The sequence below is a fragment of the Pyxicephalus adspersus genome, chromosome 3 (genome assembly GCF_032062135.1).
Source record: "Pyxicephalus adspersus chromosome 3, UCB_Pads_2.0, whole genome shotgun sequence".
Taxonomy (NCBI): Eukaryota; Metazoa; Chordata; class Amphibia; order Anura; family Pyxicephalidae; genus Pyxicephalus; species Pyxicephalus adspersus.
The window spans coordinates 48,340,070-48,401,017 of NC_092860.1; the positions used below are offsets into that span (position 1 = coordinate 48,340,070).

The 60,948-nt window shown below is 36.3% G+C and overlaps 3 protein-coding genes across 9 annotated transcripts; 1 reads left to right on the forward strand and 2 right to left on the reverse strand.

Moving 5' to 3' along the window:
* Positions 1 to 8,586: 8,586 nt before the first annotated feature.
* On the forward strand, positions 8,587 to 9,732 carry FOXE1 (forkhead box E1). The gene has a single exon (XM_072407067.1). The coding sequence runs from the start codon at positions 8,587 to 8,589 to the stop codon at positions 9,730 to 9,732; it is 1,146 nt and encodes a 381-aa protein (XP_072263168.1).
* Positions 9,733 to 22,648: 12,916 nt separating this feature from the next.
* Positions 22,649 to 32,337, reverse strand: TRMO (tRNA methyltransferase O). 2 transcript variants are annotated; one of them, XM_072404463.1, is made up of 5 exons: positions 32,043 to 32,337; positions 28,231 to 28,405; positions 27,086 to 27,243; positions 24,858 to 25,424; positions 22,649 to 24,176 (listed from the first exon to the last, which is right to left on the reverse strand). In XM_072404463.1, exons 1-5 carry the CDS (start codon positions 32,113 to 32,115, stop codon positions 23,968 to 23,970), a joined length of 1,182 nt encoding a protein of 393 aa, XP_072260564.1. In that variant the 5' UTR covers positions 32,116 to 32,337; the 3' UTR covers positions 22,649 to 23,967. The 2 variants fall into 2 exon arrangements, with proteins under 2 accessions (XP_072260564.1, XP_072260565.1); XM_072404464.1 differs by lacking the exon at positions 32,043 to 32,337 and adding an exon at positions 27,964 to 28,087 and having other exon boundaries at positions 28,231 to 28,342.
* A 4,062-nt stretch (positions 32,338 to 36,399) lies between these two features.
* Positions 36,400 to 51,603, reverse strand: HEMGN (hemogen). Of its 6 annotated transcripts, none has more exons than XM_072404479.1 (4): positions 51,385 to 51,603; positions 44,915 to 45,005; positions 43,588 to 43,799; positions 40,483 to 40,878 (listed from the first exon to the last, which is right to left on the reverse strand). In XM_072404479.1, the coding sequence occupies exons 1-4, from the start codon at positions 51,407 to 51,409 to the stop codon at positions 40,757 to 40,759; spliced, it is 450 nt and encodes a 149-aa protein (XP_072260580.1). In that variant the 5' UTR covers positions 51,410 to 51,603; the 3' UTR covers positions 40,483 to 40,756. The 6 variants fall into 6 exon arrangements, with proteins under 6 accessions (XP_072260575.1, XP_072260576.1, XP_072260580.1 ...); XM_072404477.1 differs by having other exon boundaries at positions 40,483 to 40,875; positions 43,300 to 43,799; positions 51,385 to 51,551; XM_072404476.1 differs by having other exon boundaries at positions 43,300 to 43,799; positions 51,385 to 51,544.
* Between the last annotated feature and the right edge of the window lie 9,345 nt (positions 51,604 to 60,948).

The window sequence follows — 60,948 nt, forward strand, 5'->3', positions numbered from 1 at the left end:
TGCTATATGTGCAAAAAAATAGCATACATTCAGATATTTATCAGTGGGACATCCATTCGAAGCTGCATTATTTCTGTACTGGGCACAGTCATAGTAGGCATCTGTTCATGCATACACTGATCCCCCAGCACAACATACACTGTGAGTATAAGAATGTCAAATCAACAGTGGTAAGATATACCCGAATACAAAGAAAATCATATATTTATTTTCAGTTTGCCAGTGCTCAGCTGGCATACATTGGGATGTCGGTGTATATATTCTATAGCACAACACTCTTGGTAAATTAACTCTATGTATGCTGTGTTTTGTGCACATACTTGTGTGCATTGTGGATGCATAATAAATACTGTGTGTATCCACACGTGATCAATAAGTTGGTATACACCCATAAAATAAAGTAAATCTGGTCAATGAATTCTTTATTTGTAAATCCACCACATTTTCCTCCAATGACCAGGCCCATTTTAATAAATTTAGGTAAATGCATCTTAAAGCTAACTTTTAACTGCAGGGGAAAAGCAATTTCATTGTAAAACAGGAAACAGGAGTGGGAGAAATAATTGAATATATTTCTTATAGACCCACACTGGCTTTATGGTTGCAAAGCTCTGTGTTATAAACTCCTAGAACAATATGGACTGTTCATTGCACGATTGCTGCAGGCCACACAGACTGGCCACACGAATTGGAGTTGTCATTCACACTCAGCACTATACTTCATGCTGGTATATTTTGTAACATCATTGAAAACCCCTAGACCAATACCACATTGTACAACAGTCCAAAATATGGAAGTGGCACTTCATCATCAGCCTTCAACATGTATAAAACACACTAGAAGGATACTGCTAAGGAATGTGACAGTGATATATGAGCTCATTTGTGTGGAGCTATTAAGTAGCAGTTCTCCATGCAGTAGGCCATGTTATAGTTAGTGAAGTTGGATTATTTACTGAAATATGACTGGAGTAGCACGTGGATGGGTAACTCTTCAGTATTTACACTCTAATATATGGAAATGTTATTACAATGTACAATTCTGCTGCTCAGCAAACAGACAGCTTCATTTACACAACAGCTCTGTGGGTACACATGCAAAATAAACTCCAAGAGTGTCTGTGACCTCACGTCAAAAGTAAGAGGATGCCTGGTTTGTTATTAAACAATGTTTGCTAACTCTACTTTCGTAGCTTCAAGATCTTGTGGTCACTATGTCATTGTAGCCAAGTATTTATGCTAATACTTGTTTGTTTTATTTTTTTGTTTGTATTGTAGGTTTGTTTAAGACCAAATGTGAATATGTAACAAAAAATAACAGCCTGGAGAGATTCAATTATGTGGATTTTCAGCCGACCTCTTTTATAATGCTGTATGAAGCTATACACCTTAATGGAATAGGATGACTCATCCTTGTCGTGTATTATCTTTTTGAGTAACGATTTGGACTAACGGTCATTTTTGTGTAACAAATTGAAACAATAAAAAAATTTAAGAAAGTGTTAAAACACAGTATCACTCATTTGTGTTTTCCTGTTGTTTTTTAGAAAACAAATTAGAATAGAATTGTGCTGCTATTAGCTTGGTCAGTAATCCTAGCGTGAAATTTTAGCTTTAAGTGGAGATTGATGGGCTTTGTAGACCCTGACCACTCGTATACTTTGGCCATTCAACAGTACTATAATTCCCAACCCTGTTGCTGTCCACTTGAGAATTTAGAATACTCATGCACACCCCCTTTTGCATGCTCAGCCTAATAAAATAAAATAAAAAAATAAAAAAAAACAAGAGGTGTGGAATTCATTTATATTGGTGGAATTATTATTACAGTGTAATACAATAATTCACAGTACTTATAATAGTTGCAGTAATTCCTAAGTGCAATAAACCATTCTAAGCCAATCAGAATTATTTCTGCTAATAGCATAACAGTACAAAAGGAGTTTAACTTGGCTGATATGGGTTACTTTACTTATTAAATACCAAAAGTAGAATTAAGCTCTACAAGGTAGGTTTTTATATCTGTTATTCACACTTTTTGTCTGCCTGATAGAAGCTTTTTATCCGATGGTACACATCCACAGCTTCAGGTACAATGTAATAAAAAAATGTTGGTTTGCATATCATTGGAATAAGTAAAGATTCACCTGATTCTTTAGTTAAGTGAATATACACTAGCTATTCCTTCGGGATTGAAGAGAATGAAGTAATTTGCTCAAAGTTTCAAATTGTTAATTGAAGTCCAGGATTTATTTCAGGACTCTCTTTCCATACCTACATATCTTAAGTAATACCATTAAAATTCTAAGCAATTAGTAAGCAGGTATATTTTACTAAAGATGTAACTAAACAATTGCAAAGTATATAAAAGGAAATAATTATTAGGCACATGATTTGATCGTTGAAAAAAACACCTGTTTAGCATACCCAGAGTGAAAATGACATTTGTGTAAATGGCCCATGTATGTGTCCTAAAGACTATTGATTGCATACTGCTAAGGGTCACAGAGATGTTACTGAGAAACTTTTGTGATTTAAGTGTGAGAAAAGGAGAGTGCTTCCTTCTTTCCAGAAGCCATTAAGGTAAACATATGTGGCAGTAAACCTGCATTATTAGGAACTGGTAAGAATGGGGCTATTACTTGACTGATAGCTTTAATGTGAGAGTGAATGGATGTAGGTATTTATGAAACATTGTAACAACAAGCAAAATATAGTCAGGGAAATTGACATCAGCCAGCATGCAGAGCAGTTAGCAATAAATGAGTGACATTTAGTATGTCTTTTAGCAGCTTAGACAGCCAGGACTAATGTCTGCCATTATAGTTTACTTTTGTCTAGAAAAGGTTTTGTTATTGAAATGGAAATTAAATTGGATAATTTATGTCTTGTCCAGTTTAAAAAGTTTTCAGATAAAAAACTAATATCAAACTTCAACAGATGTATTGTATGTGTAAAAAATGTAGGTAAAATTGCAAAGTGTATAACTACAATAGTGAAAAATTAAAATTTTTGGCACATTTTATTTTAAAAGGTCTATGGGTAAATGTTTGCACCTAGAGAGAACATTTAAAATGGGGTTCAAGTGCATATTGGATTATAACGCAGTGGGTGTCTATGATGGCTGTAAGCTTTTCAGTCATTACATGTTAAAGTCACATAAAGACATATGTTATGTTATATAGGTTAGCATGTTTTTGATGCACTAAAACTTAGGACCTTGGTTAAAAAGATGCACATACTTGATATCATACATCTAAACATTTGCATCCTTATTCAAGAAAGATATCTTATTTGTTATTCTTCAAGCCATTCAGAATTGTTTTTACCAATGACAAAACAGTATAAAATAGAAAAAAGTAAAAAAAAAGTTACTTCCATAAAATAATACTAGCAGGTAGGTTTTTATATTAGAAGGGATGATGTATGTATATTCTGTTATTTAAGCTTTTTCATTATCTAAGCATTTCTTCCAGTATACATATGTTTAATGATTTTCAAGAAGTAGTAGACTATGAATTGTGTAGAGGGATGTGATTATGTGCTGTGTGTGTCTGAAATAACTTGTTAAATTATGATATAAATATTATTATTATTATTATTATTATTATTAATAAACAGTATTAATATAGCGCCAACATATTATGCAGCACTGTACATTCAATAGGGATAATGCAATACAAGATGTAATATGTAGAGATCAACACATAGCAGTAAATAATATGCTTTAAAAAGTATAATGATAAGTATAATGATGATGTGCCCTAATGCAAAAGTAATACTTTTTTGTACTACCTTGTTTTTTGTGGTATAGATATTTTTATGATTTTTTATTAATAAAGATTGTCATGCTTTAATACATGTTGAGCTGAATATTATATTATTTCCATGTATCAAGCACTTTCTCTACCTGATAGCACTTTTCAAACAGATGGTACACAACATGCACAGCTTAGGGTACAGAGCTCAGGGGTCCAAATCTGTTTTGCTCTACTTTAAATGTAAACATTTATTATTAAATCAGATCATTAAAGTTCCACAAGAGCAGCATGGAAACCAAAATAAACATAATAAAATTGCCTTTGTATTTGCCTTTTTTGTACTAATATTAGGCAAACATAAATGAAAGCTCAGTCGTCTTGAAACATTTTATGTATATTTCCATTATTTCCAATATAATAGGTGAATGCAGATAAGCTCCCTGTGCCTGGTCATAATTTAAATGTAAAGTGTTCATATTAAAATTAGTTTTACTAATTATTTTTAAAAATATAGCAAACAATCTAAAAATTATATACAGTGGATAATATAAATATAACACATCACAGGTCACTTACCTGAGTGAAGTATCAAATATTAAGGAAGATTCACTCTACCAACCATCAAACATTAGTGTGGATGCACTTTACCATTGTAAACTATGTTTTACTTGTAGACATTGATCAAGAGCAAGAGAATGACCAAAAAGCATTCAAGTTCTTTGAACACTAACCACAATACACCAGATCTCTATTACCTGGGATTGATGTACATATCAGACATTTATGTGGGTGAATAGTGGTGACCTCTCTAGTTTTTCTGTACTCACACCTATATGACTAAAGTTGACAGACTACATGTCTGCAGATTCCATGCAGCTTTAACAAACTCTTGGCTGAGCAACTTTGGTGGAAAAGTCAGCCAGCTGGCCCTGATTCATGCATCTGATTGTCAAAGACACTGATTCACTAAGGAATTAAAATCCTCACCAAAAAAAAAATATTTTCAAAAATCCAATCACATGAAAAGCAAAATCTATTTGCACAATTGGGGTTTTAAAGTGAACACAGCTAGGAGATTTGCAACTCTTTTAGTAAATAAATCCCAATAACTATGTGGTGTGTCTGCACAGTGCACAAACATGTATGCTATGCTGGTATTAGCATGCATCTGTATGTACTGAGCACTGTTCACATTTATTTAGTCTCAGTTTATTTTCTGCAGCAATGTTTTTAAAACAAGTGGGATGTAAACTGTAACAGTTTATGATATTTGTTTGTTTTATGTTTAACTGATTTTGCATATTTCATGTTTTCGATTTAGAAAAAAGAGCACATCAAAAGCTAAAACTCCAACCAGTCTAATCTGAACAAGACATATGCATTATTAACTTGTTAAAAAAAAAAAAAATATATATATATATATATATATATATATGTAGTAGTAACTTGTATTGCTTAATTAATTTACGAAAGGAATGAATGTTTACCTAGCAAAGCAAATATTCACTCAGCTTAGAAAAAAAGTGAAGCTGCAAATCAGCTTCTACCAAAAAGCCTGTTTTTTTATTTTGTTTTTTTTTCAGATGTTAGATACATATACTCACACAGAGGCACATATTTACTAACATCAATAATGCTGTTGCTTTAGCAAATCAGCCATACTCCAACACTGTACCCAGTACTGTATACCACAATGTGAATGTTTTTAAGTCATTGCAATGTGTGAATTACCTGTGACTTTAGCAGCTAGCATTTTTAATTATTATGATAAGTGATAGAGATAACACTCTAATCACAATTAAAGGGAGCTAATAGTTTCCAAAATGTGCAGAAGTTACAAAGCTGTGTATAAGAAGAAATGATGACAGCAGTATATCACTATACAATAATCACAGGCAGATCAATTAACACTACCTGAAATAAAATTCACCTAAAATGATTATGAGATTTTATATAACTTCCCCTTGCAACCAGTATATGTAGAACTAAATGTAACATTCTCCATGTCATAAAAATATACAATTCAGTAACATCCCGGTAAATACTTATCACTCCATTTCTTCACTTTCTCCCCATATCTTTTTATTATTTTATTTTATTTTTCTTAAACACAAATGATTTCTAAGCTTCTTATGTAAAAACAATTCAGGTAATAGTTATTACATTTATTCGCATTTGTGCTGTCGCATTAACTTTTTCAAACAACTTCATTCAGAATAAAAAATACTGTTACTAATGCAAAAGGTTTTATTGTTAGCATATCAATTGTTATCATGAAATACGATTTTACACCAGTGTTGTCATGTTAATTAATAAGATTTTGTACAAGGACTATCTTATAATTTAATATGATATGTCAAGTGTCATCATATAGCTATACAAGATTTTACAAAATTGTTATTATATAATAAAACAAGATTTCAGTGTTCTCATATAATTTAATAGGATCATGCACATCATATAATATAATATGTTTTTACAGAAATGGTATCATATAATCTAATACGATCTTTTTACAAGTTATTGTAATGATTTTACACTAGTGATAACATCTCATTTATTCGGATTGAACACAAGTGTTATTATATGATTTAATATATTTTATACAAGTGTTAGCATATTAGTGAATTGACGTATAGCTATAAGACAGGTCCTGAAAATATTAAACTAAATTGACTGCATTATCTGACATAAAAGTAATAACAATTATACCTCTGATCTGTAATGTTTACTATGTTTTATGACAGTGTACATCGTGTAGTGAGTGAAGCTAAAAGCTGTATTTGTATGTCTACATTAACCCCTTAGACATTTAGTGGGATCACCCCTTTGTTTGAACTGGTCTGTATAATTTAGCCAAATATTGACATAAGAAATGCCTTCATCTTGTAGACCCAATACACAATGTGTACCTGCAATTATTGTGCAGTATTGTGTTACTGTTTTCTTAGAGGAGCCAAAATACACTATGTAAATTATCTTATTTTCAAATAATCATTTGCCTTGTTCTGTTTAGTGGAGAGCAATGCTTTGCTGCTGCAGGTTCAATGGCAAGGGAATCAAGGGAATATAACACAAGGCTAAAATAAGTGATAGCTTTGAATCAATATATATATATATATATATATATATATATATATATATATTCATTCAAAGCTATCATTATATATATATATATATATATATATATATATAAAATNCATTCAAAGCTATCATTATATATATATATATATATATATATATATATATATAAAATCTTGTAAAACATTTGATCTTAAAAAGTGATGATGAAGAACAACATTAAATAAATATCCTACAGATATAAATACATGCTATACTAACTATACTACAAATGACTATACAATCCACGTAATGCTGATCCTAATATTAATATTTTGTTATATTATACTTGTTAAGCATTTATTAGTATTTTAATCGTTGCCCAATTATTTATCTTATTTTAGAATCAAGAAGAAGCTTTCCTCTATTGAAGTTTCCCTATATGCTCACCTATATGTACAGAGCCCTGGGAAAGCATACGATGTGCATGCTTTAATATTAGTAGCAATTAATATTAAAGATACAGAATAAGTTGATAAAGAAGTAGGTTGTAATTCATTAATGTTCTGTTAAGAAAACCTGGAATCATTGGTGTTACTGTTAGTAAGTTACTGATTTATGATATAAAATAATACATACTATGTCCTCTTACCATTGTGATACAGAAACAAGGTGGGTGGCACTCTCTGGAGCCTGAAAGCTTTTATTTTGTGATCTCAGGAGGCTGGGAATCCCCGTGTGTATATGGGACTCTTATTGTGACAGTAAAGGTGTACAGGTAGGAGTTGCTCTATATAAGGCTTTGTACCTGGGGACAGGAGTAGATCCAGTCTAGTCTTCAGTGTGCACACACTGCACCCCTCACCTGTCTGCAAGGTAAGGAAACATACATTACATGGAACGCTTTACTTTCACTATATTTATCATTTAATAACAGTTACATTTTACTTTAATTACTAATATAATACAATGTTATTTGTAAAAAGCATTTAAAAGACAGAAGCCGGGTTTCTAATCAGAGTTCTGCAATAACTACTTTCAGTATTCTATACTATAATACTCTAAATGAAACATCTGTTACTAATAAGGGTTATTGTTTGTACTTTGATTATCACAAGTTATGTTCTTATATGTTTACTGATCTAAAAATATTTTATAAAGTCTCATTTTATAACAAGAATATGGGACATAGGAATATAGAATTAGTGTTTAGTTATCGGGACTGTTTAAGCGAAACAAACTTTTTTTTATAAAACTGGAGGGGGTACAAAATATTTTACTAATATTGCTAAAATAAACTTGTTTATGTGAAATGTGGTATCTACTCATTACCCTCATTTAATCTAAACTCTGCTATATATATATATATATATATATATATATATATATATATATATATATATAACTACTAACTTCTCTAGTAGTTAAAGTGTTGTACTAATGTTTTGCACTTGGTGTTCACTTTGCAGGTTTCTGGCTGTCACAAGGAATATTATTATAATTGTCCCCGGTTGTATCTGGCAGACAACAAGTATAGAAGAAGTTTTATCCCTGCACTCATCTGATTGCCCCTTACAAGTGTACTCCAGACTTGTAGGTAAGGTCCAGGCTTGGTATAAGGACAGTGCCTTGCTTGGTGGTCTTTTACTCGCTGGATTCGTGGGATTATACAACAATACACCATTAGAAATTCGAGAAGTTCCCAACTGCTGCTGATTTGTTTGGAGAGGAAAGGTGATTTTAAACAGGAAAATCAAGTATAAGGATGACGGCAGAGAGCCACCAGTCCCCTACCAGAGCCACTGGGGCTAGTACCAACCTACAACAAGCTGGTAATTTCACACTACCAGTGGTGAAGGTGGAGAAAGAGCCAGCTCCTGAGTCAAGTGTGACCACTGGACAGACTGAAGCAGAGGATACACCAAAAGGAAGGAGAAGGAAAAGACCCCTCCAGAGAGGCAAGCCACCCTATAGCTATATCGCCCTAATAGCCATGGCTATTGCCCATTCTTCTGAGAGAAAGCTCACCCTTGGAGGTATATACAAATTTATCACTGAGAGGTTCCCTTTTTACAGAGATAATTCCAAAAAGTGGCAGAACTCCATCAGACACAACCTTACACTGAATGACTGCTTCATAAAAATCCCTAGGGAGCCAGGGAGACCTGGCAAAGGCAACTATTGGGCTCTGGACCCCAATGCTGAAGATATGTTTGACAGTGGAAGCTTCCTGAGAAGAAGGAAGAGATTTAAAAGGACTGATCTAACCACTTATCCAGCCTACATACATGACACCAGTATGTTCCCATCTCTCCAAGTCTCCAGACCATCTTACCACCCCAACTCAATGTATTCCAACATGACCATGAGCCCCACCTATACCCAACAGATAACCCCCCATTCTTCTGTTTATTATCCCTCTTCTTCACCTGCCTTTAGCTCTGGGCAGTCTAGGGTGTTCAGCATCAATACTCTAATAGGCCACTCCAGTGGCTCTGAGCATACCCAGCAGACCAGCAGGTCAATGAGCCCAGAAGCCAACTCCACCACATCCAGCTCCTGCACTTATGCTAGCACAGGGTACAACAGTCAGGCAGGTGGGAGCTCCATGCTTCAGAGGTCTACCAACCCAATGCCATACTCATACCCAGTGCCTAATAGCCATCTGCCAATGAACCAGAGTTCATACACACATAGCAACACCCAGTTATTTGGAACATCTAGCAGAATACCTATGAACACCTCCCCAGTGATGAATACTGATAGTATGGACTTCTATGGAAGGATGTCTCCAGGGCAGTACACCTCCTTGTCTGCCTACAATAGTAATGGGCAGCTGCCAGGTACAAATGCTTATTTAAGGCATGCCACCTACTCAGGAAACATGGACCGATTTGTACCTGCAGTGTAATGCTGTGTGGACTATATGTGTAACCTTATTAGCACATTTCCCCGCATTGTGCTGATAATAAAAGTCTTCTTTACTATGTAATGAACTCAGAGAGACCAATTCATTGATAAAGACTTTTATTCAGATGTCTGCCCTGAAGCTCTTACAACTAAAAGATGGACTAAAAGCTGCAATATTTGACAAGCGATTTATTTCTCATCCTTATTAATTTTCCCTATGGGATGAAAAAGGAAATTTATATTTTGTAACGACTATTTGTTATTATGTTACAATTTTTTTTAGCTAACATGTCTTTCATGTGATTTATTGTTACTTTCTTTAGGAGGATTTGCTACACACTAAGCCTAGCAAGTAGTAACTACATTCTTTTATAACATTAGTTAATTAGATAATTAACTGATAGTGGCAAAGTCCTCAAGACTGCACTTATTTTTATGGGATGTGGGAAAGTGTTTTCTTAAAGGCTCTTTATACTAATTATAATAATGGCAATAAAATATATATTGATGGATGAAATATAACTCAGGCTTATTTTATTCTTAGATCGCTGTGGTTTGTAAATTAATATACATAATATATATACCACTACACTGCAAACAGAGATCTAACAGGGAATAATATATCTAATAAATAATGTGTTGTATATAACATAAACTTAGCAAATGTCTTAACATACTTGCTATAGATAATATATTAAATAAAACTTTTTACCTTTTGCTGTAATTAAATATTCATGTGTGCAGTGCAAAGAGGTTCGGTACACAACATTGATGCTACTCTAACATCAACAAAAATGACAATTCTTTATTTTATTCCATACCTATTAGTAGTACCCAATCCAAAAGAACATTTTATTTATGATTATTATTGATTGTATTTAAGCTAATTTTACACAACACACAAAAGTATAGAGGTTAAAAACAGTTTCATTATTATACCTATTGCAAATATATTATATTGGCTTGTATACTGACATGATGCAAAGTTGTGTTGTCTTAGAATCTAGGGCAACCAATCAGAATTGACCTTTATTGGCTTCTTGAAGCCAGACTAATTAAAATTAATTCTCATTGTCAGGGGTTACTGCATACTACCGTTCAAATAAATAAACTTCTTACCATATCCTGCAAAAGCTAACAGATTTTCACTAAATTTTGCTTCGATAAAGGAGACACCACTGGACTTCAAATAACCAATACACAACAAAAACATTTTACAATAAAAATTCAATAACCCACAGCAACCAATAAATCTTTTTACATTTTATTATATTTTAATTAAATTACATATGACATAAAAGGTTGCATTATTCTCTTATCAGCCACCCAGAAGTATAATACTGCAGTGAAATTTCATACAAATTAATCACACACCTTTATATCTTTGTGCTGCAGTACATTATAGAAAGCAACACATTTACACAATGTTTGTTAACATTGTATAGAGTAAACAACTTTTCATCTGTGTGTTTTATATTTTTGTATACACCACAGGAAAAAATCCCATAAAGTTTCAAACTTTTATTAGGAAATTAAAGTAAAAGTTACTTTGAAAAGTGAAATGCAATGATACAGTAAAGGCAAAATCATTTGCAGAATTGGAGATCACCTGTACTTTAAGAAATATATAGGCTTCCATTGCTGACTACCCTCTTAAAAAATGCTAGCCCTGTGGCTTGTTCTGCCTTTAGAATGTTATGGGTTTTAAGGACCTGGGGCAAATATTCAGCAGGTAGTAAGTCAGAAACTTTTTAAAATGTTTTTTGAAAATGACAGGATACATACCTGTTGCATGTACTTTCAGTATTTATAATGGCAGTTGTATTTGGGATCAGAGCCAGATCATCAAAGGAGGCAATCTAGACAGGAGCATAGGGGACAGTTTATTATCTTGGGGTCCAAATGATCCTGCACCTAATATGAAATTGTAGGAAACCAGAGGGATAGCACAATTGACTAGCACTTGCACATACTTTCAAAATGAGGATGTATTTGTAAGCATTCAGTGTCTGATGGGATCATGTTAATATATACATTGCAAAATGGGAGAATTTATTTGCAATCTTTATCAATGTCACATATTGAGATTGGGGGACTAAAGCTGGGATCTCCCTAGGACCCTCGTTTTTCAAACATACTTTTATGAGTTTTACATACAGTACTCACCTAAGCTGCAAGTTACCTTTCCAATAGTCTCACACCAGCTCCAGGAGTTTTTGGTCTCCAGAGGAAAGTAAGACACACTTGCTTCAGGTCAGTGTTTATGACCTGCTTTTGACCTACAGGTTGTTGTTATTTATGCACATGAAAATACATACGTTGTCGATGTGAATTTATTAAGAACGACACCCAATTCACAAATATAGTAACAAGCAATGTCATGCATTCAGGTTAATTTAAAAAAAAGTGTTATGTATGTTTTTGGGCTGGTAGCATGCATTGGCTGTTGGTAAAGTGAGAGTTTACTTAGCTAAGTAAATGAAGTAATGCTGTGCTGACTCCATCATTTACTCATGGGTGAGCAAAAATCCTGTTTTTTTTTCTTGCATATGTTTGGGTATTCTCTGCAAGGGACAATTCAGTTTGCAAGGTGATCATGTCCTATTCCTATATAAATGAATTCCCATTATTTAGTATTTTGCAGATTGAGTTTAAAGTGACCCTGTCAGTGGTAAACAAAGTTACAACAACACAAGCCTAATAAGACAGCTTTAAATATACCCATTCATCAGCCTGTTTTTCTCCCTAAAATGATTTAATTTTAACTCTTTGAGCTGGTCAGATCCTTGGTAACTGCAGGACACAAATGTCTTTTTTGAACCTCACTAACCCCCACTCACCTGGAAGTATGGAGCAGACTTTATTGAGGGGCATTGCTACAGTGTATGCTTTTAGCAAATGGGCCACTAGACAGGTAATTATAATGGAAGGAAGGAAGTCATTATTAGGCCCTTGGAGGAGTGAAGAGAGCGGCTAGGGGAGTATTTTTCTACCAGGTCAGATAGGCAGGTTGGATAGGAGCTGTGGAGGGATTTGAAGGCAAAGCACAGGAGCTTGAATTTGATTCTCGAATGAAATGGAAGACAAGTGAGAGAACTACAAAGAGATGCAACGGAAGAGGAACGGAGGGAAGGATGGATGAGTCTGGCAGGAGCATTCATGATAAATTGTAGAGGGGAGAGTCGGATTAGTGGAATACCAGCGAGAAGGATGTTACAGTAGTCCAGACAAGAGATGATAAGAGCATGTACAAGGAGTTTGGTGGTCTCAGGGGACAGGTAGGGGCCGATTTTGGAGATGTTGCGTAGGTGAAAGTGACAGGACCTGGAAATGTTCTGAATATGGGGGCTAAATGAGAGGGCCGAGTCAAAGGTGATACCAAGACAACGTGCCTGAGGGGAGGGCCGAATAACAGTGTTGTTAACAGTTAGATATATGTCAGGGGGAAATTTGGAATTTGAGGGGGGGATGATGATGAGTTCTGTTTTATCCAGGTTGAGTTTCAGGAATCGGTCAGACATCCATGATGAGATGGCTAACAGGCAGCATGAGACCTTATCCAGGACTGAGGGAGACAGGTCAGGGGTGGACAGATAAATTTGGGTGTCATCATCATACAGATGGTACTGTAAGCCAAAGGAGGATATGAGACTACCGAGAGAGGAGGTGTACAGAGAAAAGAGGACCGGTCCAAGGACTGACCCTGGCGAGGAGGAGTTACCATTGATAGAAACTTGAAGGAAGCGGTCAGACAGACAGGAAGCAAACCAAGAGGGAGCAGTGTCACAGATACCAATGGAGTGCATGATTTGTATTAGAAGGGGATGAGAAGTGTCAAACCTAGAGGAAAGATCAAGGAGAAGGAGGAGTAAAAAATTGCCTTGAGCTCTGATGGGGTCATTGGCCACTTTAGAAAAGGCTGTTTCGGTGGAATGGGCAGCTCGGAAGCCATATTGGAGAGGGTCAAGGAGAGAGTTGGTGCTCAGGTAATCGGTGAGTTATTTGAAAACAAGAAGATTGGAAACATATGGGAGAAGGGAGATGGAATGGGGTAGCTAGAAGGTAGGGAGGGGTCTAGTAAGAGTTTCTTCAGGATAAGAATTTTGGCATGTTTAAAAGCAGAGGGGTAGATACCAGTAGAAACAGCAAACAATGTAACAATGAGAATGTGCCATTACCCTGTATATATAACCATCCTAAATTTTTATGTAAAATAATTTCTGGGGACACTTTTTCTAGTGTGAATAAAGCAACTTTGCCACAAAATAAGGGACAGTAACTTAGCACTTGGTAACTTATATAACTTGTAACATATAATGATATATAAAATACTGCATCACGGTCTTAATACAAAAGAGAAAATTTTAAAATAACAGTTTTGATCATAGAAGCACCATCTTTTACTTTGGAAAGTAAACTGCAAGGTCATCCTGACAACCATAACTCATTGCCAGTTGTGTCAGCAATCCAGCTCTTAACAGCATTCCCATTTAACCAACTAATAGCAATAAAGGATTTTTAGTTCTTTAGGTCCTCAAAAATGTAAATCCCAACATAGTATTCAACCAAACATCATTCCAATACCATTTTACCAGAATTTAGGATTCCCAGCATGTACAAATTCCTGAAAGAAGTCAAGCATTGGTTTCATGCTGGAAAATTCAAACTGCTGGTTGTTAATTCTTCAGGAATCTTACATCATGGTAACTATAAAGTGTTTCTTGATATGCTACTGACTTAAGAAACACATATTAGTAATAACACCCTTAGTACATACGTTATCAAATATCATCTAAAGGAAAAAAAAGTTAAAAAGCTGTTGAAATCTCTCCATCCAGACACCACAGATTGCCTTTCTTCTAGTGTCTTATCCAGATGAAAAGTGATCTAACAAGACAAACAGCGACTAGTTTGGCCAGATAATAGCTGGCAGACTATAGATTCCCCATGAAACCTGATCATTTTCAGTTTCTCAGATTAGACATGTAGTTAACTTGTTAATGGCTAGTGAAACCTATTAGGCTGCTGATTGATTGCTCCTTAAACAGCTAAAATGCACAACATCCTCAGCTCTCACTATTGTCCTCATACATCTTATTGCAGCTTGACATTGCTGTTCACAGGCTAAGCAGAGCAGAATGATGAATGCTCAGTGTGCTGTCAGCCCCACATTCTTTTAGCAGGTGGTGTGGGGGTGGCAGTCCAGAACCCTTCCTGTTTCACAGGTACACAAGCATCACTTGCACCTGCAGTAGTTATGCCTCAAGTTTTATGATTTATAGTAGTAACCAAAGACCTTAACAGACATACATATTGTTGTGGATGATGTGGGCAGGAGGAAATGGTAACATTAGAACCCAGTTATCATCTAAAAAAAACAAAAACTTGTTTTGTTTTGGATAAGATGGGTTAACTCTTCTGTCAGATTTAATTGGTGTTTCCTAAATTGGGAGATTTTTCTTTATTTCCTGTCCATGTGATGGGAGTCACACAAAGCAGGAAATAAGGGAAAGCCTGCCCACTTTCTGTCTATTTGATGAGTGGAATGCCGCATGCAAGTGATACTGGATAGTTGATGCTTTCCATGTTATATCGGCTGGTCTCACCTCATTCAATTTATTGCCATTTCCTTTGGCAAGTGGTGGAAAGTAATGAGTGTGCTTCCCTTCTGCCACATAAAATGTAATTTTCTGCTGCCGCAAAAGTGCCTTTTTATTATGCCAAATTACCATTTACATTTTTAGTTTCTATCGGCTTCTTTAGCCGATTGAGTACAGTGAATCTGTCATTTAGCAACTGGTCTGTGACAGTTTAACATCAATGGGCATCATTGAGGATGGATTTTACATCACTGGACAATGTGATTGAAGCTGATCCACTGTCAGGGACATTATTTTTAACATAGATGTATGTTTGTGCTTCTGTTTTTATTTCAATAAAGGACTTTTATATTGTGCATTTCATAAAGTGTGGCTATTTGCATCTAACTTCTTGAAATAATGGGTAGAGGGTACTTTTGTTAAATCAGGAAGGGGGAAGGGGGGTTGTCAGAGAGAAATCCTGATATTTTGTCCTATATATAGTAGTATGTAGGTGGCTATTAACAGGTGGGTCTTTTGCTTACAGAAGGTTGGATTTTGCTTTGCTTTAGAGCAGCTCATTCATTTACATGGGCTGCTCATCACACCACAACTGACCAAAAATTGTACCAGTAGCACTTTTGTAAGTGCAGCACACCATAATATATGTTGCATTGCACTCCAATGCAAGTACACAATGGCATGCACAGCCCCTAAAGTAAAAGTTGTTTTTCAAAAACCAAAATCATGTATGAAACACACAACCTTCGGATCTTTGTGATCTGTAGAAGTGTGTTACGTGACTATCAACACACCTCATACAATAGACATGACCTTTCCTTGTAATGCACAGCATCTGTATTGTGGTGCACTGTAGTGTGGGTGTAATGCCTACTACTGTAATTCTGTGTTGTGGTGTCATTTGGTAATGTGAAGGTAAATATGCATTACAGCAACACATAGGTCTGCTGGGGGCAAGTACACAAGGATAAAATTAACTTATTTTCTGTAATGGAGCAGAAACTGTTAATGCATGCTGATATAGACACATATGTATTTGTTTCCCATGAATACAGTGCGGAAGTTTCTGAGCAGTGTTTTTACATTATAAAAAGATGTTTCACGCTACAGATTTGACACAGCCTAATCAGATAAATGTCTGTCAAACCTGTATGAGCTCTTGGGCAAGGACAGCATACCGTTCCGGTAAATAGCATGCATGCATGTCTTTATGAAGGTGCTGTTTTTTTTGACCAACTAAATTACTTCCCTAACTAGTCTCATGGTATAGTTTAATTTATCACTAAGATAAGGCTATTCCTTTACAGTTCCAAAATTAAATCTGGAGTCTAGGAGGATATAATACACAAATTCATGCAACTGTTTATCAATGAAAGGTATGTTTAACTTAATGCGTTTATTCTCTCCACCTTCCCCTGTTTTAACCTAACCCACCATTCTTTTTCCCCAATGGACGCCTACACACCAGATCCAAAGGCCTGCGCTCTATTGGATCTATTAAGTTGTACTGCACAGGTACAACTACCTTGTGGTAGCAGATAGAAAGCAAAGAGAATGACCGCAGTCCTTCAGATCCAGTTAGTAGGGGAGGTAGCGTTAGGTTAGAACAGGGGGGATAAGTACAATAGGCTGTAAACTAAAGCCACTTTATTAAATGTATTTTTTAATTGCAAACACTTAGTACCTAAATGTCACTTGTAAAGCGCATTTAGTAAGAGGAAGAGAGAATCAGGACATGGAGCCAGTCAGGTTCTTCAGATAAAAGAGAAACTGAAACAACAGGAGACCAGAGTAACAAAAATGAACTGTTCTGCTTCTCATTCCCCTGTCCAGTCACAGGGTGGAATGGGGACAGTTGTTATTAATAGATTGTGTTGTTCTGACAAGAATGCTACATTATGCTCTAACTTCTCAAAATAAATGTGATTTCTGTCTTGTTGCCTTGTGTGCTACAATAAAATTGCATTATGTGACAGATTTACTTAACATTTAAAAACATCTAAAGTCAAATCTTGTTTAACTTTTCCCTACCAAGTTTATTTCTCCTGTTTGTGGTCTGATATATGCAACTGCAACAAAAATTACTTGTGAGAAAAAGACAAAAATAAATAAATGGTGATGATCCACATACACTACACACTATCAGCAAATACTGAAATCTTTTCAGCGTTAATCAAATCTAGCTCTGACAGTAACTACATATTGAGCACCCAGGCTCAGACGTGTACAAAGCACTCAGAAATCCCAATGGTTCACTTGGATTGTAAATCTAATACTATATCCATTGAAAGTCCAGGTAAGCAACTATGTCCCTCTGAAAAAACTATTTATTCAACATTTATACTAGAAAAACAAGTAACTATATAACAACACTATATAATATAATTTGACATTGTGCAGAGTGATTCTCTTGGTGCACTTGTGCCATCCACAAACTGCCACCCAGGTGTACCCAGTCTGTTAAATTGATATCTACTTATTCACCAATCCATAGTCTGTTTGCATGTATTGTTCCCCTGCTGAAAAGCTTGTGTTTGCAAAAATAAAATATTATGGCCAGAGAATATTAAATCTCCTTATCACAAGTAACAACATTGTAACTTTGTAAATTGAAAAATACCAAGGTGAATTATTAAAATCTAGAGTAAGAAAATGTAGAACAGGAAGGGCAGTCTATGCCCAATATACTTGGAACTAATTAAATGGATAGAATTTGAAAGATAATATGGTATTTAAAGACTTCACAGGCCATTACTTCATATATTTATTGCTTTTCACATACAACAGTAGCCCAGTATGTTTATACAAACAGCACCTAAGTTTGTTTAGGATTAGACATTCCTATCCCATGCATTATGAATGTATTTACACGTAAATGTATTACAAATAAATCAGAGATCAAAAAATAAATCATTAATATACCCATCTTCCCCACTGTCAAGTAAAGCACTGGAGTACATGGGTATGAGGATCTTCAGGTGCCTTCCATTAGATGGGGCTTCTGGTGTGTAATTTAAGGATCATTTAAAGCATGCTTTCCCTCTTTTTATTCTTTAATTAGTCTGTATGTGCTGGCTAGTTGGATTGACCTCTGGGAAAACTATGGGAATAAATACACTGCCTTTATGGGGGTCTTCTTCAAACCCCTAAGGTCAGTATCAGTAGACAAATCTACTTCTTATGACCCAAATAGATTTTCTTATATTGCCATCTAGTGGATATGCTTTAATAACAATAGTGTAGGTTCATTTGAAAAAGCTGTGTTATTAAATAGATAATATTGTGTTATTAAAATCAGACAGAAATATGTTGGAAGACAATGGAAAAGTTGCCTGGCTGTTTCTTGCTTTATTACTTATAAATTGTAGATCCAAAATGTTTGCGGCACACAGAGGAGTTGATTTAGTAAAGGAATATAGGCTGTTCACATAGTAAAATGGAGGAAGAGTACGGGGTGGGAAATGGATATAGGAAAGGGGAGGTAAGGGGAAAGAAGAAGGAAAATGAAGGAGTGAGAAATGGGAAGGGAAAGAAAGGGAACAGTAGCAGAAATCTAAAAAGAAAAGAGAAGGAAAAGGCAGTAGAAGGGAATGAAAAGACAGAAGGGACGTGGGGGGGATAGCTTTCGAACATTTTTGATTTAAAAGATTAGGGTTTTTTTCTTATGGCCAGCCGATGGACTTGGACTTGCCAGGCCTATTATCAGAGACCTTCATAACATGGGTATCTTGGGATTTTTGGCTTAGTTTTTATAGGTATAGATCAGAATAATTTTCTATGCACGATCTACTACATTAAAGTAAGTAAAACTTTGAGAGAAATTAATGTATACAAACAACAATTTCTGTGAGCATGAAAGTTGACAACTAGTTTGATAAAAAGAGTGGAAATCATGATACACTTTATGTATTACCTACCATACTGTAAAAATATTATCTGGGTTTCACTCCTGGAAACCAAACAGAATATGTTTGATAAAATGGCCAATCTGCACAACATAATGAAACGAGAACTTGGTTGCAAAGGGTCAAAAAAACTTCAATACCAGAAAACAACAACAAATACAAAAGAACAATATATTCTTTTGGTTTACGGCTGGCGCCATGGTCAGATTTATCATACACACTAGACACGTGTCTGTAGTTGCGCTTGCTAAAGAGGTTTCTGATCTGGGAACATTTAGGTTTCCAAATAAAGGAAGGCACAAGCACACAGACCTTATATTGACTTAAAAACAAACACTCCAAAGGTGTAAAAATAAAGTCACTTGCTCTTTGTAGAGGGGTGATGGATATATTAGATACCATTGAGCCATTACCTCCCTAGCAGTCTGAATATATCAGTATTTTTACATTTCAAAGCAGTATATTTGACATTTAAAAATGCTTATTTTAAATTTCTTGCCAGGTCCAACTGCACACTCAACCGTCCCCTGGCTTCACGTCCCCGACATTCACACGCCGGGGATGTAGATGCCGGGCGGGCATCACCAGGGGAGGCAGATGCCGGGCAGGCATCACCGGAGGGTGCCACAGGCTTGTGGAGATCAGGTATGCTTTACAAATCCCTTTACAATTCCACCCCGAGTGTGGCTCAGGGTTACTGCTTTTGGTTATGAAAATTAACCCCAAGCCACACTCGGGATTGCCGCCAGGGAGGTTAATATTTTATCATCTGGCTTTCAAATCAATGTTTCTTAGCTTTAAATCTAGCCCTGCCTAGAGCATTTATTTAACTTTTTTTGGAATATTCATCTATTTATCAGTATTAAAATACAAATAGCTTCAGAAGTCAAAAAGCTAATTTTTACAGTTCCACTGTATAGTAAGTATTTTGCAGAGAGTTTTACTTATTATTCTTGTCCAGTTTGTTCCACCAGTTGAAGGATTTCCATTTTACAGCTACAGTAATACTACGACACCAGGAATTCTCCTCGATTTATGCAGGAGGGTAGTGACCTGTTTATGACATGGGTTAGAACAACATGACGCTGGGACAGAGTAAGACAGAGTCAGTCCTCCTATCAGGTTGGGCCAGAGTGAAATCCATAGAGTGTAGAATGGCAGATGTTTTTTGTAACTGGAGTGTGTTTGGTAAGGAGTCTTCCAGTATCTCTACAGGACTTTATCGCCATGAGGCCATGCAGGGCCTAATATGGTGGGCTTCTCGATAATGGCCAATATAGATCTATTTCCTTATTGGACCGATGTGGGTTTAATCCTGTCATCGCCCATCAAGACAGTTGTGCTTGCTCAGGGCTTTCAACCTAGTTGACTCTTTCCTGTGCTATGTAAGAGTAGGGTACAAGTGATTCTCTAAAAATCTAATCTGAAAAGTAATTTACCTGTGCAGTATGTGAGATGGGTACACAAACAAGATGTTTATGGCCTTGAATGGTTCACAGATCATCAGGTGCTTGATTTACACAGTAATCCAAGTAAGCTCCAGATAAAATATCACTCAAGGTTGGCACCCACCTGCACACAGGGCTCCTTGGCACAGTAAAATGAATTGTTTGGCCCCCTAACCAATATGGTACTGAACCAGAAAGGGGGACCCCTGACCATTGCATTAGACCATTGAATACACTTACTGGTCACCCCCCACCCTTCAATATGGTCAGGTCAAATTCGGATATCCTAGCTGATTTTAGAAAAAGGGCAACACACACGATACAACCAAGTTTCTCAAATAGGATTCCTCCAGAGATTGCTAGGGGTTCCTTGAGCAATGAGCAGTTTGTGACTCTCAGGTCAGTTTAACCTAATCTTTATTCCTCCCCTTCTTTTCTCCTTCTCTCTTTTTTACAATTAATACAATGTGTGCAGAAAAGAAAAAGAAAACATTCCAAAAGCATTACTCTTTTGGATAGTATGAGAAAGCTGCAGTCTGTACTGGTCAAGTGCTCCATTAATGTTTCCAATGTCACTAAAGCTTATGTGTATTGAACTGATGGGTATATATTGAGAATATAGCACATTCTTTTGCTCCTCTGGAATATTTCTCTTTATCTGCTGTATGGAGTGATGCATTATGGGTTTTTGGATAAGTGTGTCTCACAGTACACTGGGTTGTTGTGAGGCCTGGTAAGAGCCAAGGGATACCTGAAAAATGTCCCGCAGTCCGGTGTAGTAGCAGCTGGGGGCCCCTGGTGGTAAACAGATGAATCTCAAAGTTAGTAAATGAATGGTACTTTCATGGACCTTAACAAAACCTGCAGAATTGTTTTGTATAATGTTGGTGGAGAATGTTTTTGCTGACTGGTTTTTGTTGTTCATATTATTTGGTAATGTTAATAAAAGGCTGCTATGCCAGTTTAACCCAAGAAAACATGGTGTCAAGAGTGTTTATTAAGAAGGTTTAAAGGTTACAAAGAAAGGTTGTGGACGATGAGCTGGTAGCAGAGGGTAATGCCTTCATCTTCTCTACCCCAGTCATGTTTTTCTCTACTGAATGTATGTATCAGAAATTTGTTGTCAATGTATTCCCTTTCTTTAAATAAAGTTAAGACAAAATTTGACCCCAGTGTTTTTCAGAAGTAAGAATGTGCTGTGGCACATAAAACTGGGAAAAGCCCAACAAGTCTCATAACGTTTTTTAAATGTGATTGCCATTTGCTCTTACATCTAGATGTTTTTTTTTACTATACACTTGAATTACTGTATTTAGCATATGCATACCCAGTGCGCTAAGGTAATTGTTTTCAGCCATGTTATACCACATGTGTGCACTCACCATAACAGCCAAAAAAAGATGAGGATGGAAGACTGCACTAGTATTCAAAACGATGGCAAAGAAGAGAGAAAATGTTGTCCGAGAGGATGCTTGATATGCAATCAGATTTCTGCTAAAATCTGATCAGTGTTGTATAGTGATAATCCAGGGAAACAATGGATATCACAAGGATAATATTTTACATGATCATGCACATATCTAGTAGTGTACGATCAGTTTAAATCATGCTTTCATAAAATCAGTAAAATAAACAAATGGGTCCATACAAGTTATTTCACTTCAGCCTACTATTTTCTTTCTGTTACCACAGCAACAAAAGACTAAACAGTACAGCCAACATGTAAACATTTTTATACACTGTGCTAGTCAAAGTGTAGTAATGTTTACTAATAGCACACCCTGCATGGACACTTTGCATTTTTATTAGACTGTTAGTTAATGCAATGCACGATACATTCTTTAATGCTCCAGTTAATATATAACTCTTTGATAAAGCAGATATAGTAATGGTAGTTTGTCAAAAAAGACCATGCATCTGCTATAGTAGAATGGATAAACAAATCACCATCACAATTCATAATAAATAGATAAAAGCAAACATATATTTATACAAAGTACATAAATAATTATGGTCAGCATTCCAAGCCTATAACTGGATACATTTATTCAAGAAGTATTGATATAAAAAAAATCCAAAATTCAAAAAAAAAAAACTGTATTCCTTCTTTGAAGATCTCGATTTTTACCAGTAGGTGGTGCTGCACCCTACATATAGAATTGCAATTTTCATTAAAGCCTTTTGGCTTTGGAGTCACAACCAGATGGTGGTTCAATTTAGAGCAGACATTGTAATATTAATAAAAGCCTTTAAAAAAGAAAAAAAAATCTGTAAAATATTGTGTTACTTTAAAATGCTTTCCAACTGTCTTTATGACAGTTTCTCTTAAAATCTATTATTTATATACTGTCTTTGATAATCAGTATTTACATTTTAGGAAAGGACTACTGTCTGCTAACACTAATTGAACAATAGCAGTGCCATTTTATGGAGTAAGGGCACATTCATTCCGATACATGGGTCATGCTATTGTTGTTAACACTTGCTAAGGCAAGCAAAACATGTACTTGACTCCAAGATCCCCCTTACCCCAACTGAGTATGTGATTGCAAAAGCACGATTACACTGACAAGACAGCACTAGGTGCCTACAGCAGCTGTCCTAGGTGCTAGAATAATGCTACTACTACTAATGCATGATTTAATAAAATGACAGTTTTCGATGGGGAAATGATCCTTTCTTATTTTTAGAAAATGATGTACAATGTATATGTAACACATATGCATTGAACAAGTAGCTCAGCTTGGCACTACAATGCTTTTGTGTGATTGTATCATGTTGCAATAAAATTAGATTTCCTACATAAATTAAGGTATGTTAGTGACATGTCTTTGCAACCCAACATGCACCAATAGTGTGAAGCCATCCTAAAACATTAACACCCATAAAATTCATTCTTTCTTGTATTAGGTACAACTGCACCTTTGCCAAGCCCCTGCTCCAGCCCTATCACTGGTCCATAATCCAACTAGATAACAGGCCTTGTCAGAATGTGCAAATCTGCTTGCTAAAATCTTCCCCTTGGTAAAATTTTCCCCATCAGGTCTGTGCATATACGCTGCACTCTCTTTAAATCTTTTACAGAGCTCTAGACTGACATGACAATACAGCAGGTTGGAGTAACAATCTAACTTCACTAAATGTTCACTTAGAAACACAGAAAAAGAAAGATTTTTCAGACCTGTTAAACCCCTTTTTAAAAGTGGTATATTTACCTGTGAGCTATTTTAACTGTTTCCAAATAAAAAGTGAGTTTAAATCTAGAACCTAAAAACTACAGGTATCAAGTCTGTGAGACTGGCTGTATTCTAACTACTTCTACAAAGTCATCACCAAACCAGCATGTCATGTGCATGGTATCAAGGCTGAAATAAAACAATCGATCTAGGCAACGATTTCTCCTGTAAACTGAACGAGGGTCTGCTGATAACACTGTGCTGATCGCACACTTGGCTTCTTCAAATGACTGTAAGTAGCGAAAAGATGGTCCCCCTGTAAAAATAAAAACAAGCAGATGATGGCTATTTATTTTAAACATTACGCTGACCATGTTTCCTAATTGCATTACATTGCACTAAAATATGGTAAATGTAACATGGTAACATGGAGCAAAAATGGTAAATTGTTACTGAATGGCTAACATTTCAGTATGTTTAACTTTCTGAAGTGTCACACAATGATGTGTATGTGTATCGGGTCTCATATGAATCACTATATTGTACTACTATGTTGTAGTAGATTGTTGTTGGTTTAATGATTTCATTTCTTTTAATAAGCTGCAATAAAAGTTGTTGATTTTATTTTGGTTTCTTTAAAAGCCTTAAAAATCCCACTACTTTGAACCATTTGGTTTGCATACCTTTCTTGCATATATCTAGGGATAGGGATAAGCATATCTAGGTGGCATGTGTTTTCTGTTAAAGTTTACCTTTGGGACCTTCTATCCTAAAAGAGATCTTTTCTACAGCATATAAGACATTTAGGAAACCATTGATTGACTATTGGCCATTAAGCTAATTTAAATCTAATATATCAGTAAACTGACCTTTTAAGAAGTGTTAATAATCTATGTTAAAGTTCTCCTGCTATGCAATTTATCAGAAAACCAAAATATATCACAATTACAATAAAGTCTACACTTATTATGATGCAGCATGCAGGACATTTTCTCACCCGAGTCACATGCTGCTTTAAATTGCTTTAATTCCATTTCTGCATGTGGTGTAAATCTGACTTTCAACTTGGGAACAGGTGATTTTGTCACCCAGGTTGGGACAAAACTGTCACAAGTGCTGGCACTGTCTTCACCGTCCTTTAAACTTGTGGACACTTGATATGTAAGCTCTGTCCTTTGGTCCTGTATATTTAATTTTTTTGCGAGTTGGCCAGAAGAAGATTCCTGCAGTGAACATGAATCTTCAATAGAAAGAGATGATTCATCCAAAGCCACATTGTCTTTACCTTCACCTAATATTTCACTGTGACTGCTAGATATCTCAGATTTAGTTTCCAATTTATATTCTTCACTATAGCAGCACATTTTATCAATTTGTTTGTAAGATGTCTTGTGATGGTTTTCTGATGTAATATTACAGCCTTCTAGTTGTTTGTTTTCTTCTCTTGGCTCCCCTACAAATGAGTGAGTTGGCCGTGGTGAATCATACTCTGAAATATATGGTTTAATGTCAATAACTGGAGTTCCATGTATCATGTCAATTCCAGACAGATACAGTGTTCCACCTGTAATGAAAAAAATATATACATTAAACTAATTGCCTATGCTGTGCAGTCTTTCTACAGGAACAGGTCTCATTTAAAATGTATATAAGAAAAAAAATGTGTATATATATATATATTGTGTTTCATGCACACATGTAAAGATAGTGATAGGTTTATTTTAACCAATAGGATTCAATAAGAAACCACTGTTGCCTTATGATACTAAATAGTGCCTCAATATGATTGACTGTGCTCCAATTCATATTAATAGAGAAAGCTCTGTGATTCATAATAATAAAGAAAGATAACTGAATTATTATGAAGCCTTACATATCAGTCATCTTGATCAAATGAAAAACCTTTTTTTATAAAAACAGGCTGTAATCAATCTAAAGGGCTTAAAAATAAATCAATGATTCTGCAATATATGTAATTTATAGATCTTTTTGCTGTAAAAGTAGATTAAAAAATCAAAGAAAAGATGATATATGCAGCTTTATAATTAGCAGCTCAATACCAAATTGTGCCTCTTACTGATGTTCTAATCATTGATAATATAAAAGCATATATATGTATATGCCAGTAAATTAATTCTGAGCTAGCAGAACATGTATCTGCTCAAAAATAGTCTAGGTGTCCTCCACAGAGAATATTTTGCATTCTATTTAAAATGAATTAAATACAAAAAGCTGAATACACAAATGTGTACCACCTTTTAGGTCAATGTATTAGTAATTCTGTTTAGCCACTTTTTATAAAACCCAGTTAGATACACATACCCTTTTTAGACAGCACAGACAGAAGGGTTGCATAACTTTCTCTTTTAGGGCCCATTCACACTTAAATGTTGCTCCATGTGCAGTGCACTACATTGCCATTTATTTTTAAATTATACCTCAATGCGTTGTACAGTAGAGCATCTCTTTCCAGAACATCTCTGTCATTCAAATTATTTTAATCATGGAACCTTAGAATCAAACGTGGGTGTTACTACAAATATTTTCAGGAAGTTGTGTACAACCCCCTGCTGGTCTCTACCACAAAACATAATCAGGCTTCATTGCAAAGAAAAGAACAAAGACTTGGTAGTGATGATCAATGTATCTAAAGGTATGTAATGAAAGCTGAAAGGTTAAACTGAATAATTTTAATAGCAAATTAGCTAAAGGCACAGATTTTTTCCACACGGATTGTGTCTCAGCCTACCAATGAAAACTTTAAACTGTAAGTTAAATAATAAATCTTTTCCTTTCTGCAAAGGCAGAAATATTAAAGTGTATGGAAATATCAGCCATGATATTCTCATATTTGCTACTTTTTGGTCTAATAAACATACTGGTGCAAGTTCTTTCACATTAGAAGTCTAATGTGATCACATTAAACTCCAAGAAAGCATATAAAGGAACTCAACTATAAGGGTCAAAAAAGTACTAGAAACCCAGATGTGGTACTGGAGCGGTAGGTTTGGTATGACAGCATTATGCTGCTACCAGTACATCTCCTTTTATGTTATTTAAGGTCCCCTCAAATGTATTTATGTAAGAGAGGTAATATGGGGCTTACAATGTTTCAATAAACCCTATATATTGCAGCTTGGCCCCAACCAAGGCTGGAGATCTGTAATCTACATTTTAAAAGATTTTTTCAGAAAATGATTACCTATTTAACTACATTTACATTACCTTCTACTTTATCTAGTTTGGCAAGAGTCAGTCCAATTGCATTGGGTCTATGAGGACTTCTGGTGGAGAACACCCCAGTTTTTGCTCCATTTAGTCTTGGTGGTTGAACCTTTGCTTTGCAACTTAAACGTCCATTTTTGTGGAAAATAAACAGAATCCTGCAAATAAAATGATAATATAAAACATGAACAAAGAACAACATATACAAAATCATAAATATGTCAGAAATAATTTGTTGTATTTTATCCATTTCCGTCCCCACCGGAGGATTTTCCCTTATTTTCTGTTATGGATTGTATCCCAGTGACTTTACAGCTTTACAGCAAAATGCCGTATCTGGGGCAAACAATAGGAAACAAAAAAAAACTCTTTACTTGGAGGTATTTGCCATCACATATAAATGTTATCTTTGCTATGACTTCATTTATTCTTCAATTGTTGTACTCTCCCACATGATGCATATGAAAAACTCTCTGTTCACCAGATCTGACACATATAGTACAGAGTACATATGGTACAGAGGTACAAGCAGAGTACTATAAAGTTCTGGCATAACAAAGTGCTTTTCAGTTCTAAGTAAAAAGCAGTTGTTAATTGTACCTCTTGTACCTATTTATTTTTTTCTTACGGATGGGCCTCCAGCACAAGAAAATGCTTGTTAAAGCAGACCAACCACTGTGAGATTATATACACTGTCATTGTTGAACTGATCCTAAAGAATGCTGATTGTCTGGATGTAAAGCTGATATTTTGGTGTCAGTGGTCTCACACCTGAAACAAGCAAACTGAAAACTGACAATTATCTGAACCCCTGAGCTGTATTCTCATTCTAAGTCCGTGATCACAAGGAATTATAGACTGAGGACTAGAATACTAACCAGGCAAGTTGGATATTAAAGAACCAGGTCACAAATGTCATATTACATAATCTCAGTCAGTGAAGGTCCACTTTAAGCCTTGTTGGTGACACTTTAAGCCTTGTATTTTGTTTCTGGAACTTTCCTGGATAATGGAAGTAAATATTGTGTGTTTATATAAATAGAAAAAAGCTTTAAAGGGATATTTATTGCCTTTTTAAATATACAACACAGATACTACATTAAACTATGTTCATTCTAGACAAGATTCCAATTATAAAAACTCACCACACATGAGAGTATTGCTGTAGATCCATCACAGAATGCTCGGGATTATTGAAAATACTCTTGCTTATCCTTAAGCGTCCACGAGACAAACTACAAACAGATGGTTGCCTGGGTGTTCCATTTTTTTCTGTGAAGCAAGATTCAATGTACCCAATTGGTTTGGTCAGCAGACAACCTGTTAAAATGTTTTTAGAAAAGGTAATAAACAGGAATAAACTATTTTTTTCTATGGGGTCAGTAAATCATAACATACAATTACATCAGTAATCTCTTTAACCCTCAAATTCAAGTTAATTGTTCATAACCCAGCTGATGTCTTATACATTATTATACCTTTTTAAAGTCCTGGACCCTCAAATGTTAGGATTCATAACTGTTTTTTTACTAACGACTTACCTTTTCACCTCTTGCCCTCACATTGAAGTGCTCAGTCATAACATAGCTGAGTAACAGTAACAGTTTTTACACAGTATCCCTACACAAACGTGTTTAGAGAGGGGAACGTATGACCAGATCTGTTACTGAGTGCCAATTATGACATCAAATTCTGGTGCCTGTTGGACTGAACAGTCATATTTAGGCATCCTGTACAACTATTGTTACAGGATATTTCAAATGTAATACAATTTCATTCTGGCACATTGTGACTTTCATTTGGCTTTGAATAAGCTTAAACACCACATAAAATATATTTCTCCATGAATTGCACTATAAAATCCAGCCAATGTTCAAACAAATAAGGGCATTACATCTCTGACCATAGACCATACCATTCTGACCTTCTCAGTGCAAAATTACCCATGAGTCAAAATGCAAACTTTTACTAGCCATAACTGTAAAAATGTGAGAAATAAGACACCTAGCCCTTGCATAATACCAAAACAGAAAACAAGGGGCTGATCTTTTTTTTTAGGTGAATCATTACACAAGAGGGGAGTCACAAAAACAATTGCATAGACTATAATTTACTTTCCCTGCTGTCATTTGCAATTAGACGTTTACCTTATTTGTGAAAACTGCAAGTTACTTTTTGTAAGTTATTTTAGGCAATGCTTTATGCTTGGGGGATTTACAATTAAATTTGCACATTTAAACAAAAAAAAATAACTAGACCAAAACTAGTGACATTTTCTCATTGTGTAGATTCTGCTTCTTAGCTGGGCTACAGTAAATGTACTTTACTGTTTTGCTAACTGTAAATTTAGCGATCTGGCCAGACTGAACCAACAGTACACTGTGTAACCTATTCTCAGAAAAAAAAATAAGGCAAGGCTGATTTTTTTGGTTTAAATTTAAGTATCCAAAAAATCTGTGTAAGCATTTGAAATGCAAAAACAGCTGCCAGTGGCTTCATGACATTTCATTTAAGGTAAGTCTTCTTTACTAATATCTACATTCAGTTTCAAGCAGTGACAAAGGGAAAATACTGCACACACCATTGCAATGGCATTATCTCCAAGCTGATTATAAACAGTACTACTATAGTACAGTGGTCGTCAACCTTTTGGATGTCACGCATGGCGCGCAAGCGTGGGGGGTCGTGTGTCACTCAAGGGGATAAACTTCCCCCAGAGAGATGTTGCCAGAACCCCCCACTCTCCCATCGCAGGTCTGAGCCTGTGTACAGAGACCCGGGGGGTCCTTTACCTGGCCCCATTGGGGGTGCACCAGCTAGAGCCACGGACCACCAAAATTTTCTCGCTGACCACCACTGGTTGGCAACCGCTGCTTTAGTATGCCACCAGATCAGCAGTTCATTACCTTGCCAAGGCAAATGGGGTCAAGGGCACCACACTGTCTCCATTCTGTCTCACAGGGTCTAGCGGCCTCACAGCTAAAATATGTTTGTCTTTTATAAGTCCACAAGGCTAGTGAATACATAAAGCCATATGATCAAAGCTCTAACCCAGCTGTCACTGATAGCATACATTGCCAGCTGCAATAGAATAAGGCAAACTAGGATCCTAGGCAAGGCACTTTCATTCAGCTACCCCATTTCTTCAATTACCATGAATGAGGGCAAGTTCAGACCTACCTTTAAATCTTATGATCCCAAGTGGCTCCCCTGCAGCTGGCACATTGCCAGCTGATCTAACACTAGCACTGCACATTTGAAAGTGGGTGGCAGTAAGTGGTACCAGTACCAGTCACTACTGCCCCTATTCGTTCCTTATAGAATGAAGCGTCTCCTGAGCAGTGGTTTCTGGCGTGAGGAAGTGGTAAACACACTGCAACCTCACTGAAAGTGTGAACCTAAGTATTGCAATAAACATAGAACAAACCTCCCTATTTATATTTTACACTGCTATAATCCTATAAAATACCCGTTGCAGCCTTTCTTGTGCAGTGACAAGCACATACTCAGCTTTAACCTATTACGATATTTCTTTGTTTACTACAGGAATGTGAATGTTTTAGCTGGATCCATCATCCATGGATCCCATGTTCCTGCCTATGGTTGCTTTGTGGATGATTATAATTATTATTATTATATTATTATTAATAAACAGGATTTATATAGCGCCAACATATTACGCAGCGCTGTACATTAAATAGGGATTGCAAATGACAGACTAATACAGACAGTGATACAGGAGGAGAGAACCCTGCCCCAAAGAGCTTACAATCTAGTAGGTGGGGGAATTTCACACACAATAGGATGGGAGATATGTAGTGGTGGGAAGTAGTGACGGTTTCAAAAACAGAAGAAGATGGGTAGGGAAGTTTGAAAAAATGGGTTTTGAGCGCTCTTTTAAATGAGCAGAAAGTAGGAGCAAGCCGAATAGGACGAGGAAGACCATTCCAGGAAAGTCGGGGCAGCTCCAGAAAAGTCTTGGGGCCGTGCGTGTGATGAGGTTATGAGTGAGGAAGTCATTAGTAGGTCATTTGAGGAACGGAGAGAGCGGCAGGGGAAGTATTTTTTTACCAAGTCAAAAATGTAAGTGGGACAATAACTCTGTAGGGATTTGAAGGCAAAGCAGGAATATTGGGGTTAAGTGAGAGGGCAGAGTCAAAGGTGACACCAGTACAACATGCCTGAGGGGAGGGCCGAATAACAGTGTTGTTAACAGTTAGATATATGTCAGGGGGAGATGCGGAATTAGAGGGGTGATGATGATGAGTTCTGTTTTATCCAGGTTGAGTTTCAGGAATAGGTCAGACATCCATGATGGGATGGACCTTATCCAGGACTGAGGGGGACAGGTCAGGGGTGGACAGATAGATTTGAGTGTCATCAGCATACAGATGGTACTATAAGCCAAAGGAAGATATGAGACTACCGAGAGAGGAGGTGTACAGAGAAAAGAGGACCGATCCAAGGACTGACCCTTGGGGAACACCAACAGGGAGGAGAGTGGGGATGAGGAGTTACCATTGAAAGAAACTTGAAAGGAGCGGTCAGACAGATAGGAAGCAAACCAAGAGAGAGCAGTGTCACAGATACCAATGATGCATCTTTGAGTTATAGATGTTCAAGAAAGCCATTTGTCATTGGCTTTTGCAGAGAAACCCAACTACAGTGCTATTTTAAAGGAAATAATAATATATATATAATATAAAAAAAAGTATTTTTCTGAATTGCACAGATGTGACTATTGTAAACTGCAGACTCTTTAACATGCAAGTAAATCAGCGGTGTTGTGGAGTTTATTAAAAATTAATGGGATTGCAGCACACCAATGCATGTAAAACACATAACCACAACACATTCACACTGCACTGCAACACGTGTGTTTCCTTCCTGCATCAACCAGCCTATTGACAATGAATGAACTGTAAATCATCTCATTTCACATTCTCTGCATGCCTACCTGTCTCCAGTGAAGACATTGCTGGCTCTGTATCCCCCTTCTCTTGGCTTTTTTCACAACTTTTGTTGTCCATTTATGTCACCACTCACAAGCATGAAGTTGCACTGGCTGCTGTTCACTATTCTGCAATACACTCTATCATGTGCCCTACTTCATAACATTCAGTCTCGATACACAGCACAGTTTATTGCCTCCTCTCTCAGTGCTCCTTGTAGCACACAGCACAGTCTATGTCTCTGTACACACGTCCCTGCTATGGCTGAGCTGCCATGTGTTGCCCTTCCCTTTGCCCACAGTCTGCTCACACTTCCGGGTTGGGATGCGATAATCATGTGACACAGTTTGCTCCAATGAGCTTTCTCGCTTTGTTCTGTTTGTTCCATGCTTCCCTCATCTTGTTGCTCAGTGTTTGTGTGTTGTAATGTGAAATAAAATATTTCCTCTCATGTTGCAATTTATATAAGTACATACAAAACAAAGACAAGTCGGCTTACATTATTACAATTATACAGCACATGCATCACTCATCAGTGCCCTGTAAATGCCAGCTATCACTCAGCCATATGGGATATCCAAGTCATAATAATAAATATAAAATACCTAATAAAAATACTTATCCCTATTGCTACTTATGCCATTGAACAGCTCTCAATGAAAATAAATAGTCCACTAGAATCTCTAGGAACTGATTGTCATTTTGGAGAATCCTTTGCTACTCTCCTCCTGTCATCCTGGCGAATCCTGCACCACTATAGGACACTGTGCAGTGGGCACATAGGATTTATTACGGGCATACCGGGAGCATCAGCTTCTGCAGAGACTTTGGGGAACAATATGTCTCCGCCAGGCTTCAGGAATGCAGAAAGGCCAAGAATTTCCAGCCAGGTACTGGACAATAAAAAGAGAAGCAGCACAGTGATCAGCTCATCCCTTTATCACCCTACACTCTCCTCCTATCAGCATGCTTCTTATCAGCACATAAACTGATTGGCTCCTTTTTCTTAATCTTCAGTTATTCTGTATGAAGTTTGCAAGAGACCTAAACCAAGTCAAATGTATGTATGTGTATAAATGTAATTCTGTATTAATGGTTACAGGGTCGCACTAATTTTTTAGTTAATAGTATTTAATTTTTTGAGAGAAGCCTGTGCAAGTGTGGGAGCTCAGCTTTAAAAAAAGGAAAGAGAATATAGAAGAAAAAACTCCAGATCTAAAACTTGTTAGGAATTTGGGAAGCTACACTTTTGGTTAGCATTGGTGTTTGAGTTTGGACCAACTATAAAATCTGCCCAAACATTGCACATTCAGTTCAATTTCTGCTAAACCCAAACATTAGCACTGTTCAATTTTTGCATATATATATTTTTGGTATAAATAGGTAATGTTTGGACAGATTTCATGGTTCGCTCAAAAACATTATGATGTTAGCCTGGGATATCCTGGGATAATACATATCCCAGGAAGTTTTGTGCTACTCATTTTGCACATAACCAAGATCACGCATGCGTTATAAGGGCTTTCCCCTTATAAGAAAGCAAAGGTTGGACCAAGTCGTCACCCTTCAAGTCCAAGTCGAGTCCCAAGTCATTGACACTAAGTCCCAAGTGAAGTCTCAAGTCACCAAGAATTCTTCCTAGTCGAGTCCCAAGTCAAGTCACTTAATTTATCCCCATATAGAAACATAGCTCTGATCCTGTTCTTGAGCACAAGATCACATTCTAAGTCCATGGCTTTCTCTGCTGACAACTGGAGGGGGAAGGCAGTAAGGCTTTTGTAACACAGCCTTCCCCCCACCCCCCCTTCAGCTGTCAGAAGAGAAAAATTAGAATGCTAGAATGACAGCTGAAAGGGGGGTGGGGGGCTCTGTTACATCTTCCTCTTTTCCCCCTTCAGCTGTCAGCAAAGAAAGAAAGTCGCTAGTCGAGTTGCAAATCACTGGGGAAAACCCTGAGTTTTGTTGCAAGTCATTCATTAGGCGACCTAAGTTGGACTTTAGTCCAAGTCCCACAAGAGTTCCAACCTCTGTAAGATGGGCACTTTTTTTAAAATTTTCAGCAAGACACGTTACCCGATCTCACACCTGCGCAGTACTGTACTGTTCACTGTCACACCTATTTATTCTCTATGGGGCTGCTGTCTTCCCTAAGGCATAAGTAAGTAGAAACCACACCACAATCTTGTAGTTAGTCTGAACATAGCCTAAATCGAGATTCTGGGTGTCACACCTACCTCCTTCTCACTAAAGCACAGGCATCCCTCTCCTGGGCATGCTTGCAGTTCTGAAGCTGGGCATGCCTGTTTCCAAGCTTTATCAATTCCGTCCAATCAAAATACCCTCTAAATAGCCAGGGCCTCTTGATCAGCCCTGGGTATATAGCTGGCTCACAGACTGCACTTTGTGTTCGTGCAACAAGTCTTATTAGTGCCAATCTTTCTAGTTCTGTGAACTAGTTCCTGTATACCTGCTGCTTAATCCAGTGTTTCCTGTGTCCAGCTTCTGTGTTAAGCCTTCGTTGTCCAGTTTGTTGGTTCCCAGCCAACTTCCCTGTGCTGTGCCAGTGTTCCTGTCTGCCTGTGGATATCCCAGCATCACCTGTGCCTCCTGCTGTTTCCAGTGTCTCCTGTGTTCCCTGTGCCCGCAGTGGCCTTTGCGTCATTGCTGTCTGTCTCCTGGATCCCTGGCTATTGTCCCCTGGCGTGACCTGACCTCTCTTGCTTGCTGCCTGTCCCAACCCCGGCTTTCCTTGACTATCCTTCTGCTTAGTGATTTTGTACCGTGCTTTGCCCACCTTGGTGTGCTCAAGGACCACAACCTGGCCGTAACCAGCAGCGCAACCTCCTCACCATCCGAGGCTCTGGAGAAAACCTGGTTACTGCTTAGACACTGCTCCTTGGCCCTTCCCAGGGCTCACACCACCTCCAGATACCCCTATAGTGGTCCTCTCTCTCCGTGCATGAGACTGGGACCATAGCGATTAAGTGTTTTTAAGATAAAAATAAACAAGTAGAAATTTGATAAAGAAAAAAAATTCCTATATATTTTCTAACCATTATATTGCAATATTAGCTGCTCTTTTACTCTGTTGAGGTTCTAGATATTATAGAGGTTCCCTTGCCAGACTAAACTGTACTAAAAATGTTATGAGAATAAATAGTTGCTCTCTGGGTCCTTGGAAAGTCCTGTTGTTGAAAATGAGCATAGTCTAGTCTTCTTGTTGTGCGGAACAAGACTGATCGAGTCAAACTAAGTCTTATTGGGCCTAGCTTTATGCATAGGGATACAGTCATTGGGGTAATTTCCCAAACTGCTGCCACAAGGTTGGAAGAGCACTGTTGCTAAAATGTGTTTGTATGCTGCCAGATTTCAGCGGGCTCCCTGGGAAAAACTTGGGTAAGTTAAATTGTGGGATTGGCAGAAAGAGGTTTGGATAAATGAATTCTAAGCATACTGATTTGGTTCAGGAGTGCATACCATACGATGACAGGCATCACAAACATGTGATAAACATAGCACAGGGGCCAGATGTATGTCATGTTCTGAGTTTAGGGGTCAGATGTATGTAATATACTGAGTGCATACCGAGGTTATTACTCTATAAACTTCCTACATGTATAAAGTTTTACATATATTATTTATCTATCATATATCATTTAAAATGATGTTCACATACTTCTGGCTACATAGTATATTTTAAAATGCCCTAATTGATAGGTATTGCTGTACTAAGTGGTAGTGTGAGTACAAAGAGGATAGATTTGGATGTGCAGGTGTAAAGAAATATATGGAAAGCAGACATTAATTTGTAGAAAATGGAGATATGCTTCCTGATCATAACAAATGGCTTAGGCAGACAGGATGTTAGGAATGTATAGAATTTTTTTCAACCGGTATCCTCCATTATGTCATTTGAAGTTAGAATCATTCTATTAATAAATTGGAGAATAAGTTACGCATCTCGTGACATTTTTTTTACAATACATTATCTTTTATATGTTTATTAAACTTTACAAATGTTCTCCCATATCTTGAATAAAATTCATAAATTAGTTATTACTGTTCCTGCAGTTGTTATTTGGAAGATGATCACTAGATCATTTTCTAATCATTGCCGATGATGGTTTTTACTTTTGCCCTTTACTATAATTGGATCACTAATTTCAGAAACAATTTTAAACACTTCTTAAGTATTGTTGTATGTAGATGGTATTCTATTTATTACACTTAATAAACAATCCATAAATGAAAGGATGATATATTGGTACATGTAAGAACAAGTTCTAATCAAACAATATTTGTGTAATCAAACAAAAGGCAGGTACTTTACTTGCCAGCAGATGAATTACAATAACCACGGAGCTCTTGGATCTTTTTATTGAGTTAATAAGTGTACTTTACTTGTTTATTCTATGTAAGAGAAATAACAATGGTCAGTTCTTCTTGTAAGAGTAAATATGACAAAATCTACAAACATAAAAGCCAAAATCTATTTATCTGTTTATAGATAGATAGATAGATAGACAGACAGGTAAATAGATGCATGATACATCAAGTAAAACTGAAGGTAATAAAAAATGAACTAGCTAAGTTTACAAATTACTCTTTATGTAAAGTTTATCACTTCTGCTTGGTTTTCTGAGCAAAGAAGCTCAGATCTTTTCAATCACTATGCAAGAAATAAACTTGGAAATAAATTGCTCTCTAACCTATATTATACTGTTAGATATCTGTAATAAGTTACACCAGAAAGTTTTTTCTACCTAAATTGACTTTGTCATGAGAAAGGTTTAGGGGCCCCCTTTACTGGTCCTTTGAAAATGCTAGTTGCCTGATTGTGTCTAACTTCATTTTTTGGATTGTAGACATGAAACAAACATACTGAAGCATTAGAACAATTCTATAAAATTCTTCTATAATTCTATATTTTCCTGCTTGTTCCTATTTAGACACTCAAAAAGCACTGAAGAAAAAGCACAGGCTGGACAACCAGAAATTAACATTTTAACATTCTCAAATAAGTGTTCAGCTGTGGTATTCTCCATACTTTTCACTTAACAGATTTACTTAAAAATAAACAAAAACACAAACAAGCCAGAAAAAAAAAAACAATATAAACAGCTGGACCCCTGGACAATGGTAGACAGGCTGCTATTTGTTCATTTTAAGCTTTTAAACAATTAGTTAAGAGAGCAAACTCCTCATTTTCTGATATTCCTGTTCACTAGGAAATGATGATTTGTAACTTTGAAATCTGATTAAAGGAATCACAGCCACACTGCATCTCCTCCGGCATACACCCTTTGTAGACATTCTGTTTTGCAATCCATCAAGACCATCAAATGATAACCTTCTGTTTTTACCTCTTCTTTTTGCCTGTACCTCATTTTTCCTGTTTTCTTCTGTATCAGTCTTGGGGATTTTGGGATATCTTTTTATATTTGAAGGCAAAAGTCTGGCTTTTGGGTAGTATGAAGAACTCAGCTGTATTTCAAGTATTGCAGTCAGTCTCTTTTTGTCTTCTTTCCAGGTATAGTCAGGTGAACTCTCCTGGATTCCTTTTTGCTTTTGAGTGTTGTTGTGCTTTGTGTTCTTCTGTAGTGTTGGAAGAGAGTTTGTGGATATTTGAGTCCTGCTTTTGGGAAGATTTTTCGGGTTACTGTAGAATTTTACTCTTTTGTCCCAGAGACTTGCTGAAAATGGTTTATAAGGCAACAATAACTGTGTTCTGTTGACATTTTCACGAGAACATTTATTGCTAAGAATGTGTTTAGTGTAGTCATGGGTATTTGGTTTTTGTTTTTGCTTTGAAGTCGGGCATTGAATAGGAATATTCAAATTGATATTTTCTCCAGGCACTTCTGTGTCCAAACAATACTTTTTTGAAACTTTATTTACCATTGTTGTAATATTGGGGATTCCACAGTGAGCTGCATACCACATTGCTGTGTGGCTCCATTTATCAGTGTGATTCAGATTATAGTCCAGTGCATCAAGGAAAAGCTTTACAAGATTATCTCTCCCATACATGATAGCATACATCAGTGCATTTCGGCCTACCTTGTCACACAAGCCTACTTTTGCTCCATAGGTAAGCAGCAGCCTGGCCGATCCTAAAGCCCAATTCTCTCCATCGTGAAGACAGCAGTTTATCAAAGCAGTACGACTCTCCTTGTCTTGCATGTTAACATTAGTTCCAGACTCCAGCAGGTTTCTTAGAAGGTTGAAATCTCCTTTCATTAATGCCATGTTAACATCCGGGATTGGTAACATCTTTAGCCAAGCACAGATATTGTATATTACTCAGTTGAAATGACATGAGCCTGCTCAGCTGTTCATTCAGCTCCGTAACAGAGTTATATTGTTAAACTGTTATTGATGTGGCCTCTTTTGTGTCACCAGGAGAGCTGCAATATCTCCAATGTAATTGATACTGTAGGGAGGGGTTTGTTGACAGAAAATCTTTGACTTGTATTGAACACACAGTTATGTTCGGCAGTTGACAATACAAATGTTTGACTGTTAATAATGCTCCTGTACAAACGAATATTTAGAACGTTTAAGAAAATACTTGCTAAAAATTTGCACCCTATATGGTAATAGGGGAAACAAAGACAATAATTCTACATCATAAATTAGTTAATGGAAGTGCAGGAACCTTTTGTCAACCATCTTTCACTAAGCGAACTTCAGTAAATTGTAATCTAATCTGTTTTTATGGTTTTTACATTTGTTGAACACATTTAAATTTTAAAATATTGTCTTCAATCATGGTTTTCTGTGCAGGAGCCTGCTGTGATAAAAAAACAGTCATTGCTGCACTGGCTTCTTATGTAGGGTGGTTGGTTTTGTTTCCACCATTCAGTCATTTTCTTCAGGCAGCCTGTAGTGGATGGACCTGTTGGGTTCCACCCAAAGCTCTCCAAACACGCTATGTAGCTACAGGATAATATATGGTTTTGTAAAGGCCTTTAAAGCACACAAAGTGGATTTATTTGCTTTGTGCCTGTTGAGGGGTATAATTAAATGAAATAATCTTTGCCTGGAGTAGAATTTAAAAGACTTCTGCTGACAGCCCAATTTACCAACTAATAATTTTTCCTTTTTGATGCACCTCTCCACACCTCTCCTCTTCCTTATATTGCAGACTCAGCCCATTTCACTAATCTACTTTTAGACTAGCCATGTGGGGAATGGTGATGGCTATGCATATTTTAATACTGAGAATATCATTTTTATCTACATAGGCTCTTCAAGATGGTTCTAATCAGTCCAGAAAGTGTAGAAAACTGTGTAAGTTAACATGTTATGGTGTCAGGCTTCTGCAAAAACTTGCAAAAACTTGGCTTCAGCTTGTTTCATGTTAACTTCAACTGTTGTATACTGTGACATCTCAAATTGTGATACTATATTAGTAAAGGATGAAAGACTGGACACCTCTAAAACCTAAAATGGGAACATGTACATCTTTATAGTCTCCAAAAAAAGCCAGCACAGAGGACTAAATCTTTTTTGGGTCCTAATTCAATGTCAGAAGTACAAATTGTTCATATAATCAATTTCCATGAAGTACATATACACATGGCTCAATTACACTGTGATGTTTCAGGCCACAAACAAGCTTTTTCAGGCAGAACTGCCCATAAAGTGCACAGAAGAATCAATAAGGTCATTATCTCTCAGCTGCTCATCTTCCCTATGTAGGGCTTGGGATTCCCATTCTCTATTTGTCTGTTTTGTAACCCATAAACCATTTTATAAAAATTCTGTATGCATACCGACTTTTCTGAGTGATTTCAGTAAGGTGACATTACAGTTCCTCTGGTGGTGGGCAGATCCTAAATGCTGAAAATGGTCCACAATGGCAATGGATTGCTCTTAGTGGGGTATGTTAAAGGTCTGCTGACAGCCTGATTCAAATGGAGTGGATTGAATGACATTGGGTGTCAATGAACCCTAAAAAACAGCGCTGGGTAAAGAAAGTAATGAAAGGGGTGGATTTACAGGAGACAGCATAAGAAATAGGGTACCAGAGCTAGATGTGTGCTTTAGGTAACTTCAATGTTAACTAAATATATTAATATTATTTGTAAATATATTGTCACTTTAGAGCTGTCCAAACTTTGCCCTTTGCCATGTTCAGGAGTGTTTGTTTATATGAATGATTTAAAAGACACCTGCTTATATTTGCCTGATTCATCCACCTGATGAGCAAGGCTACTGCTGTAAGCTACTTACACGTGCTGGATAATTGTCTACCACGTGTGTGCAGTCGTTCAATCAAAATGCCATGGCAGTTCACTAAATGTCCAACCAGGGATAACCACTGTAATTAATGATTACAAAATATTGTTTCATGTATCATCCTGGTATACTTGCCATACATAAATTGTACAGATCACATTTTATAAAATTACAACAATAAATAGGATTTTTGCAACAGAATTAATTTGTAACTCAGTAATCACTATTTATTGAATATTCCACATATTAACAAGAAAGTGTGTAGTAATAACTGTCAGTCTTAGGTAAAAATGCCTTACTTAACAAACATTGGTCAGTCCACAACCTACAGACTTCAATAAACCAAAATTTAACATTTGTAAAAAAAATGCAGTATATTTCCTTATTCTATAAACACAAAAAGAAATAATTTTTTAATTAAACCTTCTGCATATTGTGTCAATAAAAGATCTAAATAATTATTAGAAGCAGAAACTTAAAGTAGTGGAGTGTAGTATTGATGTTCCTCTTGCTCGGGAGTGCATGTGTCTTGCACTGGGAAGTTGAGAACTTCGGGTGGATTAATAAATGTGTCTGGCTCCACCTCTGCCACCTCTTCTTTATATGCATAAAACAAAAAGAAAGGGTAACATTAGCAATTAGTAATTTCCATAACATTTTGACTTTGTGATAAAACATAAAAATTTCTGGACAAAGTCAAATTTTATTTCATTTTACTAGCCTTTGCTCAGAAATACCAAAGCCTTACTCAGTAACTTTAAAAGTAAGGTCAATATCCATGGAACCCTTGGTTTACATGACTATAGTAAACTGCAATAAATATTAGATTGTTAGCGTTCATTCTTATTTTCATGTGTTACATTATCATGCATATGTACACACAACCTGATTGCACAACATGTACCAGAAACATTCAATTTAGTCAATGGAGATGGGCCAGTTGTCAGTGGAAATCAATGGTCAACCAGTGGTGTCTAAGGAATATCAAACAGTGTACACTCACAATGCATCAAACACTGCCCAAACACTGTATGAATCTTAAAAAAGAATGGACAGAAATGCAAACCCATGTAAAATGATACCATACACATATATTTCATCTGTGTGTGCGTATGGCTGTTTATCTGAAGTTCTACTTTAGGTTTAACCTGGCATAAAATATAAGAGTTGCCAATAAAGATTTCCTTAAAAAATACTAAATGACTGGCTGTCACACTGCTTCACAAGCTTTAATGCTTTCTTGGTCACTGTCCTAGAACAATTTTATATAATCATAAAAAAAAATTTCTTTTACGTATGTAGTAAGAGATTATACTATTCAAGTCTGTATTCTTACCATAACAAGACACCAGTTATCTGAAGGCCAAAATTACTTACACTTGCCACCAGATGGTTTAAACATGGTTCAGGATCCTTACCTGGGTACTACCTTGGGTAGTCTATATCTATGTCTAACTCTTGAGTAGCCTGTACAAATCTTGCTTACAAAAACCCTACCCACGCATTTTGTGGAGAAATACTGTATGTCTTTCCCCAAAACAGAAACATCCACATAGACCAGGGGTCTGCAACCTGCGGCTCCGGAGCCGCATGCGGCTCTTCAGCCTCCTTGTTGTGGCTCCCTTCGGCTGCCGCGGGGAGATCTCTGATGGGGGATCCCCTTCCTCCCAAGACACTGCGGAGGAGGGGGATTCCCTATCCGGTGTTCTAATGAAAAAAATCTACCAGTGATATAAATATACCACGGGGCGTGTACAAATGGGTGTGTACAATGACATCCCCCTCCTTTGAACCCCAATTCCTCTGGAATGGGGAGATGTACAAAACCAAAAATGTAGGTGCAAGTGGGGGACACCTGTGACTAACACCCCCTAAAATTTAATTGAAAGGCTATCATCAGAACATAAAGAACTCTGCCCATCAAAAATATCTGCCCTGTTATGTTAGAAGCCTCCAGCTTCTAATGTAACAGGATGATACGTTAGAAGCTGCGGCTTCTAGGGGCATAGTTCAGTGTTTAATTTATTTCAAAGTAGGCCTACACATGCACACTTGTTGTAACAGTTAAAATTAAAAAAATATTAAAACTTTTAAAAGTTTATAAACTGTGTTATGTTTTGCGGCTCCAGACTATTTTTCTTTAGTGGAAGAGGAGGCAAAATGGCTCTTTTGATAGTAAAGGTTGCTGACCCCTGACATAGACCATACTGTCCAGGCCCCTTTCCATTTTAAAATAAATGTTACTCCATGCAAAAAGAAAAAAGTTACATGTTACAACTTACGTCCCACCCATTTTCTACTGGCAGCAACCAGGCAGGGGTGACATCACATTAGGCCTGATTTATTAAAGCTCTCCAAGGCTGGAGAGGATATACTTTCAACAGTGAACCTGGGTGATCCAGCAAACCTGGATTGGATATAGTCAAGGATTGCAAACATTTGCTTACAGATAGCAAATGACTTTTAATAAATTTATTTCCAGGTTTGCTGGATCACCCAGCTTCACTGATAAACGTATGTCCTCTCCAGCCTTGGAGAGTTTTAATAAATCAGGCCCATTCTGTTTATCAAAATTCTAGGGCATATAGAGCAACTGAAACCTAGAAAGAAGATGCTTTCACAATAGATTAAAGTTGTGAGAATTTGCATGCTCTGCTGACCATAGAAATAATTTTGGAAGGAGTGTAAAGTTTCCCAAGTAAGGGTTAAGGTTAGTAAAAATCAGTTGCAGGTGCATTGGTTGATTTTTGAAGGGGGGCAGACAGTACATGTGGACCTTGGATTGTACTGCCCTATGTTGTAATACCCATATATACAGTATATACCACATCTATCGACATTGATTGCTTTCTTATTTTAACTGTATTAACTTTTACTCCTAATTTAAAAAATTACAGAACTTGGAATATAGAGTGTTAAGTACTGCGCTTCTCATGTAAAAGTAAGCACACTAAGCTATGTGTTAGATGTAGATTTATAGAAAAGAGAAGATCACTGTAGCTTTTTAATTATCTTTACCTGTTAAAGTGGTGATGTCTTGTTGAATATGCCCATCAGCTTCTTCATGTACAGCATATGTCTCACCTGCAGTTCCACCTTCAGTTACTGTTATAACTGGATCTTCATGATATTCTAGATGCTCTTCCGGTTCTTGCCTATGCTGACTAAGGTCTTGCTGGACATCCTGCCCTATCCCCAATGTATTTTCAGGCTTAAATTCATGCGGTAATTCAGTGGTCTGTTCATGCTTGTGATCTGGTTCATTGATTGGTTCAGGTTGTGACAGTGGTTCAGGCAGATGCTCACCTTTCTGCATAGGTTTACTTTCTGTTTCAGGTGCATGCTGTATTTCAGTAGCCGGTTCAGATGTTTGATCTGATTCATGCTTTGATTCAGGTTCAGGCTGTGGTTCTAGCTGTTGCTCTAGCTGTAGCTCAGGTTCTTTAACTTGCTTTCTTCTCCTGTTACCAGTGCCCCTGGTTTGCCGAGGACGCTTACTTCTGGACTGGTATTGGTCTCTACAAAAAAAATTTATAAATGTCAGGTTCACAGCAACATCACATTTCTGTTACTAAAATAGTAATAAACAATATTGTGTTACTAGAGACAGATGTGAGTAATTGAAATATATTTAAGTAAATATGTTAGTTTTTTGGAATTGAAATGATGTGATGCTGAAAATTATTCTGTGATTGTAGGCTGTTTTTTTCCTGGGGATGCGGACTTCGCTCAGTGAAACGCGTTGAATGTTTAGTGCCTACCGATACAATACAGACGAAACGTGCATGTACTGATCAATTCAATAGTTTTATGTATTTTTAATGAGATTTTGAATAAATTCATGTTTTATGCTTTTTTTTGATGGAATGCCTTAAAAGTACCAAGGTTATCTATCCCTACCTAAATACATATATGTTTATCTTGAATGTGGATATGACAATTTTCGATATATAGGAGGAATTGTCCTTAATTAACTAAGAAATATTGTGTTACTAATAATTTGTACTATTTTATTACAATAATAAACAAAGCTAAAGCTAAGTGTAAAGCAGAACTTTCAATATAGTGTAACACCATTAAAAAGCAAACATGATAATGTACCCAATGATCTCATAAATTAATAACAACTAATGATGTATTAGTAAAATTATCAACTACAAATTCAAAAAACGAATAAAGGGTTATTTAACCTAAAATACAAGATAAAATAAATGTTACAATATCTTTGTAAAACTGCTGAAAATATTCATGTATAATAAAAAAAATTATTTTATGTAGTGTAGTTTGATTACTGCCTAGATTTACCTCTGACATATTGTATTTGTATTACCTATAGGTACTTGCTTTTCCTGCTTCCACTAAGGTTTTGTTTAGGTGTAAGTTTCTTAGTATATACCTGTTGCAACTTACTATTACTCATATTGTTTTATATATTTCAAATATTTCATTATTACTCCATAGTATTACAAACATGTCATGCTGTCAGAACTTCCTTGTCTAAAAGAAGATTCAGGCGCCAAGACATACAGTACATGAGTGTCTATTTTGCTTAAACTGCATATATATTCACAGAATAAACTTACACCACATAAAAAAAATAAATTTAGACCACATGTTAATTACCCAAATTTACCCAAAAACCCACTGGTAAGTATCTTTTTCCCGTGCCTCTTCTTTTTTTCTCTTCAAAAGTTCACGGTCCCTCAGACGACGTGGGGAAATTACTGAAAAACAAAATGATGATCATGTTAAACTCCAGCTTTGTTTAACAGTTTTTTTTCAGGTCTGCTACCTATGGTGGAAGCATTTTGCACATATACTGGTAAAAATTTCTTTAAAATTAATCATTTGTGTTAATTAAAAAAAAAAAAAAAAAGAAGTAAGAATGACATCAGCAAAGAACTTTTATCAGTATAGTATCACTATCGGTTTCCCTCAGTGATTAGTCATTTGCCTTGTTCAAGCAGTGGAATAGACAATATTTTGAGCCTGCAGGTTAGCAATCAAATTCTAATGTGGTGAACAGGCATTTTAGCTTGCTTTTATTGAAATACCTGAATTTGCCTGTTCCCATTTACATTGTGCATTTTCCATAAATGCATATCTGTGCAGTGTGTACTACACCATGTGTCTTAAATATTTGTATTGCTGTTATTATAATTATTTTTTTAATGCTTTGATTTATAGATTAGCCGCACATTTGTTCTCAGCCTGATTCCTGGAATTACCTGGCTGAATGAAAATCTACCCTTAAACCCATATACGGAAAAGCAATGCACAAATGTTCTGTAGTACTAAGTAAGGAGTGTAGCCTGCATGTGATGAACAAATATAGCACATCCATGCATATTATAGCTAAACACCATTCAAAAAATCTAATTAAAAAAATTACAATTACAAAAGTCAAAGATGTCAGCAATATAAAGTCTTTCTGTAAAACATGAGAGCTTTAATAAATCTACTTTCAAATTAACTTGAAGCAGCAACTTAAATGCACAAGATCATCTTAAGGTGGAACATTAGAAAAACATTTTTTGAACTTCACAGTATACAGATTTGTTGGTAGGGGAATATGAAAAATTGTCCAGGCCCCTAACTGAGAAGATGCCATTGTGCATAGGGAGCTGAAACAGTGTACATTTTAGGTTCCCATGTTCCCATCTGTAAAACTGTCTGTGGATGCTGGTAAACCAAAAGGAGGATGAACAATCAGATTAATAACTTAAGCCAGCTTTAGAACTGCATTCAGACATCTGCACCCCTATGGGGAGTAACATGTGAATAACAGCACCCGTTTGATTGCATCAACTTTAATAATATTGTTAAAAAGTAACTTTTAGACAATCAGGAATGACTAACCTTGCTTTATTGATATGAAGGATAAACACAGTATTTTGGAAGTTTGAAAGGAAATCTGATTATCTTTTTGAAATCACTATTCAGTTCATATATATCTGTTTATTAAGGTGTTATATTAATGCCAACATTTTCTTTTGTGAGTCTCAAAGCACCCAGAGTTTTTAAAACAACCCATACAAACACTGGTACCGCATACAAACTCCATCCATTCAGCTAGTGCCCTGGCTGAGGTTTGCACCTGGGACTCCAGCATCACAAAGCCAGAGTGCTAGCCAGTAGCTGTTATGCCACAATCTTAGGTGTATGCTGCTCCCTTTACACCACCTTTAAAGAACTGAAGTCTGTTCTGCCATTTGTTTTACTATAGATTTCACCTAAACTATAGGAAAATGGCTGTGATCAATGTGTTTAATATATAGATCATTCTACAGCTAGCCAGCTATATTTAAAATATTTTCCTAGTTATTTACATATCCTAAAAAAATAACCCTTACCTTTTCCTAAGATTCAGCTGCCAAAATATGCATATACTTCCTCATTTTCAACCCCTGTAAAAAAATGTCCACAAATTAAAAATGTAAAATAGAATAAAAATATACTTGCTTTGGTCTTTCATTTGGCTCTTGATACTTAATATTTAAAAATGCTTATGCATTCTAGAAATAGGTCATACCAGATCTAGGCTAATATTTGAGAGTCTTTTACTTATGTCGTTACATCCTTGGACGGTATAGTGCTAAATTATTAAGGTACATTTTTGGATCATATATTAATTACAAAGATCAACATCCAAAATGCACACTGATGAATATTTCTATTTTGTATAGAAATAACTTCCTATTCTCTAAAATATTTTTTTTAAGAGTTTTTACTATATTTTTTATTTCTGGTATTCCAAAGCAAATGTCTGATAGGCGGCATGGTTGGCTTAGTGGCTAACACTTTGGCCTTTGCAGGGCTATGACACAAGTTTGATTTTCGGCCAGGAAAGGAGTTTGTATGTTCTCCCAGTGTTTGCACGAGTTTCCTTCGGGTACTGTGGTTTCCTCGAACATCCCAAAAACATGCTGCTAGGTTAATTGGCATTCCGTATAAAACTATCCTTAGGCTGTCTTAATGACATATAACTGTGACAGGGACATTAGATTGTGAGCCCTTTTGAGGGACAGTTAGTGATATGACTATGGACTTTGTAAAGAGCTGGATAATATGTCGGCACTATATAAATACAAGTTAATAATAATAATAGTGCAAATGGGAGTTTTGGAACCTATAGTTGAACTTAGTAGAATTACTTGCAGAAGTTCAAAGCATTATGAAAATTTTGCATGAACATATATTAACCTTTCATCCTCCAAAAATCTGCAATTTTGTACTGATTGAAATATACTCTAAAGCATAATTACTTTTATTCTGGCACAAATTGGTGTTTAGTGCTTTTTTTTACCTTGGATTGAAACAAGACCAGCAAGTATAATGTTCTGCTACTGTTATTTTACATTTTTTTTTAATGAAATTGAAAATGAGGAATGAATTACAGTGCAACATTGTTCACTAATTTGCCAGATAACATATTGTCTTAGTATTGTATATGTGACATATTCATTTTATTATCTGGAAGAAATAAATACATAATCCCTCACTGAAAATACCACTATGTTAAGCAAAGCCATTTTACTATGCTTACCTTGCTACCATCATATGTCTTCATGCAAGTATTCCCAATTCCTTACACAATATAGATTTATTAGACAACTACAGTTTCATACAGTCCATGCAGTTTATCTTTTCCCATGTAAAGAATATTTTCCTCATACTCTTTGTTACTATTATTTTTCAGAGATTGTTGGGTAGGTGTAACACTTCTCTCAATTACCTTTTACTGTGTGATTTAGTGTTTGATAAACGTTCAGTTGTGTAAAGCATTGAGATTAAGGCAACTAAAAAAAATAAGTCAATATGTGTGGCATAAATACAAATGGCACACTTCAAACCTGAAATAGAAAACAAAGGTTTTTGTGGGAATATGTTTAAAGAAATCTATACAATAAAACCAGGGGTGTCAAACTCAAATACACAGAGGGCCGAAATTAAAAACTTAGACCAAGTCGGGGGCCAAACTTGAATTTTATTGAAAAAAATTAGGAAGTTTACTACTCTTCATAACTAACAAAAACAAACCCCTCTACACATACTTTAGGGTTGAAAAGACTAATTTCTATCTATCTGAGCAGGCTGTGTGTTGTTCATCCTCTCACATCACAAGTTTGTCTGACACTAAATATTACACTATGCAGTGTCTAATGAATTGAAACAAACACAATGTCCCTGTTAGTCAGGGACCATGTGATCATTGCCTAGGCTTTGTGTCACATGATGGGTGTACAGGAATAATGTCCATGTATTGCATGTATTGAAAATGATGATGTGAGGTAGTAACGCGGGCGGACGGGCCAGATGTAGGTAATTTTCTGAATTCTTTGAGGATTTGGCCTGCAGGCCAGAGTTTGACACCCCTGAATAAAACAATAGCAAATAAACATTTTCCACAATCTCTTAACTCAGTTAAGTAAGTTCTTGCTTGCTTATACTGCAGCATAATTTACCTTGGGTATTTTAATTACAAATACCTAATAACGCTAAGTTGTTCTTGTGCTTATTGGTTATGTATTCATTGTCACTACTGCATACATACTTTGTATTTCCTAATTACAAATCTAGAATTTAGCAGCATAATAATGTGTTTCCCCTAAATACAACCAGAAAGTTGTAACAAAGGGTTTCAACATTGGAAAGATATGATAACCTTAACTATTGCTATAAACTCAAAGGTATAGTAAATATACTCTGGATGACAGTTATATAAGGCAATTTGTACAGCAAAGATTTGGGGTAGACAAATAGATGTTTCATTGGGTGCAATGGAACATCTCTTGCTGCTAGGACTTTCTGTGGTTATATTCCTAGCTTGGCCTACAGATGGATGTGGCACATTAAAACATAGTTAACTGTATGATTATGGCTGCTTTTGATGATCAGAAGCATTTGCTATTGTACCTCTGTGCTAGAGGTGATACTAGAATAAGTTGCAATCCTTGCTTTTATTCAACTGTATATTGGCAGTCTAAGGCCTTATTCAGACAAACCAGTGAGACGGTCAGTTATTATTACCTATGGAGATGAATATATTTATTACTTAGACAAATCAAGAATTGATGCATTCACTGACATTAGCAGGCAGAAGAACAAACTCCTAATGCCAGGATATAATGTGTGTGAATGACAGCTCTGTTCATCAATAAAGGTTAATAAAAGCTGCTATGGATGGTTTAAAGTCCACTGCAGAATGACAGCCTGTTTTTAAGGACACAGTTTATCAGCTTTTGTAAATGGGCACTAAACAATGCTGATTACTAAATAAAAAGGAACCATATTCTATCTCTTAAAACACATTCTTCTCTCTACTAAAATGGTCTCTAATATCTCCACCTATAAACTGTTCTACATGTTATCTGCCGAGTTGCTCAATACAGCTAACAATAACTGATATGTCTATGCCTTATCTTCTAGGATACTGCATACATAAAATCTAGCAGCAAACATACACATAGCAAGTTGTCAAGGATCCTGTGTTATAGTGCGCAGGCAGTGGAAGATGTAACATAGCAAATCAATGAGAAGATCAATGCATGAACAACTGTTGAAATATAAATAAAAATGTAACTTTGTGATACTGAAGATACATTTTCTGGTAATAATAAACTTCACTCAGATGCAAACATTCCTATGATTTTTTTTGTAAAAAGTAAATGCTACCGTAGAAAAAGTCACACTCTGCATACGTCATTATTGAAGGTTAAACTTACTGCATCCCACTTAAGACATACATGTGGCTCCATACTTTATCAATTCCTTGCATGCTCATAGACATTATTATTAAAGGCTAAGTTTAATTTGCTAATATTTTGATACCCTGGGTACTCTTTCCATCTTGATAAAAATGCTAATTAAAATAACAAACACATTTTGATTTAATTGAAAACCTGATATTAGATCCAGTAACATCATTAATGAGTGTAATACAGGCAGATCATGGCTGGTAGTGGTGTTTGCGGAAAGGGGCGGTGTTGCAGAATCTTGTGCATACCTACTTAATAAAAGGGAAGTTGTAGTAAAATCTACATTTAATGCTGGGCAGCAGGGAAGACCAGAGACAGTTCAGTTGTTAAGGAAAAGAAAAGATGATGGTCGTTGTCAATCAATGTACACTGTGGGAAGCTAAATACACCCTTGCTACATTTTCTTGTTCACATGTTTCTTGTTGTATATGTACATATTAGGCATTCATGGCACTTAAAAAGGAAAATGCAACACAATACAGGGTATAAAGAAACCTGGAGGTGAACCCATACCACTCACTAGGGCCTAGGGCCATCGGAATTAACCTACCTGTATAGAACACAAACAAAACAAATATACAAACTTTACATACAGATGAAATCCTCAGTGAGATTCAAAATCTAAACCCAGAAAAACAAGACAAAACTGCCCGCCATTTGTATTACTTTCTAGTTGCCAAGACTAAAAACATTCATAAGGTTCTAACTAAAATATAAGAATATATTATAATAAGATAAGATTATATATATTATGTTATATAAACATAAGAATGTACAGCTACTTTGTTTTTACATTTTCCATTCTTATTAAAGATTTGGATAACATTTTAATGCCTTTTCTTTTTTGACAATGCCACATTTTAGCTATCACGATAATGTTTTCCCATCAGATCTTTTGGAATTAAATATTGGAGTAGGTAATTTTGGCCTGCATTTACTGCATGCATATTCTGGTCTGTGACTCGGGATAGTGGCTGATACAGCAAGACATTTAGCATTTTCAGAATATTGGCATATCAATGGCATGCCTTCAAATTTCACTCATGACAGATACTTTAATAAGAACTGTTACTTAAAAAATACAAAATACAGATTGAAAATTGATACTGCCTATACAAATAGAAACTTTGAAAGTTATGGCTACTTTAAATACTTTAAAAACATGTACGAGCATGCCTGCTGGAGAATTGATACTGTATTGCCAGGTACTAGAGTTTTAGTTTTGGTATTTTCCAAGCCAGAGTAAGTCTAGTACCTCATGCATGTATGTCAGTCTCAGATGACAAATATTTTACATATTTGCATAGTTTGCTCCTTTATCTAACAAAAACCTTTACTGTCTTACCTGGAGCTTCCTTCTTCTCTTCCATTTTATTGTTTCTTCTGGTTCCTTCTATAGCTTGAACTGCTAGGCACAGTCATTTCAAAATAAGCTAAATTTTGAATAAGGAGTGTCTTGCAAAACTTGACTTCCCGCCCAAATGTCTTATCAACCCTGACCATTACAGAATGCTAATAAAGATTTCTTATCACAGGCTAAATAGGTGTGCGTGTCTCACAACTTGGATAGGTTTTTGGGCAGTCGAACAGAAACTCAGCTTGCTAACAAAATATGGCAAGAGAAAATTGTCATTAGTTATTACTTTATAAAACTTTTTATTATGACTTATTAAAGCTCAAATTTTAATAATTATTAATTGCAAACAATTTAATAATTGCACCTTACCACTAACTTACCACATGTCCATAAAACAATCATTTTTGTATTTAGGTATAACAATGGCATAAAATGTCAAAGCCTTTTTTAAACTGTGGAACAACTGAAGCCCTTAATTAGTTTAAATAGGGCTTCCTTAAGACAATATAGTAATAATTGCAACTTTCCACTAACTTACCACATTTCCATAAAACAATCATCTTTGTATTTAGGTATAACAAAGCATACAATGAGAAAGGCTTTTATTAAACTGTGGAACAGCTGAAGCCCTTATTAGTTTAAATTGTTTGTTGCAAGTAATGCAAAAATGAATGGGAGAGAATTATGTGGACCAAATACACCAGTTTGACATTGGCTGCCTAGAGCTTTGGTGGATTGTTCTCCCACTGTATAATGTCTATAAAGGTATAAAAACCATCACTGGGAGCGGTGAAGTGTCTTCTCTTGGGTAAGCACTGACAGTTTTTTTCTGTCTATAACTTTATGAGTGTTAGGGGGGAATTATATTAAGAAGAGACATCATGAGTAGTGGTTTATAATTGGCATTAGGATTTCACAATCAGGACCATTTTTGTTGCATTAATAAGGGTAGTGTTAAATAGGTATTTGGGTAGTCAAAATGGGTGTCAGAATATAAAAAGACCATTATATTAATAACCTCAGGATGCCTTTTTGTAGTATTTTTGTCTCAAAAAATAATCTGTGTCCCACTTTAACTGAATTCTACTGTGTTAGTGCTGTCTGTTGTTACCTACCTTGATGGCTAACTCTGCAACCAGCCGTACTGATGACCAACAAGACTGCCAGCACAGGCACACCTATTCAACAAAGAATGACTGTTGCTGGGTCTAAGCTATGGATTCAGGGAAAGTGGGGGCCCTGTAACAAAATGAAACTAAATCCAAGAGGGGCACACAAAAAAGCTTCTTGTTTCTTTACAAGTAACAGCAAGAATACTGCAATATACACCCTCAAGAAGGATCAGTTACAATGTAAAACTTAGAAACACAGAGGATAAAATGCAACAGACCTTTTTCTATCCTCATCATATTTAAACATGCAAATATTTGGCAGATTCTTCTCAGTCTGGAGTAAAGACCTGCTGTAAATTGATAAACCTGTAGAGTGACTGTGCTAAAATATAACCAGATGACTCTGATAACAAGGTTGCCATCCTCTGTTGCTTCGTAAGGGAACATTCATGAACAGAAGGGTTGCGTAGCCTTTTTTGTTGGATGGCTACAGTTAACAAAAGTTTGAATGTGACAATTTAAAAAAGCCTGTTTCATACACTGTGATTATTTGTTTTGTAAAACTTATTTGTGTTTGACATTTTTAATCCATGCTGGCTGTCATAGATACAAAAAAAATTTCAAGCTCATAAAATAGTGTACTTGGGTTTGACTTGTTACTTGGATCTGAATACCATAGCCTAAAGGTTAGCATTTAGCCAAATTCAACCTCTTTTGTCTGGCCCAAAGAGTGTTATAAAATGTAAACGTTTCTGTCACCCTCTTTGTTCTTTCTGGTTTTCTGATTATATCTGTCTGACGACTATTTTAACTTCTGGTCTTTCCTTTACAATGACTCCACTTTACAGTTTTGTACTTGTCTTATATCTGATCATAGGATCACATAAGATCAGCTCTAATGATAAAAATGGTAACTGGCACACAGTTACCTAAAAACAATATCGAAAAGGACGAGGATCATTCATCTACTGTATATCCTTGTCTCTCATTGGGTATCTTCATTTTCTACTCGTTTCATTGTAACTTGGATGCAGGTGTGCGCTAATAATTGCTATGACCTCACCATTGACAGAGCTTAACAGATCCTCCTGAATTGTGCAGCTGCAAACTAATCGTCTTAATTGGCGGATTCGCGACCCCTTGCTCATTTATCAAGGCAGGAATCCGGCTGGCAAGTGAAGGCGAGTGAACTAGCACTCGGCTCCGGCCTGCAGAAAAACGCCTCATATATCGGCACTTAAATGCGCAGGTCAAGCTTCCGCCTATTTGCTTGTTAAATCAGGGCATCAGAGTAAGTAGTTTAATAAGTACCTACTTTAGGATGTAGGCATTTTTCTTTCTTTTTCCTAAGGTACAGTGGATTAAGATTTTAACATATTCAGAACTAAAGGAAATATTAACTAATTAAGTGGTTTTCTATTCAGGCAGCTAATTAAACTCTAGTTTATTTTTTTCAGATTTTAGCCCATTGTTTACAGAACTCAGTTTGATATTTGCATCTCTGTAATAGAAAACCAAATTAAACAATTAAAAATTGAAAAAGTGGTACATTACATAAACCGTTATTACATAAACTGTTATTACATAAACTGTTATTACATAATGTTTATTACATAATTGAATAAATGTTCCAGTAGTCTGAACATTATAAACAATAAACAGATTGGCAGGCATAGGCACAGTCTAGGTGAAGTGCAAGTCAAAACCAGAAAAAGAAATCCAAATGTACAAAGACATGTAGTTACACGCATACATAACAGGTACTGATTTGACTTCTCTGACCTCACTTTTAAGAGGATATAGATATAGAAGTCGTGGTCCAATGTAACCAGTACACCAGTTCTAGGCCTAATACAGCTAGTTTTCTCCCCTCCACACAGCTATATTGTGTGTATTATTTGAAGGCCCAATCTTAGAAGATTTGCTTAGAAATTTTTGCTTCTTCATGTCAGTCTTGAGGCATGATGGGGAAGTAAAGAAAGATTTTGGCATCCTTACCTAGGGATGAGAAGCTTTCTTCATATTGTATAAAGTGATGAAATGTTTTAACAGTTAGGTGGGATGACTAGGAGCTTGGTTTACCTTTGTTATTTAATTTTGACATTTTACTAATTCCAAATTTCCTCAAAGGAAGCCTGTCAAAAGAAAAACACCTTGCTGATACTACTTTGCTGTCATAATTGACTATGTTGTTTTAGTATTTTTTGTCACTGATTTGCAACATGCAGAAAACTTCTGCTAAGCGTTCCAACTGCAGGTAAGTGGCTTAAAGCAGCAGTCCCCAACCACCGGGCCGCGGCCCACTACCGGTCCGCGGCGGTGTTTTCAGTGGGCCGCGAGTACATGATCCATTATTGAAAACGAAGCGGCAGCAATGCGAGCACATGACATGCAGCTCGATTGGCTGTCAGATGTCATGTGATCGCTTTGAAGCAGCAGAGGTGCACAGAGAGAAAAGAGAAGACGCCAGAGTATGTCTTCTCTTTTCTCTCTGTGCACCCCCCCGGTCCTCAGAGAGATTTCCTTCCGTGAAACCGGTCCCTGGGGCCAAAAAGGTTGGGGACCGCTGGCTTAAAGTACCGAAACCCATAGCCAGATCATCCACAAGGCAGAAATGAAGAAAATTAATCAGCCTAGGTAAACTAGGATAATGCAGTTAATGAAGCACCAGCCTGTCACTTAACAAAACAGGGTGAACTGGTATGCAGTTGGAATCTGATGGGGTAATGCTAGTACGGACATACTTTCAATGCCGGTTTCAAGGAATTAATTACTCTATAAAGATAAAAAAATAAACTACTTAACACAGACCACAGGATAATAAGATACAGGATTCAATAAATAAAGAACTGTGAAGAAACTCTACTGGCTATAAGACATGGACCAAAAGAAACAGGATTGTAGTATTGGGGACATAAGGGCCCATTGCAGGCTGATTACTTCGGCAACCCTAGAGGAGCTGTGACATGTTCTGTATCTGTAGCACATACTACAGCTCCTCTAGGGCTGCGGGAGCAATCAGGGGAGCTGAGCAGTCAGCTGACTGCTCTGCTCCCTGATTGGCTGAGGCAAGGGAAATCCTGATGATGCTTGAGCTGTCCATCAGGGTTTCATATTTCTCAGCCAATCACAGAGCACTAGATATGAATGGGGACAAGTCTCCCCATTCATGTCTAGTGCTGAATGGCTGAGAAACGTAAAACCTCAGCCAATCACAGAGCACTAGGGGTGAATGGAGAGCCTTGTCCTCATTTAACCCCTAGTGCCCTGCAATCCCTCACTGTCTGGAGGAGTCTTATGGCTGTGCTCATGTCATGATTGCAGCCCTGGGAATCATCCTGTCATTGGGATAACCTGCAAAAAAAAAAAGTTTTGTTACACAAACACACACATTTAATAAAATAATTTAACATTAAAGCCTCTTCCAATTTTTTTTATACATATTTTAACCCTTTCAGGGAATGAGTAAGGGGTTTTATGTACCCCTGTACTCATTCCCTGAAAGAGTTAAAAGAAAACCTTTTATAAGCGCTTATGTAAAATCGCTGCAAATCGCAGCAATTCGCGGTAAAACGCATCATGGGCGTTTATAAAAGTTTTTTAGCATTTTAAAGTTAAACTTTAAAACGCTTGTAAAAGTGCATAAAAATGCATATAAACGTGGTAGGAACTTTATTTACGTTTTTAAAAACGTTCATGTAGACCCAGCCTTAGCATTGTTTTCTTGCATTTCACATAAATTTGAAGACTACATCAAATACTGGCCAGTATATTGCCATTTACTTGAATGATGTGTGCAGATGTGGGGTGTGGATATAGGGTGTGGATGACAGGGTTAGTTTGCCCACTTTAGGTGTTAACCTAAAGTGGGCAAACAAAGTCTGCCATCCACACCCCACATCCACAAACTTCATTTAAATAAATTAAAGGGAAAGCAAGGCAAAGGCGAATGTTTTGCTGCATTTAGCAATCAAGTCCATGTGTTTAAGCAATTTTATGTTCTAATGCAAAACGCAAACAACTCTTGTTGTTGTAAGAACCTGTGTTGACCATGTTGCTCATATCCATGGACAAAACATTTTGCTTAAGACATCAGTTTGAGACACTTCTGTCATCATTTAAAATTTTGAGACTGCTTAGGCTTTAGCTATCGTAGAATTAAAAAGTTAGAAACAGAGCCACATAAATCTCAGTGTCATGTAAATCTCAGAAATAAAGAGACAGGAAAAACAACCATCATAAGTATTTTATTTTCATTTCATCAGTATAAAAAGTTGTTTGCCTTCAGTTCAACTTTAAACAATTAATTACTAGAATTGAACAAAACACACATCTAAATGATTGATAACCTTTTTTTTTTTAAAGTCGCCATGTCTCTAATCCAAAAACAGGTAAACAGGCAGTTTCATAAAAATTTTTTAAAAAATACATGTTCAGTGTATGGTTACTCAAACATTTGCAGTTCTACATGTGGCAGATTTTCTTTTACAGGTTGCTTGTACTTTTTTTTTAACTAGTTATTGTCACGTTACAGATTATAGACTTTACTTATTCACAAAAAAAAGCATTTTTCTTTGAAATACTTATAGCTTCTGTAAAGAGAGGCTGGAGAGGATACCCTTTCATCAATGAACCTGGGTAATCCAGCAAACATGCAATGGATTTTTAAAAATCATTTGCTATTTGTCAGCAAATGTTTTCAATCCTGGACCAGATCCATTCCAGATTTTTTGGATCACCCAGGTTAACTAATAAAAGTGTATCCTCTCCAGTCATGGAGAGCCTCGATAAATCAGGGCCATTTAGTTAGATATTTCAAGTAATAAAATCTATATTCTAGTTTCTGTAACAGAAATGCTGCTAATTAACTGTAGCTGTTTATCTTAAATTTGTTTTCCCAGGTATTTGAAAATCAGTTTAACCTCAAATACACCTGATTAACAGTAACAATAGCACCCTCTAATGGTGTCAGTGAAACAATTGCAAATGGAATTCAGTCTTCACGTCTTTATAAATTTTCATAGTATAAATAATTAGGAGAAGAAACTAACCAAGCCCTTTAGAAAATTATTAATTTATATGTGGCTTGAGAAGTACCTAAATACAAAAAAACCTACTGCAGTTGTTTCTTATGTGCACATTTACTTGCTTAATTTATTTTATTAAAAAAAGACGGGGTAATCCACAACAACGCTTATATCCATTTGCCAAAAACAAACCTATAAATAAAGGGAATCTATACCAAATCTTCATGATTCCCACTTTATAATGGCTAGCTTTAAATACTTTTGTTATTACTAAGTGTAAAAAGATGTAGATTAGCCAGTATAAGAAAAGAAAATTACCAATTGTTGTGCCTTTATACCTTAGGACTGTTTAGATAATATAAATAAGGATGTCTGTCTTTTAAACGTGTGTTGTAAAAAAAGAAGTAGTAAAGCACAACCACTGCGTAGCACCGCAATGAAAATAACGTTAATGTATGTACAGTACAGGTTCAAAAATCCAGCAACCTCCGGACCTGAGGTTCACGAACAGAATGAATAAAACAGTTTTACAGAATTTTATTTCAACTAAACAAAATAGTGCCTATTTTAATAGGAAGTAGCAAAAAGGCTGTCAGGATAATCATCTTCATGACTGACAGTAACAGCATCCTCAGCAACAGGAACAGCTTCATTTTATGGAGGAAAAAGCAAGACCTTACAGCTGATTCTGGAGTACAGCACCATTAAAACATAAATGGCGCCTCCAGAAAACTTAACCTAAAATGCGCTCGAAATTCATGCCGGAAAACTGAAGGATCCGTTTTTTTGAAAACAGTATTTTTAAATGTCAACTGTAAAAGGCAAACATGGCTCCCCTTATGCAAATATATAGTTACAATCTATGCACAGAAACACGTTTTAATTTAATAGTTGCCAATAGGAGTGTTTACATTACATTATTTTGAAAAACTACTATTATTTATAATGAAGAACTCTGATTGATTCATGATCATTAGTTGGATACTGAGCTGTCAGTGATAAAATGAGAGCAAACGCCTACCACGGGCCAAGCTAGGCCTGCCCAACTCCTATGACGCCCAACAATACCATGCACTGGAAGAGGATGGGCAACTTCCCTATTTCATGCCCACTCAATGTGCAAATTCAGACTTAGACAGGAGCATGATGCCAGCAGGCCAGGTAGGAAGGTGCTCCATCTCCTCTGTGCAAACTGTTGAATATTAACAAGGGTATATGTGGCATTCATTTATTATTAAAATGGAGCAAATAAAATATTTTTCTATAATACTTTCAGATTAAAGAGTTTTAAAAGAGTCTCAATATGTGGTTAAAGGTGTCTAAAAAGGCCTATTTGAAACTATCTATACAGTGCAACTACTTGATAGGATGTTGACACCATCTGTATGAACTTTGGTTGATTTGTTTAGCAATGCTTGGGACTGGCTTTATATCTAAAATAAAAAAGAGGTTTAAATCGATTGTGTTGTAAAAAGTATACTTTGGTAAGTATATTAAAGAACATACAAACATGTTTGGGTTACGTATAAAAATCTTTGAAGTCTGAAGCAAACATTCATGTTGAAATACAGAAATTGGATGAGTACACAACACATTCTGCTCCTTTTGATTCTAGAGAATATGTAGAGAGAAGTAACACTCTATATCTATAGAGATGTTGTTATATGTAGAGATGTCGAAACATTTCAAAATAATACATTCAAAATTACTTATTATTTTAAGTTTCCCCCCTGGACCCACCGCACGGTCCTGCCCTCCAGTCGCACACTCGCACTGCCCGGCCCCCGCTGGCATTTGCGTCCCCTGGCCTTGCATCCCCAACGCTTACATCGCCAGGGGAAGCAGATGCCGGGCATCGCTGGATGACGCAGCAAGTATGGCAAGTAGATGCCGCGGGCATTGCTGGATAATGCCGCAGGGCACCAGGTAAGACTTGAAAACACCGTTGGCAATTCCACCTCGAGTGTGCTCGGGGTTACCGTTTTTGATATGGATAATTCACCCCGAGCCACATTCGGGATACTGCTAGGGAGGCTAATGCCCAACAGTTTTGGCCAGCGGTATTTCAATATGCCAATTTAATTCTGGGTCCCACAATACAGCCAGTACCCACCATGTCATAATTGCAGTTGGGTCTGGGGGACTATCCAAAAGTTCATATTTTGAATGCAGCTAAACTCATTGTAGCCAGGGCATAGAACCCCAAGTCTCATTTTGGTGAGGTGAAAACCTGTATGAAGGTTTTACCCTCATGATTGAATATGGCAATGAGCCTACTGGGGTTAACTGAAGAGAATACTCTCTCCCACTAGGCACTGTGTCCCTCCCTTCTCCTATGTTCTTCTATACCTCCCCATTTTTTTTATGGGTGTTGTAGTTTTGGCGGCCAGATCTCAGAGTTTCATGGGAGCTGACCATCCGAGCCCCTGAGATAAGGAAGCAATGTTGAATTGTATTTGTTGCTTTATCCTAAATCCTACTCCATGCATGGATTGATACATAGTTGAACCGGTTCTGATGACATGTTAATTTGTACTGTTTTATGTCCATCTTATTTTGCAAAAATGTTCAATAAAAACTTGTAATAAAAAAAACTTTGTGAACAACTGTAATAAGGAGAATGTAACAAAAAAAAAAAAAAAAACAATAAAAAACTTTTTAGGGATAAAATTGTTTTTTAAATGGTAATGTATAAAAATTTTGTACTCGTGTCTTGTGTGCAGTCTGCAAATAGGAAGAATGTTGGTTCATTCACACCTGCATGTTTTTATTTCAGGAATACGTTATAAGGAATAAGTTTGTTGCCACTAAAAGTAACACAAGAATAGGAAGAAAGGGTATGAGTTCACTTTATATGGTGGTGCACAGAAAGAAATTACTTATCTGTACAGAAATGGGTTTTGAAGAAAGCACAGACTGGTTTATCACAAAAAAACACCTCTATCCTAGATTGTAAGTTCTTCGGGGCAGGGTCCTCTCCTCCTCCTGTGTCACTGTCTGTATTCATCTGTCATTTGCAACCCCTATTTAATGTACAGCGCTGCGTAATATGTTGGTGCTATATAAATCCTGTTTATTATTATTATTACTATTATTAATAATAATAATAATAATAATTATAATATTAATAATATTAGAAATAATTCCTCTTAGGCATGGCTGTTGAGGAGTTTCACATTGTAAATGACGTTGCACATTGGCTCCAATTCCTGAACATCACATAATCAGAGCAAAGTTTGAAATTCTTTTGACACAGCCCTCCCACTTCTCTGAGCCTGGAAACTGTACGGGAGACATAGTCTGCGGCTCCGGCCTATGTCAGAGCCGTGGACCACCAAAATTTTCTCGCGGACCATTGTTTGCCAACCTCTGCTATGAACCGAAATTTTAACTTCCGGTCTCAGACAGTTCTT

Excerpts from the sequence above, each read along its gene's own strand:
- FOXE1 (XM_072407067.1), top strand. The coding sequence starts at position 8,587 with ATGACGGCAGAGAGCCACCAGTCCCCTACCAGAGCCACTGGGGCTAGT.
- TRMO (XM_072404463.1), bottom strand. The coding sequence starts at position 32,115 with ATGGACAACAAAAGTTGTGAAAAAAGCCAAGAGAAGGGGGATACAGAG. Across the intron at positions 28,406-32,042 it reads AATGTCTTCACTGGAGACAG|GTTGTCTGCTGACCAAACCA; the intron begins GTAGGCATGCAG and ends ACATTTTAACAG. Across the intron at positions 25,425-27,085 it reads CAAACTAGATAAAGTAGAAG|GTGGAACACTGTATCTGTCT; the intron begins GTAATGTAAATG and ends TTTTCATTACAG.
- HEMGN (XM_072404474.1), bottom strand. The coding sequence starts at position 38,310 with ATGTTACCAATCCCGGATGTTAACATGGCATTAATGAAAGGAGATTTC.